At 35.2% G+C, this 72,089-nt stretch overlaps 3 protein-coding genes and 1 pseudogene across 3 annotated transcripts; 2 read left to right on the plus strand and 2 right to left on the minus strand.

Annotated features, from left to right (window-relative positions):
* Positions 1–6,751: 6,751 nt before the first annotated feature.
* On the minus strand, positions 6,752–7,684 carry LOC123947055 (olfactory receptor 6C76-like). Its single transcript, XM_046013006.1, has one exon. The coding sequence runs from the start codon at positions 7,682–7,684 to the stop codon at positions 6,752–6,754; it is 933 nt and encodes a 310-aa protein (XP_045868962.1).
* Positions 7,685–39,196: 31,512 nt separating this feature from the next.
* Positions 39,197–40,338, plus strand: LOC123947658 (annotated as a pseudogene).
* Positions 40,339–52,176: 11,838 nt separating this feature from the next.
* On the plus strand, positions 52,177–53,119 carry LOC123947522 (olfactory receptor 6C74-like). Its single transcript, XM_046013803.1, is given in 2 exon segments — positions 52,177–52,572; positions 52,574–53,119. Coding segments are annotated over 2 exon segments (942 nt in total).
* An 8,209-nt stretch (positions 53,120–61,328) lies between these two features.
* Positions 61,329–62,270, minus strand: LOC123947009 (olfactory receptor 6C6-like). Its single transcript, XM_046012940.1, has one exon. The coding sequence runs from the start codon at positions 62,268–62,270 to the stop codon at positions 61,329–61,331; it is 942 nt and encodes a 313-aa protein (XP_045868896.1).
* Positions 62,271–72,089: the final 9,819 nt, after the last annotated feature.

Raw genomic sequence — 72,089 nt, forward strand, 5'->3', positions numbered from 1 at the left:
TAAATGACTCTTAATCTCACAAAACAAACTGGGGGTTGCTGGGGGGAGGTGGGATTGGGAGAGGGGGAGCGGGCTATGGACATTGGGGAGGGGAGGCGAACCATAAGAGACTATGGACTCTGAAAAACAACCTGAGGGTTTTGAAGGGTCAGGGGTGGGAGGTTGGGGGAACAGGTGGTGGGTGATGGGGAGGGCACGTTTTGCATGGAGCACTGGGTGTTGTGCAAAAAGGATGAATACTGTTACGCTGAAAAAAAAATAAATAAAAAGGGAAAAAAAAAAAAAAAAAAAAAAAAGAGACCCATTTTGAACCTAACTATACACCCAGACTGAAAGTGAAGGGATGGAGAAGCATCTTTCATGCCAATGGGCCTCAAAAGAAGGCTGGGGTAGTGACTCTCATATCAGATAAATTAGATTTTAAACTAAAGACTGTAGTCAGAGATACAGAAGGAAACTACATAATTCTTAAAGGGACTATCCACCAAGATGATCTAACAATTGTAAATATCTACGCCCCCAATATGGGAGCAGCCAATTACATAAGAAATCTATTAATCAAGATAAAGAGTAATATTGATATGAATACATTAATAGAAGGAGATCTTAACATGCCTCTCTCAGTCATAGACAGTTTGCGCAAGCAGAATCAATAAAGAAACAAGAGAATTGAATGAAATATTGGACCAGAGAGACCTCATAGACATATACAGAACATTCCACCCTAAAACAACAGAATACTCATTCTTCTCAAGTGAACATGGAACCTTCTCCAGAAGAGACCACATACTGGGTCACAAATCAAGACTCAACCAATATCAAAAGACTGACATTATTCCCTGCATATTCTCAGATCACAATGCTTTGAAACTGGAGCTCAATCACAAGGAAAAGTTCAGAAGGAACTCAAACACCTGGAAGCTAAAGACCACCTTGCTTAAGAATGCTTGGATCAACCAGGAGATCAAAGAAGAACATAAAAAATTCATGGAAACCAACGAGAATGAAGACTTTGGTCCAAAACATATGGGATACAGCAAAGGTGGTTCTAAGGGGAAATATATAGCCATGCAAGCCTCCCTCAAAAAAATTGAAAAATCCAGAATACATTAGCTCTCTCTACACCTTAAAGAACTGGAGAATCAACAACAAATTAAACCAACTCCACACACAAGAAGAGAAATAATCAAGATTAGAGCAGAGATCAATGAGATAGTGACTAGAGATACAGTAGAATGTATCAATGAAACTAGAAGCTGGTTTTTTGAAAGAATCAATAAGATCAATAAACCATTGGCCACACTAGTCCAAAAGGAAAGAGAGACAGCTCAAATTAATAAAATTATGAATGAAAAGGGAGAGATCACAACTAACACCAAGGAGTTAGAAACAATCATCAGAAATTATTATCAACAGTTCTATGCCAATAAGTTAAGCAACCTAGATAAAATGGATGCATTCCTGGAAAAGTATAAACTCCCAAAATTGAACCAGGAAGAAATTCACAACCTGAATAGACTGATATCTAGTAACGAGATTGAAGCAGTGTTCAAAAACCTCCCCAAAAACAAGAACCCAGGAGCTGACAGATTCTCTGGGGAATTCTACAAAACTTTCAAAGAAGAAATAACACCAATTCTCCCGAAGCTGTTTCAAAAATTGAAGCAGAAAAAAAAATTCCAGACTCTTTTTATGAAGCCAGCATTACCCTGATCCCCAAACCAGGCAAAGACCCTACCAAAAAGGAGAATTTCAGACTAATATCCCTGATGAATATGGATGCTAAGATTCTCAACAAGATCCTAGCAAATAGGATCCAACAGCAAATTAAAAAGATTATCCACCATGACCAGGTAGGATTCATCCCTGCGTTACAAGGATGGTTCAACATTCACAAATCTCAATGTGATAGAGCAAATCAATAAGAGAAGAGAGAAGAACCACATGGTCCTCTCAACTGATGCAGATAAAGCATTTGACAAAATCCAGCATGCGTTCTGCATTAAAATGTTTCAAAGCATAGGGATAGAGGGCACATTCCTGAACTTCATAAAATCTATCTTTGAAAATTCACAGCAAATATCATCCTCAATGGGAAAAAGCTCACAGCCTTCCTGTTGAGTTCAGGAACATGACAAGGATGACCACTCTCACCACTCTTGTTCAACATAGTATTAGAATTCCTAGCAACAGCAGTCAGACAACAAAGAGAAATAAAAGGTATCCAAATTGGTAATGAAGAACTCAAATTCTCTCTCTTTGCAGATGACATTGTACTTTCTATGGAAAATCCAAAAGACTCCACCCCCAAACTGCTAGAACTCATACAGCAATTCAGCAATGTGGCAGGATACAAAGTCAATGTACTGAAATCAGTTTCTTTCTTAAACACTAACAATGAAAATACAGAAAGGGAAATTAGAGAATCGATTTCATTTACTATAGCACTAATAATCATAAGATACCTGGGAATAAACCTAACCAAAGGGGTAAAGGATCTGTACTCGAGGAACTATAGAACACTCATGAAAGAAATTGAAGAAGACACAAAAAGATGGAAGACCGTTCCATGCTCTTAGATTGGAAGAATAAACATTGTTAAAATGTCTATACTACCTAAGCAAACTATATCTTTAATGGAATTCTGATCAAAATCCACTGGTATTTTTCAAAGAGCTGGAGCAAATTATCCTAAAATTTGTATGGAATCCGAAGAGACCCTGAATTGCTAAGGAATATTTGAAAAAGAAAAACAAAACTGGCAGCATCACGTTACCTGATTTCAAGCTTTACTACAAAGCTGTGATCTCCAAGAAAGCAAGGTACTGGCATAAAAATAGGCACACCGACCAGTGGAACAGAGTAGAGAGCCCAGATATGGACCTTCAACTCTATAGTCAAATAATCTTTGACCAAGAAGGAAAAAATATACAGTGGAAAAAGACAGTCTCTTCAGTAAATGGTGCTGGGAAATTTGGACAGCTATATGTGGAAGAATGAAACTCGACCATTCTCTTACACCGTACACAAAGATAAAATCAAAATGGATAAAAGATCTCAATGTGAGGCAGGAATCCATCAGAATCCTAGTGGAGAACATAGGCAATAACCTCTTCAATATCAGCCACAGCAACTTCTTTCAAGATATGTCTCCAAAGGCAAAGGAAACAAAAGCAAAATGAACTTTTGGGACTTCATCAAGATCAAAAGCTTCTGCACAGCAAAAGAAACAGTCAACAAAACAAAGAGGCAACTCACGGAATGGGAGAAGATATTTGCAAATGACAGTACAGACAAAAGGCTGATATCTAGGATCTATAAAGAACTCCTCAAACTCAACACACACAAAACAGAGAATCATGTCAAAAAGTGGGCAGAAGACCTGAACAGACACTTCTCCAATGAAGATATACAAATGGTGATCAGACACATGAAAAATGTTCATCATCACTAGCCATCAGGGAAATTTAAATTAAAACCACATTGAGATACTACCTTACACCTGTTATAATGGCCAAAATTAGCAAGACAGGAAACAACGTGTGTGGAGAAAGGAGAATCCTCTCACACTGTTCATGAGAATGCAAGTTGGTGCAGCCACTTTGGAGAACAGTGTGGAGATTCCTCAAGAAATTAAAAATGATCTTCCCTATAATCCTGCAATTGCACTACTGGGTATTTACCCCAAAGATACAGAGGCACTGAAAAGAAGGGCCATCTGTACTCCAATGTTTATAGCAGCTATGGTCATGGTCGCCAAACTGTGGAAAGAACCAAGAAGCCCTTCAATGGACGAATGGATAAGGAAGATGTGGTTCGTATACACTGTGGAGTATTATGCCTCCATCAGAAAGGATGAATACCCAACATTTGTAGCATCATGGATGGGACTGGAAGAGATTATGGTGAGTTAAATAAGTCAAGCAGAAAGAGTCAAGTATCATATGGTTTCACTTATTTGTGTAGCATAACAAATAACATGGAGCACATGGGGAGATGGAGAGGAGAAAGGAGTTGAGGGAAATTGGAAGGGGAGATTAACCATAAGAGACTATGGGATATGAAAAATAATCTGAGGTTTTGATGGGGGAGCCAGGTGGTGGGTATCATGGAAGGCACGTATTGCATGGAGCACTGTGTGTGGTGCATAAACAATGAATTCTAGTACACTGAAAAGTAATTAAAAATTTTTAAAAAATAAATAAATAACCTAAGTCCTTAAAAAAGAATACATGCCTACATATTTATATATCTCAAGATAAAATTGAATAGAGTGAAAAATGGGCTAGTATGGGGCATAAATCTATAAAATGTACACATGACAAAAATTAAGTTAAAAATGACTTAAAAACATAAGTTGAGAAATGACTATTCTTGATACAGGAACATGGTAAAAAAGAAAAGAAAAACAAAAAGAAATGTAAAATATTAGCCTGAAGTATAAACCAGTCAAGACAGAACATCCGGAGCTCTCTATATTATCTTCACCTGGTACTGAAGTTTTACAGTCCTGTGGAAATAAGCTTATGATTCACTTGTTCTTCCAATTTGTCTTCTGGGGAGGGAGACTGTAGTTAGCTTCTCAGGCATCTTTGCCTGGGTGTAATTGCCCCACCCCTTGTCAGGGGGATGGGCTTAATGTGAACTGGTCATCTGTCTGTTTGGCTTTTGTTCCCTGGTGGCTTTCCACTTCTCTTTAGAAGGTCAGAGCAACTATAGCTGTGTGGGAATCTCTGGCCCAGAGCCACAAGTTTGTAGTCCCCTTTTTACAATAAATCCTCCAGGCTAAACTGTCTCCACTTCTGTGTGTACCAAACTCCACAGACTCATATTCGTGCCTGCTGTAACTCTCCTGGGGGGATCTGTGAGCATCTCTGCACTTTGTGACTTTGCAATTACTAGCAGCTATGGGCTCACATGTGCACCCTCTTCCTCAGCAACCAGGTCATGGCGGGGTGAAGCCCAGTTGTCTTTTCAGGGGTCACAGTGCCCTGAGACCTGTTGCCCTGTCATGGGTGCAAGTTGTTTTTTTATCTCCCCTGGGGTGTTTAACACCCCACACCTTCTAGTCCTTTTCGTGGTGTTCAGGCAGAGAGTCATCTCCTTACTGACCTGGCTTAAGTTTTAGGATCACCAAACCTCTGGGCTCACTGACCATAACTAGTCTTCCTGCTCCACTGTTTGGGTGCTCCATCAGTTCAGGCTCCCCCCATAATTTCTGAATTTCCTAGAATCCTGAGACCACAATGATCCACCTAGAATTCTACCCTATTCATCCCCTGTACCTTTTTCAGAAAGGGATGTCTGTCACTGCAGCAGATTTCTAAGGGTCCTGATTTTGTGCTCCGATGTTAGATCACTTTCCAGCGGCTGGCTTATGGAGGTTCCCTCCCCACTCCATTTATCTTCTGATATTTCCCTCAAAGATTCAAAGTTCCACACCTCTTGCCTTTCAAAAAGTAGTCATTTTTTTAATTTTAAAAGATTTTATTTATTTATTTGACAGAGAGAAATCACAAGAGAGGCAGGCAGAGTGAGAGGAAGGGAAGCAGGCTCTCTGCTGAGCAGAGAGCCCGATGTGGGACTCGATCCCAGGATCCTGAGATCATGACCTGAGCTGAAGGCAGTGGCTCAACCCACTGAGCCACCCAGGCGCCCCAGTAGTCATTTTTCTGCTTGTAGAGATCCAGATAAATCTTCTTACATATCAGGTTGAATGTGTGTGTGTTCAGAATCACTTGATAGGTATCATGCTAAATTCAAGCGACCAGATGAAACAAGGTCCACTACTCTCCCACCATCTTCCATAAACTTTGCTGCATTTTATTCTTAATCAACATCATGTGATGAGGCACCTGGGTGGCTCAGTCTGTTACGTCTCTGACTCTTTATTTTGGCTCAGGTCATGATCTCCGGGTTGTGAGATCAAGCCCTGTGTCAGGCTCTGTTCTCAGTGTGGAGTCTGCTTCTCTGTCTCTTGGCCTCTCCCCCTACTCATTCTCTCTCTCTCTCTCTCAAATAAATAAATAAATCTTTTTTTAAAAAGTTATGTCATGCGGGACACACATGAGTCAACATTTACTTATTTACTTTTGCAGCATAAAATATAAAATAAAAATAACATACCATATGATTTTTTATTATACTAGCATAGTGGATTTTCTTAATATCAAGACAAAGAATGACAGTGATATTTTAATTGCAACTTTCCACTAAATACCTTTATTTAAAAAGCAATAGAGAATGTGCATCAGGACATCAAAAGACAAGCAAAGGTAAAATCCCAAAGAAGACACCATAAAATTATTTTGAACTGATCAAGATTTTACAGAAAATCAAATTAAAAACAAAATATAATACACAGATATGGAAATAATTAAGTCTCTATGAACTAATACATAAAGTTGATTAAAATAATCATTCAAATACTTGTTACACTTAAATGGAAGAAGAAGAGAAAGGAGTCAAATTTGGGAACTCTTACAATGGAACAGAAAAATAAAGTTTCAGTATTTTGAAAGGGAAAGTGTTATTGAGAAACAAGAGCTAATGTTTACATCATGACACTTCAGAAAGAAGTGAAAGGACAGATATGACTACATATTGGATGGTGCAATGGTAAAATTGGGACCCAATCTAAGCACTTCCTTTGCAATTTTCCTCTTTAACTTTCCATATATATATATATGGAATATATATATATATTATATATATATATATATACATATATATATATATCATTATGATTCTATTAGAATAAAAACAGAAATCTTTGTAGCAAGTTCTTAAATGCTTGCTTTACCTGCTGGTTCCTTAGAGTATAAATGAAGGGGTTTAAAAGTGGAGCAATAGAAGTATTGAGAATTGCTACTCCCTTCATTAAGGATATCCTCTGTTTGACTGAGGGTTTAATGTACATGAAGATGCAGCTGCCATATGAGAGGGAGATGACAATCATGTGAGAAGAACATGTGGAGAAAGCCTTTTTTCTCTGGTTGGCAGAAGGAATTCTTAAAATTGTCAAGGCAATGCATGTGTATGATAGAATCACCAATGCCAAAGTGACCAGCAGAGTCACCAAAGCTAAGACGAAACTCATCATTTCCAATACATGTGTATCAGTGCAGGAGATTTGCAAGAGGGGAGCAGTGTCACAGTAGAAATGATCAATGATATTGGAGTCACAGAAGTCCAGGCTTAAGCCTAAAATGAGTCCTGGAAAGATGATGAGGAAACCAGTGATCCAAGAGCTAAGGACTAACTGGATACAGATTTTGCTGTTCATAATGGTTGTATAATGCAAGGGCTTACAGATGGCAACATAACGATCATAGGACATGACAGCCAGGAGATAAAATTCTGATGCACCGAGAAGGAAGGCAAAAAATAACTGAGTTGCACAGCAGTTATATGAAATTGTTTTGTCACCGGTTGCCATGCTCACAAGCAATTTGGGGATGCAGACTGTTGTATAAGAAATTTCTAAGAAAGAAAAGTTTCGAAGAAAGAAATACATAGGGGTCTTGAGATGAGAATCCAGCAAAGTGAGAGTAATGATAACTAAGTTTCCTGAGATGCTTAACAAGTAGGTGAGGAGTAGGAAGATAAATAACACAATCTTCAATTTGGGGTCCTGTGTCAACCCTGCTAAGATAAATACTGTCACAGTTGTACGGTTTTCCATCTTGACCTCCTGATATACTTTTGCTCTGGTAAAAATATTGAGAAAAAACATGTACAGGTACCAAAGATAAAATATGAAGATAACATTGTCGAAATATTAGTAATTGCTATTGGTAATACATACTAATGATTAATGTAAGATAAACTCTAACAAAAGCTTGTGTTACATTGCTTTTGAAGAAAGACAAATATTTTCTACAAATCTGATGAAATAAAAATTAATCTTATAAATCATCTTTATAGTGTGGCTTACATATATGGTAATGAGCTGACGAAATGAACAGGCATGTGAAAAAAATTATTTCCTCTTTTCTCAGTATGTAAGGACTAAAATGTCATCATACTTATATTCAGCCTGATGACTATATAAATATCATTGTCTCAAGGAACTGACTATGTGTGCAACAGAGAAACAAAATGATGTATGAATGTTTAAGATGGTTGAAATAGAAATCCAGCTTTAGGTATAAGATCATCCTGGAAGCAATTCAGTAAAACAACTATAGCTCTTCCCAGGTTTGGCCTGTGCCACATCTACTCAGCTAATGAACACACTTTCTTGGTCCTATCTGATTTTTTATTCCTACAAATCAGTGTAGTGGGTTTTGTCTCCATTCCATCTCTTCATTTCTTCACTTTTATCATCTCCTATGCCAATATTAAATTTATCTGATTGCATAGTAAAACTAACTTGAAAAGAATTAAATTCAGTGTTTCTTGTTATAGTTCTGAAAACAGGAAGAGAATAACACAGTAAAATGCAAAATAAACTGAATAAGCATTCAGAGAGGGGGAAATGAAATAGGGAAGGAAGAGAAGGAAGACAAAAGAAGTAGAAAAGAGGTAGCACTGTAGGGGAAGACCGTAAAGAGAAAAACTTACCATTAAGATTAGATTCTTCTTCAGATGAGACAGTGACTGGTATTTAGCTCTCGGCTTTTTACCTGATGTGTAGAAATGGGTTATAGCAAAGCTGTAAGAGGAAAACAGAGATAAAATTCTAGCAAATTTTACTGTGATGATCAGTCACTTGGCAAGTGTTCAGATACTTGCAGGTAATACTGACTGACCCCAAATAATATGGTAAGCCAAAAGCCAAGTCAATTCAAAAGCCAAGGAAATTCAACGTCCCTGCCTATTGATTTGTCCCTGAGCTGATTTTGTGGTTGAAATTTATACAAGGTTTCATTAATCTAAATGTCATGAAAACTCCTGGGTATAAGCATTTCATCCCTTGGGGGCAAATTTCTTGTTTGATGACTTCATTATCAGTTATGCTTCTTTATGGACATCATTATGAATATGAAACACTTATTAAACAATTTTTTTTAATTTCAGGAGTAGAATTTAGTGATGATCATTTACATGTAATACCCAGTGTTCATTACATCAAGTGCCCTCCTTAATGTTCATCACCTAGTTACCCCATTCCCCTCCCAACCTCGCCTCCAACAACACTGTTTGCTCCCTATAGTTAGTGTCTTTTATGGTTTGCCTCCCTCTCTGTTTTTATCTTATTTTATTTTTTTCTTCCTATCCTCTATGTTCACATGTTTTGTTTCTTAAATTCCATGTATGAATGAAATCATATGTATTTGTCTCTGACTTATTTTGCTTAACATCATACCCTCTAGTTCCATCCACATAATTGTAAATGGCAAAATTTCATTCTTTTTGATGGCTGAGTAATATTCTGCTCTGTGGGTTTGTGTGTGTGTGTGTATGTCATATCTTCTTTATCAATTCATCCATTGATGGACATCTGGGTTCTTTCCATAGTTACTGCTATAAACATTGGAGTGCACGTGCCCATTTGAATCATTATGTTTGTATCCTCTGTAGTAGTAGTAGTAGTAGTGTAGTTGCTGGGTTGGGGTAGTTTTATTTCTTAACTTTTTGAGGCACCTCCATACTGTTTTCCAGAGTGGCTGCACAAGTTTGCATCCTCCATAGACCTATAAACATTGTTTACATTGGTGGGAATGTAAACAATTTTTATAAATCCATGAAGAATGCATTATTATATAGTGAGGAATCAAAGAAATATAAGTCAATGTCCCTGACTATTGTAGATTACCAATATATTGAGGAGACAGAATTTGTGCATGAATACAGCAATATACAATGTGCCATAAACTTAATAGTAAATGAGACTCATTCTTACTATGGAGAGAGATTAATAATGGATGCTTAAGAAAAAGAAAAAGATGGATTCAAAGATAGGCACTGGAGACAGATTACAAAGTAGAGTAAGGAATTTTATGTAGGATAAACAGTATGAAAACGGTACACATGAATGAAAACTCATGAATTACTAAAAATTTATCAGAGAGGATACAATACAGTTTTCTCCACGAAATATTTAAGGTCCTAGAGATTCTGGCTATCAGTACAAAAGTGTAATGATATCTTCTTAGTACTTACACGCATTCTCCCAAACCTAAGGGACAATTCCTGAGGCAACTACTTGTACTATAATGGCTATAGTAATTTGGGTAAAAAACAGATCTATCATCCCCACAAGTAAAAATTTTATCAAATCAGACCTAGTTTTTCTCCTGCTCCCCAATTCCCTAGATATACACTGGAACAGTGTATTATAATGTGTTTAACAAGCCTATTACTTTTATTTTTTATTTATTTACATTAAAAGCTGCAAGAAAATTTTCCCTTCCTTTGAAATCATGAACACATTTTTATTCAAAAATGATGTCATTTAATAAGTCAAGGTAAGATCCTCTATAATTAAGATAAAATTAAGATAAAATCTTATCTTAAGATAAGAGAATAGATATAATTAAGATAAAAATTAACTTAAGTCTATTAATATATATAAATTACTCAGAGTTTTAGAGATGTTTATTTTCAGTATATGGATTATAAATCAGTCTGAAAAGCACAAAAACTTACAAACTGTTATTTAAAAAAAATATATATATATTTATTTATTTATTTGACAGTGAGAGAGAGAACACAAGTAGCAGAGAGGCAGACAAAGGTAGAGGGGGAGGCAAGCTCCCTGTTGAACAGAGACCCTGATATGGGGCTTTATCCCAGGACCCTGACCTGAGTAGAAGGCAGAGGGTTAACCCACTGACCCACCCAAGTGCCCAGAAACTGTTATTCTTAAAGGTGTAGAAACAATTATACAGGCAAAGGATTTTGTTTGTTGATGGTCACGTTTTTTATATTCCTATTGCAGGATAAAGCACTTAGGCTTAATTTATTTTTCTTCTTCTCAGGCAGCACACTGAAATACGTAATTCTTAAAATAAGTTTTAATACTTTGGACATTTCATGATTGGCTATTTCTAGCTCAAATCAATAATTTAAACACCAAAGTATCTCTTTTATTCTTCATAGTCAATGTTTTTAAGTTAATACAACAAGCACTAAAATTAAACAACTGTTATTCTATCAGATGATTATGGTTTATTTCCAGGGAATGCCCTAAACTGTGTGCATATCTCTCCAAGGAATTCAGCTCCAAAGGCAATATTTCCCTGAGGATCTTTGGTTTGTTTACTATATAAGAGATACCAAAATATAGACTCCTTTCTATCTCCTTCAACTATGTTCTTAGGAGATTCTGTGCAAAATATACTATATTAACATACTGTGCACCCCCTTTATTTTCATTAATTTATTAGTTCATTTATTCTTTCCAAAAATACCTATTTATTGTGTGCTTGAAACGTATCGAGCAATCCTGTATGTCCTGACAGCTTCCCTATCCACTTCTGCCATGTGAGGACCTGGAGACAAGTCTATGAAACTTGTGAAACCAGCTCTTTCTAAACACCAAATCTGCTGGCACCCAGATCTTAGGCTTTCTAGCTTCTAAAACTGAGAAATAAATGTCTCTTGTTCAAGGCACCAAATTACGGTATTTTGTGACAGCAGTCCACATAGACTAAGACAGATATAAAAGCAGAAATCATTGCCAACAGACTTGTCCCATAAGAAATGTTAAACAAAGTTCTTAGGGAAAACACAAATGATATAGGTCAGAAATCTGACCTTCAACAAGAAAATAAGAGTGTTGTAGAATGAATAAAGGACAAATCTATTGTTATTAGTATGTTTTTGTCTTAAATAAACGGCAATATTCTGAGGCCCAAATTAGATTATCTCTGACCATCTTCTTTCTTCATTCCCTATTTTCTTCTTCTTTATATCCATCATATCCTTTCCCACTTTCCTTTCCCCCTTCTTTATTATTGCTTCCTTTCTTGCTTTAATCAACAGACAGTTTTAAGGGGAAACTTTATTGGACAAGATTGATAATCAGGGTTACAGAATTCACAGAATGCCTTCCATATTGCCAACTTGGACACATGATAACTTAGAAGAATCAATGTTTTCAAAGTCCATAACTTTGAAAAGTGACATAAATTTACAAAATCAGGAAACCAAGCGAGCTCCAAGCATGATAAAATGCCTACGCACCTTATAATCAAACTGTTAGACAACAAAGACAATGAGAAAAAATTGTGGCTAGAAAAAAAGAATGCATTACATACCATGAATGTTGGAGGAAAATGGCTTGAACAATTTCTGACATCTTTTCATAAGCTAGGGGCCCAGAAACCAGAGAGGAATCTTTAGAGTGCTGAGAGAAAAAAAAAAAAAAACTTGTCAATTTAGAATTCTATACAGTAAAACTATCCTTCAACCTGAAAGGGAAATAAAGACTTTTTCAGATAAAATAAAACCATGAGCATTTTTCAGTAACACATCTGTACTACAAGAAATGCTGCAGGAAGTTCTTCAGCTGAGGAAAATTGAATCCAGCTGGAAAACTGGAATTTCAGGGAGGAATTAGAAATATCAAGAATTTTAAATATGGGGTAAATATCAGAGACTAATTTTTTCAATGAGCCTGAAATAAAAGAAGAATTATTCACAAAGAAATGTAAATATATGTATTTTAAAAATTATTATAAAATTAGTAACAAAAATTCTATCTAAAGTAGAAGTTCAGTAGATGGGCTTAACAGCAGAAGGGTGATTATAAAACAGAGAGTGAACTTAAAGATTAATAGAGACAACTCAATTTGAAAAACAGAAAAAGTAAATTATATATATTTAATGAACAGATCCTCTGTGACCTAGGGACAATATCAAAAGATGTAATATATACATGAATATAATTTAAACTTAAAAAAGCAAAAGATATTACAAATCAACACTGTCCAATAGAAATATAATTCAAAACACAAACGTAAGCCACATTTGTAATTTCAAATTTTCTAATAACCTATCGGCTCGGGTCGTGATCTCGGGGTCCTGGGATCGAGTCCCGCATCGGGTTCTCTGCTCGGCGGGGGGCCTGCTTCCCTCTCTCTCTCTCTGTCTACTTGTGATCTCTCTCTGTCAAATAAATAAAATAAAAAATCTTAAAAAAAAATAAATAAAAAAAAAGTGAAAGAGAACAAGTGAAATTAATTTTAATGAGATATTTAACCCAAATACATCCAAAGGATTTTCATTTCAGCATCTAATACATATTAAAAATTAGTGAGATCTTTTACTTTTTTTGTACTGTCTTTGAAATATGATATACATTTATATTCATAACATATCTCAGTTTGGACTAAACATATTTCCATTTTTAAGGGCTACCAAATTTGATGATGTAAACATAGTTGGATAATATAAGCCATTTGTTGTTTACTTCTTCATTTTGGCTTCTCAGTAGTTTCAGACCAAAATTCTGGTATGTATGAAAAAACCTGTGGATATTAAAAACACACCCATAAACAACTAATAGGTCAAAGAATAAATCACAAAGAAGATTAGAAAACACTTGGGGGGGGCGCCTGGGTGGCTCAGTGGTTTAAGCCTCTGCCTTCGGCTCAGGTCATGATCCCAGGGTCCTGGGATCGAGCCCCGCATCGGGCTCTCTGCTCAGTGTGGAGCCTGTTTCTCCCTCTCTCTCTGCCTGCTTCTCTGCCCACTTGTGACCTCTTTCTCTGTCAAATAAATAAATAAAATATTAAAAAAAAAGAAAACACTTGTGGACAAATGAAAACAGACACACAAGCTATCAAAACTTATGAAATACAGTAAGAGCAGTGTTCAGAGGGAAATTTATAGCTTTAAGCATCTGCTTTAACAAAAAAGATAGATCTCGTATCAGTAATCTAAGTTCAAACTTGCAGACTTAGGAAAAAAAAGAGTAAAAGAAACCCAAAGCAATCAGAAAGAAGTAAATAATAAATATTAGAGTGGAAATAAATGAAATATAGGAAAAGGAAAAAATAGAGAAAATCAGTAAATCCCATAGTTGTTTCTTTCAAAAGGTCATCAAAGCTGACAAACCTTTAGCTAGATTGACCAAGAAAAAAAAAAAAAAGAGAGAAGGCTCAAATTGCTTAAATCGGGAATCAAAGTTGGTTCATGACTATTTACCTTGTAGAAATAGAGAGGAGTATAAGAATATACTATGAGCCCTTGTGCATCAACAAATTATATAGCATAACTGAAACACAGTAATTCATAAAAACCCACAAATACCACTTACTCAGGTGAGACAGATATCTAATAGACATATAGTTATTGAAGAAATTGAAACAGCAATTCAAAACCTCTATATAAAGACTATCTAAGACCAGATAAATTTAAAAGCTTTAAAGAGTTAAAACTAATCCATTTCAAACTCTTCCAAATACTGCAGATTATAATACCCTTCCTCTTTGATAGTATGAGGACAGTATTACTCTGATTCTAAAACCAGATAAAAATATCAAAAAATACAGATCTCTATCCCTTATGAATATCAATGCAAAAATCCTCAGCAAAATATGAAGAAAGCAAAATCAGTTGTATTTAAAGGTAAAATACCATGATAAAGTGGGATAGAATGTAAGGTGATCCAACATTTAAAAAAAAATCAATTTACATAATATGTCAGTGATGGAAGATGACAGAAGATGAAATAAAGGGAAAAAACTCATGATTATTACAATTGATGCAGGAAAAACCAGGCTTTGACAAGATTTGAAACCCTTTCATAAGAAAAATACAGTAAATGCAGAGTAGAAAGGAACTTCCTCAAACTGCTGAAAAGCATTCATGAGAACCCTATAGCTAATGTCACATTCAAGGCTGAAAGACTGAAAGCCTTCCCCCAAACATCAGGAACATGACAGGGATGTCCACTTTTTCCAACTGCTATTCAACATTGTGCTGGAAGTTCTAGATGGAACAGTTAGACAAAAATAATAAATAAATAAATAACACTTGAGTTGGAAAGAACTTTTAGTTCTTTATAGAGAAATCAAATAGAATAGTTAAGTCAGAATAATCTCATACATCTAAGGCCAATTAATTTTTGAGTAGGTTACAAGACTATTCAATGGAGAGAAGAATAGTCTTTTACATAAATGGAGCTGGGATGACTGGATAGCCACATGCTAAGAATATTAGAACCCTGGGTCACACTATCTACAAATTAATATGTCAATGAACTAGATGTAAGAACCAAAACTATAAAACTCGTAGCAGAAAATGTTGGGGTCTGTCTTAATAACTGATCTGTATTTAGCAGTGGATTCTTCTACATGACACCAAAAACATGAGCAACAACAAAAAAAATTAAATTGGACTCTATATAAATTAAAAGTTTGGGGTGCCTGGGTTAAGTTTCTGCGTTTGCCTCAGGTCATGACCTCAGAGTCCTGGGATAGAGCCCTCCCATCAGGCTCTCCCCTCAATGGTAAGTCTGTTTTTCTCTGTGATCTCTCTTGCTTTCATCCTCTCTCAAATAAATAAATAAATAAATAAATAAAATATTTTAAACTATTTAATTAAAAGTTTTTGTGCATCATAGGACATTGCCATGGAAGTATGAAAAAAAAAACGGAAAAAATATTTTTAGATCGCTTATCTGATCAGGTTCTAGTATCTAGACTATATAGAGAACTATTACAAGTCAGCCACAACAAAACACAAAAAAATCCAAGTAATCCAATTTTAAAATATGCAAAGTATTTGAACAGACATTTCTCCAAATGGCCAAGAAGGACATGCAATGATGCTACACATCATTAGTCATTATAAAAAATGCATATGAAAACCATGGTGTATGTTCAGTTATGGCCATCTGGGGTTGGGGGGGGGAACTGATGGATGGCCATTATTTAAAAAAAAAAAAAAGGTGTGAATGTGAAGAAATTGGAAGCCCAGTGCATTGTTAGTGGGAATGTAAAATGACATACCCTTTGTGGAAAGTTCGGGAGTTCCATTAAAAAAAGTTAAACATAAAATTGTCATATCGTTCAATAACACCATTCCTAGGTATTGACCCAAATAACTTGTTCACAAACACTTGTTTGTATGGTATTGTTCATAGAAGCCCTATTTGTGGTAGTAAAAAAGTAGAGATAACTGAAATGTCCATTGACAGATGAATGGATGAAGAAAATGTGATATATATGTGTATAATGGGATATTATCCAAAGAGATAAAAGTGAAGTATTAATACATGTTTCAATGTGGATATACCTCAATATCATGATCCTAAGTGAAAGAAGGCAGACATAAGAGGTTGCAAATGGTATGATTCCACTTACATGAAATATCCAAAATTGGACATCCACAGAGAAAGAAACCAGATTAGTATTTGTCAGGGGATTGTGAAAGAAGGGATGGGAAATTACTGCTAATCGCTACAGAGTTTTCTTTTGGGTGAGCAATGTTTGGAACTTACTATGGGTGGTGGCTGCAAAACAGTATGGATGGACTAAATGACCCTAATCTGTACACTTTAAGATGATCAATTAAAAAAATCTATGGCAATATCATAAAAAATACAATAAACATGTTAAGGAAAAAGGGTATTACAGAACTATATCATATAGTTAATGCAAATTGCATTATTTTCTGGACTTTATGATTTTAATAGCTTAATTTAAATGTGTTACTGGTTATCATTGTCTTTGTCCTGAATAATTCTCATGTTTGTTCCTAATCCTGTATTTATAAATGTGGATTCATAATTTGGGGGTTGTTTTCTTAAAAAAGCGCACCGCAATGTGAAGAAACTTAAATATCCTCACACTCTATCCACACTTGGGAATAGGAGAAAGGTAAAACGAATCTCCATGTTGCCATATTGGAAACAAGCATCTCCATACAGTAGCTGTAATAGCATTAGGCCTTGAAAGCAATGAGTTCTGATGATGCTGGAAGGAAAAAGAGTTCAGAGATTCTTAGAACTGAGAAAAAAAGAAGGAAAGAAAGGTAGAGTTTGCTAAATGTATTTGACTCTACTGAGGGTATAGCTACACTTCAGGAAGCTACCTGAACAGAGAATACTGGAGTACAAAAATAGTTATGCATTTTTTAAAATAATTGAGGTATAGTTGATGTACAACATTATATTGGTTTTAGGTACCCAACATAGTAATTTGACACTGAGATGCATTACCAAATGCTTACCACAGTAAGTGTAGTTACCATCTGCCATGTAATTATTTTAATGAGAAAATGTAGCCCAGTGGAAACAGAACATTGTTAAATAAAGAAACAGAAAATAGACCAAGATTTGGCTCAGATGGAAGAAAATTTTACACTGTCAAAATGATGTAAATTAGTGTAAAAATCCAACTAATCATTACAATAAAATTATGTTCAAAATTATATTAAATATTAAAAAGGGATGTGGGTAGGAAGGATGGGAAATGTAAGAATTTCAAGTGCTCACCTTCCATATTTAAGCCAGTAAATATTTAAATAATTTCTAATTCAAAATATTAAGAAGTAGTAATGTATAAAATAGAGGATATAAACCTGTTAATAACTGAGGGCTGTGGAGAATAGGACTTAAAGTGCATGAAAGCCTCCTGAGAGCAGGGGGCTACTAATTTTCATTAATAGAATTCTAAGATTCTTGACTTTTGAATTTCAAATATGTGTATCTTTTTTTTAAAAAGATTTTTATTTATCTATTTGCCAGAGAAAGGGAGAGAGAGAGAGGCAAGCTGAGGGGGAAACAGGCTCCCCTCTAAGCAGGAACCTGGGATGGACTCCACCCCAGGACCCTGGGATCATGACCTTAGCTGAAGGTAGACACTTAACTGACTGAGCAACCCAGGCATCCCAAATATATATACCTTTAATAAAAAATAATAAATTTACTGAATTAATATTCTGAGGAAAAATAACAAAATAATGAGGTCCTTTGGTACACACACAATTCCTTAGGGTCATAATAAGCAGTTTTGGGGGTAATTTGTAATGCTTTCTTTAAGACAAGGCTAGGAAATAAAGAGGAATTGGAGATCGTTTTATTATTTTTATTATTATTTCTTATTATTTATGCTTTGTGATATGAAACTTAGATTTTTTTCTCTCATATTTCTTTCTTTTAGTTAAGACTCTTACTATTACTATTATTATTTTAGAGCAGGTTTAGGTTCACAGCAAAATCAAGAGAGAAGTACAGGGATTTCCTATAACATTTTAACCCACATGTGCATAGTCTCCTCCAGTATCAACAATCCCCATCAGAGTGATCCATTTGTTACAACTCATGAACTTACACTGACTCATCATAATCACCCACAGTCCATAGTTTAAATTACAGTTCCCTCCTGGTGTGTACACTCTTTGGGTTTGAACAAATGAATGAGGTGTATCCATCATTATGGTATCACAAAGAGAATTTTCATTGCCCTACAAATCCTGTCTGCATCTATTCATCCCTAATCCCTTACCCCAACCCATGGCAACCATGGTCTTTTTACTATTTCCATAATTTTGCACATCCCAGGATATCGTATAGTTGGAATCATACAGTATGTACCTTTTCAGACTGTCTTCTTTCACTTAGTCATGTGCATTTAAGATTTCCCCCATGTCTTCTCATAGCTTGATAACTCATTGTCTTTTTTAATGAAAAATATACAATTTTTTAAATTTAATTTCTTTTCAGTGTAACAGAATTCATTGTTTATGCACCACAACCAGTGCTCCATGCAATATGTGCCCTCCATAATACCCACCACCAGGGTCCCCCAACCTCCCACCCACACCCCTTCAAAACCTCAGATTGTTTTTCAGAGTCCATAGTCTCTCATGGTTCATCTCCCCCTCCAATTCCCCCAATTCCCTTCTCCTCTCCATCTCTCCATGTCCTCCGTGTTCCTTATTATGCTCCACAAATAAGTAAAACCATATGACAGTTGTCTCTCTCTGTTTGACTTATTTCATTCAGCATAATCTCTTCCAGTCCCATCCATGTTGATACAAAAGTTAGGTATTCATCCTTTCTGATGGAGGCATAATACTCCATAGCGTATATGGACCACATCTTCCTTATCCATTCGTCCGTTGAAGGGCATCTTGGTTCTTGCACAGTTTGGCGACTGTGACCATTGTTGCTATGAACTCATTGTCTTTTAAAAGGTCTTTTTCTCATTCTAAAATATTTTATCTTAAAGTTATTTTCAAATTCTTCCAGAGTTGAATAATTTTGAATTATTAGTTTCCAGTGTAGATTATTTTATCTAAAAATTGGGAAGAACTATATCAGAATATTATTATATAGGTGACACCCTGAATTTAATATTTAAAAAGTTAGCTCATCATTATTCCCGCTCTTCTCCAAATTTCTTCCATGGTCATTTCCCAGGCTTTCTCTTATTATGCTACAACTTACTTAATGACATCATCTATTTCTTATTTCATCATGCACAAAATTTCAGGATAACCATGAATCGATCTCATATCCAAAAAATTCAATTTTTAAATTATTCAACACACTCAATTTCTAGTTAGAGGGATATCCCAAATAGCCCCAGATTCTAAGCATATAGGGATGAAATAAGATAGCAGACAACTCCCTTAGACAAACTGAGGTTTATCTAGGAGAACAGAAAGATCAAAGCGAAAGTGAGAGAGAGAAGAAAGGTATGTAAAAATTAATATTGATGTTGTAAAGAATAAAAGACTGAAATAAAGACTCTAAAGAAGGGAAGGGTGTCCTAATATATGGTCTTTTTAGAAAATGACATTTTCTGGAAATGACATTAATTAGAGGCCTGGAATTTGGAGGTAGAGTGAGAGCAGAGGTAGGGATAGAGGTGAAAAAGAGCTTGAGGAATTAAAAGAGAGTCAGTGTTACAAATGATAACAGCAAAGAAGGAAAGAGTAGAAGAGGATGAAGATGGGTGGTGAGGAGCTATCCAAAGGATTCTTCCTGGCCACTCATTGTCTGCAATTCAATAGGTTTTAGGACATAATTTCAGTAAAGAAGTTGCATAACCTGTGTTAAATTTTAGAGAACATACTTTTTTTCTTCTCTACAGAAAATAAATTGGATGAGGGAAGGAAGCAAAGATTATTTTGAAGGTTATTTCAGGCTACTATTAGACCAGGTGGAAGACAATAGTAGACTCATTTGAATCTTAGCACCTGTAGCAGACGCTGTGTCTAATCATGAAGCATTTCTTGATGGACACAAGTTGAGACTAGACATCCTAGAGATTTTGCATTTTGGCTTGTCTATATAATTGGGTTCTTATTAATGGAAACTTAATGGAAATTATGAAAATGACCTCTGGGATTAGCAATAAAAATCTCCCAGGTGATTCACCAATCTCTTCTTCCAAATGCTAGCTGACTGTAGATATATGTTGAAGAGAGCAGAGCCTTAAAAATCAATCTCTGAATGATGGCATAGAGTAGAATAGGCACACTGCAGCTTCAAATATACAAAATTTCTGCCATCTGTGCTGCACGTTTGATTGAAATTTTCAGGAAATAAATTTAAATTGTGTTAAATGTGGCAAAAAAGAAAATGATCTGATGCATTGGAAACAAGAACAGTGGCTAAGCTTTAAGGACCAGAAGAGAAAAAAAAGGGAGGATTCTCTAGTACTGGTAACATTCTGTTTCTTTATCTGAGCGCTGCTTATGTAGGAATGTTGAGTTTGTGAAAAGTAACCAAGTTATATAGTATGATAATTGTACATTCTGCACATATATTTTTACTTCATTGAAATATCTTTAAATATCTAATTTGTAAAATTGCAGTAATTTTAAAGTTAATCTATTATAGAAGAAAGTATTAGTTTAAGTACTTAGCAATAGAGATAAAACAGGTAAAATGTATTAAAATTAAATTTTGTGTAGAATCCACCAAATTTCCTGCTGATTGGATGTAGACACTAAGACAGCAGGTGTAAACATTAGGCCCCTATTATCTGTCTTGAGAAACTCATTTCCCTTCAATCTAGATCTCTATGAGTTTGATCTTGCCATGGTAATGTCACACACTTAATATTTCCTTTGTCAATGATGAAATATCTTGGCTTCCAAATCTTAAAACTAATTAAGTCTTTAGCTGCCACTCAAGAGGATGGGCCTTGCATGATTCAACTTAGGTAAGTATAATATAAGCCCGTTATTGAATCAGGATTGAAATTTTTGGTAATAATCCCCTTAAAGTCTTTTCACAATATGAATTGGGGAGTTTCATTTTTTCTTGTGTGGAATGTATATTTTTATGGATATGTAAGATGTAAGTTCGAAAAACTCCTTATGGCTTACAACATATAGCTGCCTCAAAAGAAGATTTTATCTTGTTTTTACATTTGAGTTTACAGATTTTACTTAATATATAATCCATGTATTTTTAACATAGTTGTACAACAGTATCTTGGGAAATGTTTCTATCTTTTAAAAACTGTTTTGTCACTTAATCCTCTTGAGATCAATGGCAGAGTACACAAAAATGATTAAATCCTTAAACTACAAAAGAAGCAATTGTGCTTCTCATGTAGGCCAGAAACATCTTGCAGTAAACAAGGAGACTGAAAATTTTTTTACCACTCTATTCGAAGATTTTCTTAAAGAAATATATTTACTTTATATATAACACAGAAAATTTCCTCCAAATTTAATATAAATTGGAGCTATGTCTCTTTAAAGAAGGAATGAAATTAGATAAATTTCTTGTCCTGATAAAATCTTTGAGCTCACACAGTTGAGTGTGAGATGTTGGGGTTAATGTATTTTGGATAAGAATGCAAGTTAAAAGTAGTTTAAAGTAATATAAAATATGATGGATATGCAACATTCAGAAATTTCCTCTGTTCTGGGACTCAAATCAAAAGAAGAAAGTTGGGAATGAAATTGCTACTAAAGACAGTAAGGTTGGGGATTTTTAAAAAATTTTAGTCACATTAATTGCATGAACCTGGATAAAAAGTTGATTCATTTGTAAGCCACTGAAATAAATGCCATGAAGTTAGAACTATTTTTTTTTTTTATAACTCAGTTGACTTGTCCTAATAAGGAAGCTTTGAACCTTCATTTTGTAGGAAACAAACTTTGAATAGATATCCTTCATAACATTCAAAAGAATCTCCCTTGAAACAGTCATCAAAAATCTCCAAACAAACAAAAGCCCAGGGCCAGATGGCTTCCCAGGGGAATTCTACCAAACATTTAAAGAAGAACTCATTCCTATTCTCCTGAAACTGTTCCAAAAAATAGAAATGGAAGGAAAACTTCCAAACTCATTCTACGAGGCCAGCATCACCTTGATCCCAAAACCAGACAAGGATCCCACCAAAAAAGAGAACTACAGACCAATATCCTTGATGAACACAGACGCAAAAATTCTCGCCAAAATACTAGCCAATAGGATTCAACAGTACATTAAAAGGATTATTCACCACGATCAAGTGGGATTTATTCCAGGGCTGCAGGGTTGGTTCAACATCCGCAAATCAATCAATGTGATAGAACACATTAATAAAAGAAAGAACAAGAACCATATGATACTCTCAATAGATGCTGAAAAAGCATTTGACAAAGTACAGCATCCCTTCCTGATCAAAACTCTTCAAAGTGTAGGGATAGAGGGCACATACCTCAATATTATCAAAGCCATCTATGAAAAACCCACCGCAAATATCATTCTCAATGGAGAAAAACTGAAAGCTTTTCCATTAAGGTCAGGAACACGGCAGGGATGTCCATTATCACCACTGCTATTCAACATAGTATTAGAAGTCCTAGCCTCAGCAATCAGACAACAAAAAGAAATTAAAGGCATCCAAATTGGTAAAGAAGAAGTCAAACTATCACTCTTCGCAGATGATATGATACTATATGTGGAAAACCCAAAAGACTCCACTCCAAAACTGCTAGAACTTGTACAGGAATTCAGTAAAGTGTCAGGATATAAAATCAATGCACAGAAATCAGTTGCATTTCTGTACACCAACAACAAGACTGAAGAAAGAGAAATTAAGGAGTCAATCCCATTCACAATTGTACCCAAAACTATAAGATACCTAGGAATAAACCTAACCAAAGAGACTAAGAATCTATACACAGAAAATTATAAAGTACTCATGAAAGAAATTGAGGAAGACACAAAAAAATGGAAAAATGTTCCATGCTCCTGGATTGGAAGAATAAATATTGTGAAAATGTCTATGCTACCTAAAGCAATCTACACATTTAATGCAATCCCTATCAAAATACCATCCATTTTTTTCAAAGAAATGGAACAAATAATCCTAAAATTTATATGGAACCAGAAAAGACCTCGAATAGCCAAAGGAATATTGAAGAACAAAGCCAAAGTTGGTGGCATCACAATTCCGGACTTCAAGCTCTATTACAAAGCTGTCATCATCAAGACAGCATGGTACTGGCACAAAAACAGACACATAGATCAGTGGAACAGAATAGAGAGCCCAGAAATCGACCCTCAACTCTATGGCCAACTCATCTTCGACAAAGCAGGAAAGAATGTCCAATGGAAAAAAGACAGCCTCTTCAATAAATGGTGCTGGGAAAATTGGACAGCCACATGCAGAAAAATGAAATTGGACCACTTCCTTACACCACACACGAAAATAGACTCCAAATGGATGAAGGACCTCAATGTGAGAAAGGAATCCATCAAAATCCTTGAGGAGAATGCAGGCAGCAACCTCTTCGACCTCAGCCGCAGCAACATCTTCCTAGGAACAACGGCAAAGGCAAGGGAAGCAAGGGCAAAAATGAACTCTTGGGATTTCATCAAGATCAAAAGCTTTTGCACAGCAAAGGAAACAGTTAACAAAACCAAAAGACAGCTGACAGAATGGGAGAAGATATTTGCAAACGACATATCAGATAAAGGGCTAGTATCCAAAATCTATAAGGAACTTAGCAAACTCAACACCCAAAGAACAAACAATCCAATCAAGAAATGGGCAGAGGACATGAACAGACATTTCTGCAAAGAAGACATCCAGATGGCCAACAGACACATGAAAAAGTGCTCCACGTCACTCGGCATCAGGGAAATACAAATCAAAACCACAATGAGATATCACCTCACACCAGTCAGAATGGCTAAAATTAACAAGTCAGGAAATGACAGATGCTGGAGAGGATGTGGAGAAAGGGGAACCCTCCTCCACTGTTGGTGGGAATGCAAGCTGGTGCAACCACTCTGGAAAACAGCATGGAGGTTCCTCAAAATGTTGAAAATAGAACTACCCTATGACCCAGCAATTGCACTACTGGGTATTTACCCTAAAGATACAAACATAGTGATCCGAAGGGGCACGTGTACCCGAATGTTTATAGCAGCAATGTCTACAATAGCCAGACTATGGAAAGAACCTAGATGTCCATCAACAGATGAATGGATAAAGAAGATGTGGTATATATACACAATGGAATACTATGCAGCCATCAAAAGAAATGAAATCTTGCCATTTGCGACGACGTGGATGGAACTAGAGCGTATCATGCTTAGTGAAATAAGTCAATCGGAGAAAGACAACTATCATATGATCTCCCTGATATGAGGACATGGAGAAGCAACATGGGGGGGTAGGGGGATAGAAGAAGAATAAATGAAACAAGATGGGATTGGGAGGGAGACAAACCATAAATGACTCTTAATCTCACAAAACAAACTGGGGGTTGCTGGGGGGAGGTGGGATTGGGAGAGGGGGAGCGGGCTATGGACATTGGGGAGGGGAGGCGAACCATAAGAGACTATGGACTCTGAAAAACAACCTGAGGGTTTTGAAGGGTCAGGGGTGGGAGGTTGGGGGGACAGGTGGTGGGTAATGGGGAGGGCACGTTTTGCATGGAGCACTGGGTGTTGTGCAAAAAGAATGAATACTGTTACGCTGAAAAAATAAATAAAATGCAAAGCCAGTGCCAATTAAAAAAAAAAAAAAAAAAAAAAAAAAAAAAAAAAAAAAAAAGAATCTCCTAAATGTATTTTATTAAATTAATATGTTGTTTTCCTCATATAATTAAAATTACATGTGTTTTTGGTATATAGGATCATTGTGAATATTGTAAAATATGACATTGGAAAAATGAATTGGTACTAAACTTGAGAAATTTCCTCTCATTGAATTCAATAGAATTTAAACATTTCATAAAATATCCAATTTCATATCCCAAAGGAATCTTCTCTCCCTTACTAATAAATTGTGGAAGTAGTTACAGAAGTCCGTTGGCTTATAAAAATGGTCAGAAACCGTGACTATTTTATTGCCATTCACCAAGTATTTTATTTGGAGTTAAAAGAACATAATGATGTCAAGTAGTTTACAATAATTTTAGGGTTTTTTTTTCAGTTTTCTAATTTAAATTTAGCTTGGAAGTATGCATATATGAATTCACTTCTAACTTTATAATTTGGTACCCTATATAATTCATCCTTTGCTGACTGACATTTTCTTATGCTTTTGACCTTATAAAATACATTGACTTTAGAAAAGGAAAGTAGACCAAACTTGGATTTCAAAAATTTAATCACTGAGTATAAATTACGCTTAAATAGCCAGAATGATACATTGGGGAGTCTGGGGAAAGAAAGGAAAAAATGTAAGAAAGGAATGAAGTAAAAGAGGAAAAAAATCTTAGTCATATTGTGATTATTTATAACCATTGGAAATATCTCTACTTTTTTTTTAAAAATGTAGTCTTTTTTTTTAAGATTTTATTTTCTTATTTGACAGACAAGTAGACAGAGAGGCAGGCAGAGACAGGAGGAAGCAGGCTCCCCACTGATCAGAGAGCCCAATGTGGGGCTCGATCCCAGGACTCTGGGATCATGACCTGAGCTGAAGGCAGAGGCTTTAACCCACTGAGCCACCCAGGTGCCCCAATATCTCTACATTTTTAACCCTGAACCATACTGTGTGAAATGTAATAGCTTTAAAATGCATATAATAGGTTTAAAATAACATATAACATGACATTCTTCCTAAGGAAAATATGGTCATGCTTTAGAAAAATTTGGTGATACACTTTTGATATGATAAACATGAGGATGTAGGCATGGTATGAAAAAGATGGAAAGTCAAAAATTTGAAAAGGCTAATAAAATTCTGAATTTTAAGGTGTTAACCATAAAACAAGAGAATAAGAGAAGAGAAGGAGAAGGACGTGAGTAAGAGAGAAGAGGCTACCATGGCAATAGAGGGAGCCATGGGACACAAGATGGCGGGAAAGTAGGAGGAGGTGCCATTTCAACCTGTACCCTAAAGTGAGCTGATTACCTACCAAAGAACTCTGATCACCCATGAAATCAGCCTGAGAGCAGAATTACATACGTCTGGATCTCTACAGGGGCAGAAGACGCCAGTGGGCAGGTAAAGCCAAGTGGGAACGTGGGACTGATATCAGAAGATAAACAAAAGGGGCAGGGAGTCACCAGAGGTGACCAACTGGAAAGTAATGCCCCAATACAAGAGTGCCCTGTGACTGGGGACCAGCATTAACTTGGAGTCTGGTTGAAAGCACTCAAAAAGAGCAAAGGATCGTGGGGGGAAATTGTGGGAATCGGGGTGGCTAGGGACAGGGGCTTAAGTCCCTGGACCCAGGACAGCCTTCCCTGGCACCAAGCCAGAGAGAGTGCAGGCGAAGAAACCAGGTCTTGGTCCCTGAGCCGCCCGCGTGCCTGAGAATACATGGGGTCCAGCTCTTGTGAGGGGCTGGGAGCCTCGCCAGATGGCGGAATGCCAGGCCCTGCCAACAGAGCCTGAGATGCGCACACCCCACACACTCCCTTGAGAGAGGTGCGGGCTCACACCAGCCCGGTGCTCGCTCTTAGACCCGCGCCGTGCCAACAGAGCCTGAGAAGCATGTGCCCCACACCCTCCCTGGGAGAGTGCACACAGGCTCCAGCAGGGAGTCCTTTAACAAAGATATCAAGATATATCCAGGAAGAATCAAAATAACCTTCCTCGCCCATGCTGAGAATTAATAACCACTCTCTCATCTTTTTCTTCTGCCAGTGTTTCTGTGTATTTGTGTTTGTCCTGATAGTATACAAATCTTATACTCGGGGTTCTTTTTGACTAGTTTCTTCCTTTTTTTTTGCTTTTATATATATATATATATATACAAGTATTTTTTTTCCTCTTCTCATATACTTTTGTCTTTTTGTTTGTCTGTTTTTGTTTGTATACTTCATAAATCTTACTTTGGGGCCCATTTGGGCTGAGCCTTCTCTTTTATCTTTCCTTTTTTTCCTGTCTCTCCCTCTCTCTCTCTTTTTTTTTTTCTTATTCTTTTCTTTTTTTCTCTCATTTGGGTGGGGAATCCTGATTGCTCAGAAAAGTTTAAAAAAAAATTAGCAGAAGAAAAAAAATTGAAAAAAAATTTAAATTAACCGCAAGACTAAAGAATCATGGGGAGAAAGCCATGAGTCCCGTGCTTTGCTTTCTCCTCCTCTGGAATTCCGCTGCTGTCATTGGTATTGAACCTGCTTTCCTTGGTAGGTGAACTTGGTCCTGGCTGGATTTCTTATTGATCTTCTGGGGGAGGGGCCTGCTGTAGTGACTCTCAGTGTCTTTGCCTGAGGTGGAATTGAACCGTCCTTACTGGGGGCCAGGCTAGGTAATCTGCTCGGGTTTGCTTTCCGGAGCTTTTGTTCCCTGAACGCTTTCTGTAGAGTTCTGCAGGACGGGAATGAAAATGGCAGCCTCCCAGTCTCCGGCCCAGAGAGTGGAGTGCCCAGGGTCCCACTCCTCAGTGCGCCCCCAGAGAACAACGCCCAAACACTCCCACATCCCTGGTCTCTGGCCATGCTCCGAGCTCACCCAGACTGCGACCCGTTCAAGGTAACCCCAAGCTGAGAGCTCAGTCCTTGGCTCTGTCTCTGTAGCCAGCTTCCCCATTCTAATACTTGCAAGCTCGGTGACACTCCGACACCCCTGATCCTTCTGTGAACCTGCGGGATCTGGGACCACGCTGACCCCACATGAGCTACACCCTGGTTTAGCCTCTGTACCAATGTCCCTAAGTGGAACAGACTTTTAAAAGTCCTGATTTTACGCTCTGTTGCTCCGCCTCTTGCCGGGAGCTGGCCCCTCCTCCCGCGGTCTATTTTCCCGTGGTTTTGGATTCACTTCTCTGCCAGTCCTACCTTTCAGAAAGTGGTTGATTTTCTGTTTCTAGAATTGCTGTTCTTCTCTTTGATCTCTCGTTGGATTTGTAGGTGTTTGCAATGTTTAGATAAGCTATCTAGCTGATCTCCTGCTACCTGATGTAGTCTCAGCCTGCTACTTCTCCACCATCTTGACTCCTCCCCACTTGGAATATTTTAATAGAGATTATAATAATTCTACCTTTTCCAAATGGGTGGATGAGCAATTTTCATAATTATTGAGCTTATATAATCTTCAGTAATAATAACTATGGCAATAATTTCAAACAAACAATTTCTAAATTTCTTTTGCTTGCTACAACTCTTTTTTGAAAACTGGTTACTTTTTCACATACTGATAAATACCATGCAGTAAGGATGGCACATGATATGAGCACTGGGTGTTATACTCAGTTGTTAAACACTACATACTAAACTGATGATGTACTATATATTGGCTAATTGAATTTAAATTAATAAATAAATAAAATATCGTGTATTTTGGAACAGAATGGTAGAGAAATATCTTCATGAAAGCATACAATTGATGGGTATTTTTTATTATATAATAGAGAAAATTGGAATATGTCTATTTGTAAAATAAAATCATATATTTCTCTTAATGCATATTTGAAAGATATATTGCCTGAGAACTTCTGAGTCTCTGATACAATTTTTTAAAATATATCTTAACATACCATTATATGCTTCCTCCAGTCTCCTATTCTTCCTACTCCCTCAACCTCCTCCTATTTCTTCTTCTGAACCTTCAAATGCAAAAACCAATCTTAGATGGAAGGCTGTACAAAAACAGCCTGTGGGCTTGTACTGCAGATTTTGGTTTGCTTGCCCATGGTCTAAATAATAGCAAAACGCTAAGGATGGTCCTAAAGCAAGGATGAAGGTATGATTTCTTATCTTTTTTACTATTTCAAGGTGATGGAATCTACCTGTTATGTTCTATTAATCAAAAAAAATCTAAAATTCAATAACTCATTATTTAGTGCTGATATTGTTTTGATTTAAACCAATAAGTGGGCCATAACTTAAAACACATTGCAATTGGGGTTATAATCTAATTCAGCATATGAATCTACTGTTACCCTCTAAAATTCATCTGGGATAGGGTAGGCAAATATTTGAATTAAATGGGTATGTGGAATGGATTACCATTTCTGCATCATTTTTTAAAGTATTTGATGGTAGTAACAAGTACTGCAGTTTTTCCAGGGAAAGATGCTTTGATTTATTATTTGTTTATAAGAGTGAACTCCATGGTTTTCTACTTGGTCCTGAGTATATCTCTTTTAACAATATATCAGGATGATTTTTCACATGCAGTAGAATCACTGTAAATGAGACTAACACATAACTGCCACTTATCAATAAACCTTTCTTCATCCTCATTATTCTCCACTCCAATAAGTGTGTACCCTGGCATTCTATAATCATAATAATTAAGATTAGCTCAGAGATGAGGTGAAACAATCCCAGAAAGTTCCAGATTTTACCCTCTTCAGTGGACAGTTTTCCTGACAAAAGAATTTATATCCTTTCAGGAAAACGGGAAGGAGATTAAGATACTAATATCAATGCATGACTCTTCCTCAAGGATAACTTCCTTAATGGGTTCTAGCTCTATGAATAAAGACTAAAGTCTTTATTTGGAAAAGGAGTCTAACACAATTAGATGGCTATATCATCCTTCCTTTCACCCAAACTAGAGTTCTTTCAATTATATAGGTCAAATTGGAACTTAATGGATTGTCTATTTATTTTAGCCTTAGGAGCAGCATGATGTCTTTTTCAAACTAATGCACATTGCACAAAATTTTGATATTCAGTCTAACCCTACCAACTAATAAGTAACCGAACCCATCTTGCCAAAGTCAGCTAAGTGCTATTACATGACCTCTGCCTTCCCATAGTCCCATCATTTCCAGTGAAATGAGGAAGCTCACTGTAATGAAATTATCTCCCACTTTCACCTCAGACCAGCAACTATAATACCTTTCAATGTGATTAATACCCTCCTGTGCATTAAAAAATGTTCCATATTGCTGTCATTCTACATCTTTGGACTTATTTCTCTAATATTTCAGCTTTAATCAGGATAAGTAATTCACAAATTCAAGTAGTTATCTAATTGAACAAAAAATTATGGCCATCATCAGAAGTTTGAACACTTCCATTAAAACCACAATCACTACTTGGGCCTCACCTTGATCTATGATGTGCTGGTAAACTAGCTTTCTGGAAGTAAAAGCCTAATTTAAAGCCAAAACAAAACCAAAAACAAACCCCACAATCATTAAAAATATATCAATAAATTCACCCTGATATAGAATTATATTTACTTTCTCTCTGGTATATCACCCTTAGAATCTATTGTCACATATATTCCCCCAGGCTTTTGTCAATGTAAGTTGGTGAATTATTGCTATGGTCTTAATATGTACCCCAAAATTCATATTTTGAAATTCTAACTCCCAAAAATGATGGCATTAGGGGATAGGGCCTTTGGGAGGTAGTTAGATCATGGGCGTGAAACCACTAACAGGATTAGTGCTCTTATGAAAGGACCCCAGAGAATTCTGTCCCCCTCCTTCCACCATGTAAGCATACAATGAGAAAACAGAAAACTGGAAGAAGGCCCTTATCTGACCACACTGACACTCTGAACAGGATTTTCCATGCTCCAGAACCGTGTGAAATACATTTCTTTTTATGTTTGATACAGAGTCTTCTGATATTTTGTTATAGTAGTCCAAATGGACTAGAACAATAACTACAATACTTTTTGGTATTTAAGTTTTCTTTTTTGAGGTTTGAATGTTAGGCTATAAGCATGTGAAATATATTCACTATCGTGCTACAAGGCAGGAAGGTTGTATCTAACTGTATATAGAGAAAGAAAATGACAAGTTTGTGGCTTTAAATTCTTAGCTTGATTTATACTCAGCAAACCAAGGAGTTCCCGTGACTACCCTCAAGAAATTTTTTATCTCTTATAGCCTTATGTCAGTTGTTACTGAAAACAAAGGAGGTTCTGATCTTTTTTTTGTTTGTTTCAGTTGAAGTGTTGACATATAACACTGTTTTGGTTTCAGGTGTAAAACATGATGATTTGATATTTATATACACTGCAAAATCATCTCCACAATAAGTCTAGTTATAATCTGTCACCATACATGGTTACATTTTTTTTTTCTTGTGGTGAGATCTTCTAAGATTTATTCTCTTGGCAACTTTCAAATATGCCATAAAACATTATTAGTTGTAGCAACCATAGATATTCATGATAGTGAATATATTTCACATGCTTACCATATTGTTTTGTATCATCTCTATTTACTTTGAATTTACTTTGAAAAATGTTATCCTTTCAAGCAAGTTTTTTTCTTTCTTTTTTTTTTAAGATTTTACTTGTTTATTTGAGAGAGGGAGCATAAGCATGGGGAGGGAAATAGGGAGAGGGAGAAGCAGGCTCCCCTCTGAGCAGGGAGCCCAAAGCAAGGCTCAATCCCAGACCCCAGGATCATGACCTGAGCCAAAGGCAGACATTTAATTGACTGTGCCACCCAGGTTCCCCAGTAGAAGCTTCTTTCTAACTGATAATCTAAGTAACTCATCAATACTTGATGCCAAGGATTCCTGATATCTTATCTTCTTACTGTTTTCAAACAATTCAAGTTCAGATAACTAATTAAAAAAAATCCTCCTTAAGAGTGTATTTCATGCAACCAGCTGTGCAGTCATGACTTTTGAGTGCCAATTTTCCATGTACTTTCTACATATCTTGTATCAGCTCTTGCTCTACATTACTTTTACAATTGTTTTTATATAATTCAGCAATGGAGATAAAGATCATTTATTCTTCAAGGGTAGAAGGCAGTTTTTTTTTTTCCTAACTAGAATTAAGATAATGTCCTGCACTGGGCAAGACTGGGCAGGTTTACTGGCAGTCTTTTTAAAGTACTGGTATTTTGCTAAGCTCAGGGTCTCAGTTGTGACAGAGACCTATTGTATTTAATTATATCACCCAATACATTGTTTTATTATTGCTTTAACAAACTCAAATCTGTTTAGTTGGTACAAATCCCAGAGGGTAACATGGCCACATAGATTCAAGCTTATTTCTTGGTAAGTTTTATAAAATTGTCCTTGTCCCTCATCCCCTGACTCCTCTAGATGAGGGGTTTGAGTGTGAGAAGGGTATGACTGGAAACCAGATGAAATTATAGGTCTGGAATGGACTACTCAGATTTTGTGGAAGTGTGGAAGTGTGGAAAGAGAGAGATAGAGAGAGAGAAAACCCATTATCAGACAAGTGGACACTTTAGACCCCAGAAGACTATTAATGATCTTTGCCACTAAGAACTGTCTCTGGAGCCTTTCTCCAAAAGGTAAATACTTCAGTGCAAGAATTTTAAATTTGCTTGACTTTTAGGTAAGGCATCCTCCATCATATGAAGATAACAGAGATAATAGGGAACAACTCCAGCACCTCCTAGTCACCCCACACACCTACCTTTACCCACAGGCAAAATACTTCTTTTCAAAATTTATTTTAATTCTGGTAAAATTAACATACAGTGCAATATTCATTTTAAGTGTACAATATAGTGATTCAACAATTGTATACATTTTTCATTGTTCATCACGATAGGTGTACTCTTAATTCCCTTCACCTATTTCACCCATCCCTCCACTCACCTACCCTCTGATAACCATCTGCTTGTTCTCTATAGTTAAGAGTCTACTTTTTGGTTTGTCTCTTTTTCTTTGTTTGTTCCTTAAATTCCACATGTAAGAGAAATCATATGTTATTTGTCTTTCTCTGAATGACTTATTTCACTTAGCATTATATCCTCTAGATCTATCCTTGTTGCAAATGACAAGATTTCATTCATATTTATGGCTGAGTAATATCCAATTGTATATGTATATACAATTGAAGAGAGATGATGGATATATAGATAGACAGATGATAGATACTAGAAAGATAGATAATTATTATATCTTCTTTATCAATTCATCTATTAATGGATACTTGTGTTGCTTCCATAATTTGGCTCTTTGTAAAAAGTGCTGCTGTAAACATAGGGGTACAAATATCCTTCCAAATTAACCCTTTAAAATTGTTTGGGTAAGTACCCAGTAGTGGAATTGCTGGGTCATATGGTGGTTCTGTTTTATTTTTTGAGGAATCTCCATAGTGTGTTCCACAGTGGCTGTTCTGATTTGCATTCCCACCAACAGTGTACAAGGGTTCCTTTTTCTCCACATTCTCACCAGTATGTGTTCTTCCTTGTGTTTTTTATTTTAGTCAGGCAAAACACTTCCAAATGTCTTCCTCACCCTATTTTAAGTCATATAGTGGAGCATACAAATGTCACATGGCTGATGGCTTGAACAAATAGGACAGATTGGATTAAATATACTTAAGCAGTTCCTCTAAAAACAAGTTATTGAATTGGGAGCCCTGAGAGCCAGCTGAAAGCTATGTCAGAAGCATTACTAACCTGTAATCTGAATGATGGATTTTTAACTTGGCTGCCAACCTCCAAAATTGTAAACTCTTTCTAGGAGACCTTAGGCACTCTTGGGTTTATACTTGTGTGAGGGCTAGTCACTGGCTTGCATCCCTTTGGAGAACACTGTTACTGACATCTTGGGAGTGATAAAAGAGACCTCCAGATTAATCAGAGAGGACAACAGAGGAACATACTTAGGTGAATTTGCAGCAGAAGCTGAGTTGGTTTAGAAATGAGGGATGGATTTTGTGGGTGGAAATTCTGAAACATTTCTACATGTTGCGATAGCTTTTGCTCTGGACTCTCTATTCAGGAATATTTTGCAACAGATTTGGTAGATTTTTTCCCCTTAGTAGTATATTAAAAGTACCATATTCCCATTCAATTTCCCTCTCTTCCCCTAATGTCCTCCATGCCATCCCCTTATGTTCTACATATGAGTGAAACTGTGTGATAATTGTCTTTCTCTGCTTGTCTTCTTTTACTTAGCATAATCTCCTCCAGTTCCACCCATGTCAGTGTAAATGATGGGTATTCATCCTTTCTGATGGCTGAGTAATATTCCATTGTATATATGAACATATCTTCTTTATCCATTCGTCTCTTGAAAGGTATCTAGTCTCCTACCACATTTAGGCTATTGTGGACATTTCTGCTATGAACATTCAGGTGCATATGTTCCTTATTTTCACTACATCTGTATCTTTGGGATAAATACCTCGTAGTGCAATTGCTGGGACATAGGGTAGCTCTAGTTTTTAACTTTTTGAGGAATCTCCATACTATTTTCCAGAGTAGCTGTACCAGCTTCCATTGCAACCAACCAGTGTAAGAGGGTTCCCCTTTCTCCACATCCTTGACAACATTTGTTGTTTCCTGTCTTGTTAATTTTTGCCATTCTAACTGGTGTAAGGTAGTATCTCCCTGTGGTTTCAACTGCTAACTGAACATAATAATTTTTAAAAAAAGATACTGCCTTCTAGTAGGGCAAAATTGGAAGGTTTTCCTCTTTAAAAGACTGAGAATTTACTAATTTAGAGATTCCTCAGCTTTAGATGTAGGTGCACTGTGTAACACAATACCCATTAGAGTCCTTCTCTGCAGAGAAAGGGAACTGATAAGAATATGAAGCTCCTGCTTCCTGCTATATAATAAATAATAAATCTTTCTGTTGCTGACCCAATAGGATCCCTCTGTTCAGTATCTGTGAAATGATGGTTGGCCAACCTGTTAGACTCAAGGTAAAATATCAGGCTTTGGTTAATACTATAGATTTGGGGGTGCCTGTGTGGCTCAGTGGTTAAAGCCTCTGCCTTTGGCTCAAATCATGATCCCCGGGTCCTGGGATTGAGCCCCACATTGGACTCTCTGCTTCCCCCTCTCTCTCTGTCTGCCTCTCTGCCCACTTGTGATCTCTCTCTCTCTGTCAAATAAATAAATAAATAAAATCTTTTTAAAAATACCATTGATTTGGTAGAATATAAGAATGACAAATATTGTAGCACTTTAATCAATAATAGCTTTACTTTTATCTTATTTATTATTTATTTATTTATTTATTTTAAAGATTTTATTTATTTATTTGACAGACAGAGATCACAAGTAGGCAGAGAGGCAGGCAGAGAGAGAGGAGGAAGCAGGCTCCCCGCTGAGCAGGGAGCCTGATGCGGGGCTCAATCCTAGGACCCTGAGATCATGACCTGAGCTGAAGGCAGAGGATTAACCCACTGAGCCACCCAGGTGCCCCACTTTTATCTTATTTAAATGTTCAGTCTGGTATGTTGAAACTCCTCCATGAAGTCACTGTGTTTCTAAGTTAATGCAATGGTATCAGGAACCTGGGTGTACTCCCTCTTGTTGATAGACAGTATATTCCTAGTATGGTTGCTCATATTCATGGCTCTAAATGACTTGCCTTCCCATGTGCTGATATCACAACAATGAGAGGGGGGTAGAGGAAAAGAGCAAACCTCTTTCATCAAAGGATAATCCATGGAAATTGCATATCTCCACTTATAACCTTTGCTCATAATTTAGTCACATGGTCACAACAAGTTGCAAAGAAGTCTAGATATAGATGTAGATAAATATTCCATTAATACTGAGGAAGTGAAGAATGGGTGTTATGAAATATAAGTTTAAGATCTACTAGATTATTATGCAAAGACTTTTGGAGGAAAGACTAAATTTAGAATAGAAACAAAAGAGCATATAGGACATAAAATTTTAGCTATTTCAGGTACAGTTTTTTCCTATTACTGACTAATAAATTCTCCAGCTAATACTGTCACCTGTTATTACCAACTAAAATAATCTTTGCTTTTAAAACTTCCAATTTCTTATCTATGTATTTGGGGTATCAAAACACTTCTGTGTGGAAGGGCAAACACAGATTAGGGACATGTATACTGAAAGCTTTGGAAACATAGTTAAAAGTAGCTTTGAAAAAATATATATAATTTATTTTTTTAAGTATTTAGTGCCTGGGGAGAACTCATGTATAATGTATAAATTTGCAACCCTTGGGAATGGTGTTCTTGGATCTCATATCTTCTGGGAACTCGTCATAATCTTTAGATATTTTCCTTCAGGGCCCAGAAAGCATAAATACTCAATGGGATCAAGTGTTCATGAATTTTATATGGCACTGTGAATAATATTAAGAAAAGCATTCAATACATAAATAAGTAAATTGCAGTAATGGGGAAATTTAATATACCAGTCTACAAATCTGGAAAAAAATCCCTAAATCCATTTACAAAGTAGTTATGAATAGAAAAGAAAAATAATCATAGATTGTGGGATAAAGGGAGATTCCTTCAGAGAAGAATGGAATGTCAGTGTGGTTTGTTCAGCCTGATGATAAAAAAGTTAAATATTAAACCGGAGATACTTTGTCTGAATAAGTCTGTTTAATAGTTTTCAAAAAAAAGTGTTTAATTTTTAAGTGTTTTTGGCAGACTGACTTATGCTTCAATTGGGTGAAAAGAATTGGTATGTTCAAAATTTAAAGGCCATATTTCCATTATATATATTTTAACCCATTTTCTCCTATTTTTACCATTATGATATTAACCCTACTTTTTCTAACCTTTAAACTGTGATTTAAGAAAAATCATGGAAAAAGACAGAATACAATGAAAATTGTATTAAAATTGTATTAAAAATTGTATTAAATTTGTATTAAATTAAAATTGTATTAAAATTGTATTACAATGAAAATTAAGTATTAAAAAACATTACTTTTTAAAAATGTCACTAATATTCACAATATCTAACCTAAGTCTGACTTCTAACGGTTTTGTAATGTGACCTTGTTAACTTTTGTACAGTGCATGTTGGGGGATTGTTGGTGTGTGTATCTGTTGAAGTTGGACAAAAAAATAACCTTATATAATAAAACTGTGCTTAAGGTGATTTAGATATAAGCATTCCTACAGTTGTTGCCATTGGAGTAATTTGTGTAAATGAAGAAAAATTTATAATTCATCGCTTTACAATTATGTGAAAGTAAAAGGACTGTGGAGGAAAAACAACAGTCCTTACTTCTATCCACTCAGTTATTAACATGACTGACAACATTTTTTATCTGAGAATTCTCCTATAAATGCCTCCGGGTATAACTGGAAACAAATTTTGTTTGTACTTGTATGGTTATTTTTATTTATATGTCTTTGAAATAATAATGTATGTTTTAGAGTTTGGAAATAATTATATCAAAATTCTCAAAACAGAAAATATTTTCTATCTGGGTCACATTACTAAACCTTAATTATTTTATGTGTTTGATATGAAGATACTGAAGAAAGAAATCTTCCTTAGAATCATTAATTTAAAAAAAAGCATTATAAATTGCCCTATAATTGTTGATACAGATTATACTTTTCAGAGGAAATTTAGGAAAAAATCCTCTTTCAAACTTAATCCTGATCTCCAATTTGATAGGTGTGCAAACCAGAACAATCTGATTGTCTCACTTAATATATGCCATGTGTTGTGATAACCATAGTTATCTGTAGTTAATATTTATTTAATTACTTGTTAGCCAAATATTTGAATATCCTTATGATAGGGAAATACATGTCTTCTAAAATTTTGTCAACACTATTTTGTGATTCGCTGTGTTTGAAACTTACCAAATACTCTTCATCTCTTTTAGGCCATGCTGACCTCACATTGTTCAGCTTTTCAGTCTGTATTTTAGATAAAGAATGAAATGGTAAGTGTAAAGCATAGAAGCAGATGGAAAGAAATTTTATGGTAAACATTTTCTTGTAATTTTTCTTTACTAATACTTATTCACATATTATTAATTTTAAGATTACACTAATTTTAAAATTTTAATTTTCTTTTAATTTTTACTTACTAATTTACTTCTTTTAATTTTTTCCCATAAACTCACTATTCTCTTTTTTTAAAAAGATTTATTTATTTATTTATTTGAGAGAAAGAAAGAGACAGAGAGCAGGGGGAAGGGCAGAGGGAGAGGGAAATAAGCAGACTCCATGCTAAGCATGGAGTGGAACTTAATCTGGGATCCTGAGATCATGACCCGAGCCAAAATCAAGAACCTGCCATTTATCTGATTCAGGCACCCTTCACTATGCTATTTCTAAAAACCATAGCATCTCTAGGTTTCCATAAGCTTTATCTTTCTCCTCCCTGCTCATGCAATTTCCTGAAGCCCTATTTATATATTTCTAACTGCTTATATATCCACTACTGTCATTTATATATTCTTTCATTTTTCAGAATCCTAACTTTTAGAGGAAAACTGCACTTTTTTTTTATTACACGTGCCAATATTACCAGACTGTTCCTACTGATTTTGTTTGAGTGTACAACATGGGAAGAGAGGAATGATAACAGAGATTGATGGAATGGAAGTACTAAGAAGGATAGAAAATAAAATCATTCATGATATTTCATATTAATTTCTCTGAAATTGTATCTCATTAGCCATGAAAGAAATGACAGAACAATCAGGCACTTGAATTTGATCAGTTGAGTAAAATGGTAAAGTTATAATAACCCTGTTTATTGACAGGATCAAGTGTGTGTATATTTTATGAAAACATTTTCTGATGTACTCTTAATGACAATAATCATTTTGGTTCTAGAATGAAAATCTCTTAATTGAATAGGAAATGGGATCTATCTCAACTCTTGCATAAAATCAAGAGAGAAGAAGCATTTTTCCATGTTTTAAAATGAACACTGTTATGCTGTAAATAAGCAAATTAAAAAAAAAGAAAAAAAAATGCACTCTAATTTCCCTCTGATATTTCCTCATATAAAAATGCTCAAAAATTGCTATAATCACATAGATTATTCTCTGGTAGAACTGAATTAAAGATGAAATTCTCTGTCCAGCTGCTCTGGAAATGCAAACTATAGTTCTTCCTGGCATATCCATCTTCAAAACATGAATGAGCATTGTATTCTATCTGAAATATCGCTTTACTAACTTTAAACACTTAAATCACTGTTATTTTTCCATTGGGATCATCAATTTACTTCTTCCTTTCTTTTCTATTTAGACCTGCAAAAGTAAAGGTCAGTAATGGAAAACCGCACACAAGTGATAGTATTTGTCCTGGCAGGTTTGACTGATGACCCACAGTTGAAAGTTGTGTTATTTGTCTTTCTGCTTCTCACCTACTTGATGAGCGTCACTGGCAATCTGACCATCATCACACTTACCCTGGTGGATACTCACCTCAAGATCCCCATGTATCTTTTCCTTCGGAATTTTTCCTTCTTGGAAATTTCCTATACTACTACATGCATCCCTAAATTGTTGGTTACTATGTCAAGTGGAGACAAAACCATTTCCTTTAATTGTTGCGCAACTCAGGTGTTTTTTGCCTTCCTTCTTGGTGCATCTGAATTTTACTTGCTGGCTGCTATGTCCTATGACCACTATGTTGCCATCTGTAAGCCCCTGCATTACACAACCATCATGAACAGTAAGGTCTGCATTCAACTTGTCTTCTATTATTCGTATGCTGGTTTTTTGTCATCTTTCCACCTCTCCTCCTAGGCCTAAATCTTGACTTCTGTGCCTCTAAAATTGTTGATCATTTCTACTGTGATACAACTCCCCTCATGCAGATCTCCTGCTTAGACACACATCTCTTAGAGACAATGGGATACATCTCTGCTTTGGTGACACTCGTAGTCACATTGATAACGGTGTCACTATCATATACCTATATTGCCTTAACAATTCTAAAAATCGGGGCACCTGGGTGGCTCAGTGGGTTAAGCCTCTCCCTTTGGCTCTGGTTATGATCTCAGGGTCCTGGGATCGAGCCCCGCATAAGGCTCTCTGCTCAGCGGGGGAGCCTGTTTGCTCCTCTCTCTCTGCCTGCCTCTCTGCCTACTTGTGACCTCTGTCTGTCAAATAAATAAATAAAAATCTTTAAAAAAAACACAATTCTAAAAATCCCTTCAGCTAATCAGAAGAAAAAACTTTTCAACATGTTCTTCTCACATGATTGTGATATCCCTTTCTTATGGCAGCTTTATCTTCGTGTATGTTAAACCATCAGTCAAAGAACATCTTTTTCCAAGGGAATTGTAGTGCTCAATACTTCTGTGGCTCCACTTTTGAATCCTTTCATTTACACTTCGAAGTACCAGCAGGTGAAGAAAGCCTTCATGAATATAGTACACAAAATTGTTTCTTTTTCAAACAAATGAGTTTCCTGTTGCATAATACATACTGGAAATGAACAAAGAAGTCTCATATAATACCAGTGTATTCAATAGTAGCTTTCAGTACATAGTTTCCTCTTTTTTCCCTTTATCCCTATGATACTCATCTTAATCTCTTTCAAGTTTTATTCACAAAAGCCCTTCCTTTTAATGTTAATGTTCCTATATTCTTCTTGAGATATATCTCTTTCTCATCTCACTTCCTTTTCCTCTAGATATAGGAAAGAAATCGAGCTGCATTTTAAAATCTCTTTTGTCTATAATTCCTAGTTACTCAAGACTACAAAATCTTGTTTAATTTGAATTATACTTATTGTAACACACAATTCAAATGTTATTACTATCTTTATTTGTGATCAGGTTTATTTTCTTAAACACAGTGAGTTTATTTACTGAAATTACTCATTAATTTATAATAAAACATTATATTCATTTATATTTTTAAAATACAATTTGTTGGCAGTAATTATAATAGAATTTTAACAGAGATTAGCCATCAGTGGTGGTGTTCATCTTTGAAATTGTCTATTAAAAATGTGATTGTTTTGCTAAAGCGTGTTCTGTAGGTACTAGCTATTTAGAAGAAAATATGTTTGAATAATGCTTTCTTAAGGAGCTGAATAAAATATAAGCAGGAGGAAGTCTACATATATAATCAACTGGACAATATTATATGTTTATGTAAAGCTTATAGAATGAACTGCTTCTTAAAAGATATTTGGATCACAAATATGATTTCAAGAATGCTTAATTATATATGTGTGTGTGTGTATACACATACATATACACACATAGTATGTACATAGTATGTACATATGTATGTGTGTATATGTATGTATATATGTGTGCATGTACATATATGTATGTATATATATGTATATGTATATGTATATGTGTGTACATATATGTACATATATATATATCCATATTGAGACAGTCTAATACAGTTGACCCCGGAAGAGCATAGCAGTTGGGGCAATGCCCCTTGCAAAGTAAAATCCATGTATAAGTTTTTACTCTCTAAAAAGTTTACTGTTAATAGACTACTGTTGACAGGAAGACTTACTGATAACATAACCAGTTTATTAACACATATTTTATATATTATATGTATTATATCTTGTAATATTACAATAAAATAAGCTTGATAAAAGAAAACATTATTAAGAAAATCATAAGAAAAATACATTTACAGTACTATATATATTTATCAAAAAATTTCCATGTAAATGGAACAGTGAATGTCAAATCTGTATTGTACAAGGGTCAGCTGTACAAGAGTAACCTAAACTAAGGCTGTCTCAATATGCTGATTATTTTGATCCTATTAAGGTGCCAAATACAATGAGTTTGCTTAAAACACACTGTCCAGGGGATGGGGTCTTTGGATGATGGGTATTAAGGATGTCACATGATGTGATGAGCACTGGGTGTTATATGCAACTGATGAATTATTGAAGACTACATCTGAAACTAGTGATGTACTATATGACAGCTAATTGAACTTAAATTTAAAAAAAAAAGGAAAAAATAACATTCTGTCCATGTTAGCCACTAATTCATTGAAACTATTCTGAAAAGTCTTCTCTTACATATTTTAAGATGCTGTCACTTACAAGTTATTTATCACAGATTCTCTAAAGTTTAATAATGGTCTGGCACTTCTAAACTAAGACTTTACCATTCCTACTTCTTCCTAACTCCAGACAGATGACAGTTGCACCACCTGCCTTCTACGTTTTTTGTCTATGAAATATCACTTTGTGTTATGTCTACTAGAACTGCAACATTTGACCTCACAATCCTGATTGCCCAAAAAGTTTACTACTGCTGGATTTTGCTTTGTTTTTGCTCTGTTCTTATTAAATTGGTCTTTAATAAGTAATATAGCTTTTTAAATACAGGTACAACTTACTTCTTGAGAGAGCTTCCACCTGAAATGCTGAAATGCTTTACCAGAAATGGTTCCAGCTTTGCTGCTCTAGTGATGTAGGCCAGACAATAAATATGATATAAAAATAAGATTTATATTACCGTTAACCATCCACTAAGTGCATGCACTGCTAGGTATTCTATATAAATCACGTAATTATGGAAACAATATTGTAATATAATGATTATTAGCATTATGTATAGTAACAAAAGAAAGTTCAGAGTGACTAAGATCATTTTGGAAGATACACAGCTAAAATGATTGGTGGAAACTTAAACTCAGGAAGGCTTAGTTTTCATTACTTCAACTGAAGATCTTGTTATCTATTAAATTTTTATCTTAAGCTTATTCTCCAGATATTGTGGACCTGTCTGGTAGATATCTGGTCTTTATTTTCTTAACAAAATGAGTGTTCTGAGTGACAAGTAAAAGAGTATTAGTAGTAAAACTTTCACTCTGCTTGCCATTATACTTTTGTAAAATTCCCACATCTTGTGCTTTCTAATATTTTCTTGTCTCAAATGTATAAACTGTCCTGAACCCTCTAAGTATTCAATTAAAATATCACCTTTCTGGGGAGCCTGAGTGACTCAGTTGGTTAAGCATCTGCCTTTGGCTCAGGTCATGATCCTGGGTCCTGGAATCAAGCCCCCATAACAAACTCCTCATCATGTCCCCCATTGAGCCCCCCATCAAGCCCTGCATTGAGCCCTGTATCTAGCTCCCTGCTCAGCAGGGAACCTACTTCTCCCTCACCCTCTGCCTGCTACTCCCCCTGATTGTTCTCTCTCTGTCAAATGAATAAGTAAAATCTTTTAAAAATATATCATCTTTTTAGACCATTGCCTATTTTTTCAAAGAAGACTGAATAATTCAATTTTCAGGGCATCTTCATCCTCAAGACATTATTTTTTTAGTAATTCAATAGCATCTATCTTTTTAAAATGATTTTATTTATTTATTTGACAGTGAGAGAGAGAGAGAGCAGGAGCAGGGGAGCAGCAGGCAGAGGGAGAGGGAGAAGCAGACTCCCCGCTCAGTGGGGAGCCCTATGTGGGACTCCATCCTAGGATACTGGGATCATAACCTAAACCTAAGGTAGACACTTAATGACTGAGCCACCCAGGCACCCTCAATGGCATATATCTTATGAATATCATTCTAATTTGTTAGTAGATTTGCTCATAAAATTAGCTGTTTTAATTAATTTTTCCAAAATAAATTAAAAAAAAAAGATTTTATTTATTTATTTGACAGACAGAGATCACAAGCAGGTAGAGAGGCAGGCAGAGAGAGAGAGGAAGAGAAGTAGGCTCCCCGCTGAGCAGAAAGCCTGATGCTGGACTCAATCTCAGGACCCTGGGATCATGACCTGAGCTGAAGGCAGAGGCTTTAACCCACTGAGCCAGGCGCCCTTCCAAAATAAATTCTAATAGGTATGGATTTCTCCATCTGATTATGCTCACAGTCTTGTTTTTGTTCTTTCATCAATTAATCTTCTTAAATTTAAATAAAACCCTGTGATTAAGAGTTCCTTATATGAAACTCAAAAGAAACTTACAGAAACTACCATGCTTTGTCTTGGGAAACATATCTCACATTTTGGTCAGTTGAATCCCCTATGCTCTGACTAAAAAATTTTATTTGCGTATCTCCTACTATAAATTCAACACCAGTATTTTTATTCAGTTGAAAAATAATGTAAGGTTAAGTTGTCTGAACATTAATGTATGAAAGGGTAAAGATAATTGTCCCATAAAAAAATTAGTGTTAGGTAGACTCTGGTCTTTTTCTGAAAATCTCAAATGTCATTCCCTAAATTTTAGAATACATTTCTCATCATTAAGACTTCCTTTTCCCCAAAAGTAGCATAATTGCTATATTCAGATTATCTAACAAATTTCTACTCATTTCTTTCCATTGGTTTGTTATAATGTGAAATTTTTAGTTACAGATGCCATCTTTTAAAATTTTATTTACCTTGATTATTTTTATATTTCTTTTATGATATTATTTAATAAAAGCTAAATTAAAGTTTTCCACTGTGATCAGAATACTTGAAAGATTCTCTTCTTAATAAGTGTCTCATTGCTTGTTTTCCAATCTGAACTTAGAAAGCATCAACCTTTGCCTATATTTAGCTATTATTGCCATCACTATATTTTTACTTCAAATTTTCTCCTCAACCTTCTCACTGGTCTGTAATCCACCCATCCATTAACTCTATTGTTTCAAACTCCACCTTTCCAGAGTCATGAGCCATCTTTGGCGTTTTTTGTTTGTTTGCTTGTTTTGTCATTTTAATATATTTCAGCAATATTTGGAACAATTGATTGCTGCTTTCTATTTAATAACATTTATTTGCCCTGGTTAAATGAAACATTATTTTGTGGACTTCTCTGAGTATATTGGCAATCCTTCCTCATTTTTAGTTCTGCTGGTTTTTCCTGTGATTGATTCCTAAATAGCAGGAGCCCCAGTTCTCCAAACTCCATCTGAGCCCCTTCTCTTCATTGTCTTTGTATTCTACTCACTCTCCCTAATGAGATATCACACCTAATTCCAAATTGTGTGTGTGTGTGTGTGTGTGTGTGTGTGTGTGTGTGTAGAACTGTGTCATGAGAAAGCAAAAATAGCCAGGATTTGGGAAGCTGTGATCTTTGAGAAAATTATACTGACTGAGAGGATGTCATACATTCTATAATTTTCCTATTAGCTTCTTGCTCTTTCTTATATAATGAATAGCAAATTTCCCAGCAGAAAATGGCAGGCATTTGCTGTCTTCTCTCACATGAGGCTGGAGAGAAATAAATTGGAATCCACATCTGTCAATGCCAACCAGGGTTTACGTTGGATAGAAAAGATCTTGTCTAAAAAGGAATTGAAGATGAATGAGCCTGACTTTTTAAAATTAACATCTAAATGTATTATTTGTTTCAGGAGTACAGGTCTCTGATTCATCAGTCTTACACAATTCACAGCACTCACTATAGCACATACCCACCCTAATGTCTATCCCCCAGCCAACACATCACTCTACCCTCTCCCCTCCAGCAACCCTGTTTGTTTCCTGAGACTAAGACTCGTATGGTTTGTCTGCCTCTATATTTCATCTTGTTTCATTTTTCCCTCCCTTCCCCCATGATCATCTGTCTTGTTTCTCAAATGCTTCATATCAGTGAGATCATATGATAATTGTCTTTTTCTGGTTGACTTATTTCACTTAGCGTAATAGCCTCTAGTTCCATCCACGTCCTTGCAAATGACAATATTTTGTTTTTTGATGGCTGCATAATATTTTATTATCACCTCTTCTTTATCCACTCATCTGTTGATGGACATCTAGACTCTTTCCATAGTTTGAACCTGACATTTTTTAGTGTTTTTTTTTCTAATCACATTTGATAAATCTTAAGTGGCAAGCAATAGCAGCCTGAGACCATGAATACAAAGCCACAGATAACTGAAGAAGAATCCAAGAAGAAATTCTTTCTGTCTCCTAGTCTCTGCAGACAAATATTTGACATTTATGGTTTGCCAGTATGGAGGGGCCTGGGTCAATACCACTGAAATCTTACACCTAAGAATAAGCACAATGAATTTACCATTTCTCAAAAAGTATGGAACAGAGATTAGAATAATCTCATTCCTTGTTTTGGTCAAGGTTGTCTGCTTTTAATATGTGCCAGAATGAATAAAATCCTCCTTATAGGAATAAATCATCATCCATGCCATTAACATTTGAATATAGTTTTGAGTATACAATAAAAAATTCACAAGCTTATCAGAGGGAGGTTCAGATGACTAAAACCATGAACATAAAAGAAATAGAGACCTGAGAAGATCTACATATATTTAGCACACAGTCTGTAAAATAACTACAACTAATACTTCCATTGAAGAGCTAAGAAATTCACAACTTAAATAATTGGTATTGGGTGTTTAAGAAATACTTACGCAGCAATCTATAGATTCAATCTCTATGAAAATGAAATCATTATCAAAATACCAATAGCTTTTTAACAGACTAGAACAAATAATCCTAAAATTTCTATACAATCACAAAAAACTCCAAAAAGATAAACCAGTCTTCAGAAAGAAGAACAAAGTTGGAGTTATCACAAATCCAGATTTTGAGATAAACTACAAAGCTACAGGAATCATAACAGCATGATATAGTCACAAAAATAGACATGCAGATCAACAGAACCAGGTAGAGAGCTTAGAAATACATCCACACATATATCGACAATGAATCTATGACAAAGAAGGTAAAAATATACACTGGGGAAAGAGACACTTTTCAAAGAATGGTGTTGGGCAAACTGGACAGTTACATGCCAAAGAATGAAGCTGGACAACTTACACTATACACAAAAATAATCTCAAAATGAGGGAGTAAGGGAGGAGGAGGGAAGATTCTCAATATGGGTTAATGATCTAGATGTGAGAGCTGAAACCATAAAAACTCCTGGAAGAAAACAGAGGCAGTGATCTCTGGGGCATTGGCCTTAGCAACCTATTTATGGATATGTCTCCTTACACCAGGGAAACAAAGGCCAAAATAAACCATTTGGACTACACCAAAATAAAAAGCTTTGCACAGCAAAGGAAACATCAACAAAACAAAAGGACAACCTATGAACGAAAGGCGATACTTGTAAAGAATATATCCAATAAGGTGTTAATAACCTCAACATGTACACCAAAAAGATAAATAATTTAATTTAAAAGTGGGCAGAGAAGATACATGGATATAGGAAACAATTTTGATAATAAGGATTTGGTAGGATATGAGAAAGACAAATATCACAATGATTTAAACAAAAATACTGTACTTTTATCCCATTTAAATGTTCAGGCTTGTATGCTGAAACTCCTCCATGAAGTCACTGCGTTTCTAAGGTAGAAGGACCTGCAATGGTGTCAAGAACCTGGGTGTGCTCTCTCGTTGAATGGTCAGTGTATTTCTAGTGTGATTGGTGGTTATCCTCATGGCTCTAAACAGCTTGTATCCCATCTGCATCACAACAATGAGAGAGGGTAGAGAGCAAGAGGAGGGCAAACTTCTTTTATCAAAGGATAATCCATAGAAATTGCACAACATCTCCACTTACATCCTCTGTTTATAATTTAGTCACGTGGTCACAACAAGTTGCAAGGAAGACTAGGTGTAGGCAGAGATAAATATTCCATTAACACAGAGGGAGTGGAGAATGCTTGGGTATTAAGAAATATCAGTTTAAGATCCACTAGATCATATCACAAAGATTATCTGGAAAAAGACACCTTTCAGAAAAGACACTGAGGTCATGCATAAAAAGAAACCTTAGGTGTATCTACAGGGTTAATGGTGATATATTTAACTTGAGGCAGTGTTTTCTTTTTTTCTTTTTTTTTTTTTCAGATTTTGGGGTGTTTATTTGGGATTCTTTTTTTTTTTTTTTCCCATTTTATTTATTTTTTCAGCGTAACAGTATTCATTCTTTTTGCACAACACCCAGTGCTCCATGCAAAACGTGCCCTCTCCATTACCCACCACCTGTTCCCCCAACCTCCCACCCCTGACCCTTCAAAAGAGGCAGTGTTTTCTATGACAGGTTAGTAAATTCTCCAACTAATATTATCACTTTTCATTACCAACAGAAATACATTTTTTTCCTGCTTTTAAATCCTTATCTGTATTTTTGAATTCAAAACATGACTATGCAGAAGGATAATCACATATTATGGGGAAGTCTAAACTGAATTCTCAGGAGACACAGTTAAAAGTAGATTTTCAGGGTGCCTGTGTGCCTCAGTCAGTTGAGCAACTGACTTCTGATTTCAGATCAGGTCATGAGATCAAGTTCTACATCTGGCTCACACTGGAGTCTGCTTGTCCCTTTCCTTCTGCTCCTCCCTCCTGCCTGTAATCTCTCTCTCAGTCTCTCTTTCTCAAAAAAATAATTTTTTAAAGCAGGTTTTTAAAAATATATTTTAAAATTTTTATTTTTATTAAGATTTTATTCATTTATTTGACCAGAAAGGGAGACAGTGAGAGAGGGAACACAAACAGCGGGTGTTCAAGAGGGAGAAGCACACTTCCCGCTGAGCAGGAAGCCCAGTGCAGAACTGGGATCATGACCTGAGCCAGAGGCAGACACTTAATGACTGAGCCACCCAGGTGCCCCAATATTTGGTAGTTGGGGAGAATTTTGTAATAAAATATAAATATGTGATCCCTTGGGAATGGTGTTCTTGGATCTCATATCCTCCTGCGAATTCTTCTATCATCTATAGATATTTTCCCTCAGGGCCCAGAAAGCATAAATATTCAATAGGATCAAATGTTCACTAATTTATATGGCATTGAGGATAATAAATGGAAAAGAATTCAATGCAAAATAAGTAAATTGTAGCAATGGGGAAATTTAATATACTACTATAAATACCTACCAAAAAAAAAAACCCACAACTAATGAAACCATTTACAAAATTATCTTAAATACATAAGAAAAGACAATCATAGATTGTGAGCTAGAGGGAGACCCATTCAGAGAGGAATAGAATGTCAGTGTAGTCTCTTCAGTACGATGACAAAAGATTTAAAGATTGGAGCAGGGATTATTTTATCTGAATAAATCTGTGTATGTCTTCTTTTGAAAAGGTGTTTGAGTTTTTAGGTCTTTGTCAGAATGATTAAAGACTCAAAAAAATGAAAAGAAGAAGTATGTCTAAAATTTATTTTATTCATTTATTTTTTAAAGATTTTATTTATTTGATAGAGAGAGACACAGCAAGAGAGGGAACACAAGCTGGGAGAGTAGGAGAGGAAGGAGCAGGCTTCCCACTGAGCAGGGAGCCCAATGTGGGGCTCAAATCCAGGACCCTGGGATCATGACCTGAGCTGAAGGCAGATGCTTATAAGACTGAACCAATCAGGCACCACTGGTATGTCTAAAATTTAAAAACCATATTTCCTGTTAGCTATGTTTAACTTATGTTGTTCTGTTTTTACCATTAAAGTATTTAATTTAAATTTTCTAAACTTTTTTTTTTAATTTTCTAAACTTTTAAGTTTTGATTGTGGGGAAAACGATGACAGAAGACAAATAGAATACAGTGAAAATTTGTATTGAAAGTTGTTTTTAAATTTCACCAATATTCACAGTATCTAATGCAAGTAAACATCATTGTACACATTATACACATTGTCTTCTAATGGTTTTGTAATATGAGCTTTGTTAATTTTTTCACAGTGTGTGTTGGGGATAGTTGGTGTGTTTAAAGGTTAAAGTTGGACAAAGAAATAATTTGACATAGTAAAATTCTGTTTTATGTGTTATAGGTATATGTACACCTATAGTTGTTGCCATTGGGATATTTTCTGTAAGTGAAGAAAATTTATAATAGATCACTTCATAATTATGTGAATGTAAAAGGAATGTCCAAGAAAAACAATAGTCCTTTTTTTTTCTTTTGCATTAGTAAAGTGATTTTAATAGTAGTTCTCATTTTTTTAAATCTTAGAATCCTCCTGTAAATGCCTCTAGATATAATTGGAAGCAACTTTTATTTGTCCTTATATATTTATTTTTATTTATATATATGCCTTTTATTTTTAAAAAGATTTTATTTATTTCTGAGAGAGAGAGAGAAAGAGAGAATGCATGTGTGAGAGAGAGAGAGAGAACATGAGCAGCAGAGAGGGTCAGAGGCAAAGGGAAAAGCAGACTCCGCTGTTGAGCTAGGAGCCTAATGCAGGGCTCAATCCAAGGACCCTGGGATCATGATCCAAGCCAAATGAAGACGCATATCTGACTGAGCCACCCAGGTACCCCTGTACATACCTTTTAATAATAACATGTTTTAGCGGACCCTAGGTGTCTCAGTCCTTGAGTATCTGCCTTTGGCTCAGGTCCTGATCCCAGTGTCCTGGGATCCAGACTCATCATAGGCTCCCTATTTGGTGGGGAGCCTATTTCTCCCTCTTGAGCTCCCACGTGGTTGTGTTCCTTCACTCACTATCTCTATCATAAATAAATAAACTCTTTAAAAATAATAATTTATGTTTTTGAGGTTGAAAATAATTACCTTGGTATTAAGACATACAGTATTTTCTTATCTAGTGCCCAAAGCCAACCTTAATTATTTTATTGTGCTTCATGATGAAGACACCAGGGAAGGAAATATTCCTTAGAGATATAAATAATTTTTTGGAGAAATACACTATAATCTGTCCTATAGTTACTTGCACAAAATATTTCACTTTTAAGATGATGACTTGGATAATATAATTCTTCAAACTTAAACCTGATTTCCAACTGACTAGCATAGAAAATATGAAAATTCAATTGTCTCAATGTATGCCAGGTGTTGAAAACAGTATCCTACAGTTAATATTACTTTAAATTTTTAAAATTTATTTTATTTAACAGACAGAGATCACAAGTAGGCAGAGAGGCAGGCAGAGAGAGAGAGGAGGAAGAAGGCTCCCTGCTGAGCAGAGATTCCCGATGCAGGGCTCAATCCCAGGACCCTGGGATCATGACCTGAGCCGAAGGCAGAGGCTTTAACCCACTGAGCCACCCAGGCGCCCCAGTTAATATTACTTTAATTATGAGTTAGCTGAGTGTCATTAGAACAGGGAAATAATGCTTCCTAAAACTGGTGTCACCTCTGTTCTGAGATACAATATGTGTTTGAAATGTACCAAATACTCTCACTCCTCCTCTCCGTTAGGACATGCTGATCTCAAAATTGTTCAAGTTTTCAGTCTGTATTTTAGACAAAGAATAAAATGGTAAGTATAAAGCACAAAAGCAGATGGGGAAGAATTTTATTGGTGAACATTTTCTCCTTAAAATTTTTACTTACTAAGTAACATATTTTAGTTACCAATTTATGTTTTTATATTAAAAAATTTTGTCTTAGTAATTTGCCTATTTTAAATCTTCTGCTAATTTTTTTATCAAACTCATTATCTTGTCTCTTTAAATCCTCCTTACCTTCTATGTTTCTGTAAAGTCTTGTCTTTATCTCCCTCTTTTCTTTACCTCTAACATCTCAAACACTTTCCTGAACACTAATTTGTATATTTTTCTCTGCATCTCTACCATTTATTCTCATTTTCACCTTATTTTACTTGATCTATTCTCAAAACCATAACATGCAGAGGGAAACTGAGCTTTTTTCTTATATACACTGAAATTACAGTGTTCCCACTGATTTTGTTTCAAGATACAAACTGGGAAGTGGGGATACTGAAGAAATGGAAATACTAATAAGGATGGCAATAAATAAATTCCCAATGCCTCAAAGTCACTTATTTGAAATTGTATCTCATTAGCCATGGAATTAAATGACACAAGAATCAAGCATTTGAGTTGATTAGTTGAAGAAAATGGTAAAGTTATGGTAGCCTTATTTATTGATGACAGCAAGGTGTGTGTGCGTGTGTGTGTGTTAAATGCATAAATGGGCTGCTGTACTTTTAATGACAGATACCATTTTGTTTCTAGCATGCAAACCTTTTAATTGAACAAAAAATGACATCCATTCCAATTGTGTAAATTCAAGAGAGGAAAAGCATTTTTCTATGTTTGATATGTCTCTCTAATTTCCATCAAATTTATTTCCTTAAAGAATCAACAATTTCTATCATCATATAGGTTATTCTCCAGTAGAATTACAAACTGAAGATGAAATTCGCTGTTCAGATACTCTGAAAATGCAAACTTCCTGGCATATCCATCTTCAAAACCTGAACGAGCATTGTGTTACTCTATCTGAAATGTCCCTTGCTAACTTTATTTTAGACATTTAAATCACTATTATTTTTCCACTGGGATTGTCAATTTCTTTCTGTTTTTCTTTTCTGTTTAGAACTGGAAAAATAGAGGACAGTAATGGGAAACCACACACAAACGATAGTGTTTATCCTGGCAGGTTTGACTGATGACCCACAATTGAAAGTTGTGTTATTTGTCTTTCTGCTTCTCACCTATTTGCTGAGCATCACTGGTAATCTGACCATCATCACACTTACCCTGGTGGATATTCACCTCAAGACCCCCATGTATTTTTTCCTTCGGAATTTTTCCTTCTTAGAAATTTCCTATACTACTACATGCATCCCTAAATTGTTGGTTACTATGGCAAGTGGAGACAAAACCATTTCCTTTAATTGTTGTGCAACTCAAGTGTTTTTTGCCTTCCTTCTTGGTGCATCTGAATTTTACTTGCTGGCTGCTATGTCCTATGACCTCTATGTTGCCATCTGTAAGCCCCTGCATTACACAACCATCAATCATGAACAGTAAGGTCTGCATTCAACTTGTCTTCTGTTGTGGGCTTGCTGGATTCTTTACCATCTTTGTACCTCTCCTCTTAGGCATAAATCTTGACTTCTGTGCCTCCAAAATTATTGACCATTTATACTGTGATACAACTCCCCTCATTCAGATCTCCTGCTCAGAGACACAGCTCATTGAAACCATGGGATTCATTTCTGCATCAATGACACTTGTGGTCACGTTGGTAATGGTGATAATATCATACACTTTTATTGTCTTAACAAGTCTAAAATTCCCTTCAACTAATCAGAAGAAAAAAGCTTTTTCAACATGTTCTTCTCACATGATTGTGATATCCCTTTCTTATGGCAGCTGCATCTTCATGTATGTTAAACCATCAGTCAAACAAAGAAAATCTTTTGCCAAGGGAATTGCAGTGCTCAATACTTCCGTGGCTCCACTTTTGAATCTTTTCATCTATACTTTGCGGAACAAGCAGGTGAAAAAAGCCTTCTTGAACATGATACACAAGATTGTTTCCTTCTCAAGCAAATGAATTCCTGTTGCATTTTATATAAAGGAAATGAACAAAGGAACCCCTAATGATATCAATATATCTAGTAGTAGCTTCCAATACACAGTTTCTTCTGGTTTGTTATGGTTTTTTTGCTTTCATGTCTTTGATATTCATCTTTATCTCTTCTTAAGCATTATTTGCACAAAAATCTTTGTTCCAAAGAATTTAATTTTCTTTATGTTCTGCAAGAGATACTTTTTTCTCATCACATCCTTTACCTGTGAGCAACTGAAAGAAATGGAGCTAAGTTTTCAATATGTCTCTGTCAGCTTTGAATTCTAGTCAAGAATATGAAGTATTTTATTTATTTTATATTTAATGTAGCATACAATGTAAAAGTTATTACAACTCTTTATTTGTACCTATTTACAACCTACTTAAAACTATATTTATTTATATCTTTTGAATTACTGTTGAATTATATATTTTTGAACTTATATCTTTTGAATAATTTTGTATTATTTATATCTTTTGAATTATTGCTACACACTCTATTTAATGAAATAAAAAGATAATTGTGGCAGAGAATAACCATTAGTGTTGATAATCAAATTAGAAAATATTAGTTTATCTTGAAAAGATTGTGGGGGCATCTGAATGGCTCCGTCAATTAAGCATCCACCCTTGATTTTGGCACAAGTAATGATCTAATGGGTTTGAGATCAGGCCCCATGTCACATTCCATGCTTACTGGGGAGTCTCTTAAGGATTCTCTCCCTTGGGGCGCCTGGGTGGCTCAGTGGTTAAAGCCTCTGCCTTCGGCTTGGGTCATGGTCCCAGGGTCCTGGGATAGAGCCCTGCATCGGGCTCTCTGCTCGGCAGGGAGCCTGCTTCCTCCTCTCTCTCTCTGCCTGCCTCTCTGCCTACTTGTGATCTCTCTCTCTGTCAAATAAATAAATAAAATCTTAAAAAAAAAAGGATTCTCTCCCTCTGCCCTTCCTATCATGCACTCTTGTTCTCTCATTCTAAAATAAATCTCTAAAAAAAGTAAATAAAACTAAAAAAAAACCACAAAAAACATTGTGCATTAGAGTATATTCCATTGAAACTAGTTTAATTTGTGTTAGAGAATTATGAGCAATTACAAATATTTCAGTTAAACCTGACAAATAATATACTAACAATCATAAGAAATTATTGAACATACCTGCCTCATGAAGGGTAGAGCAGCTTAATAATTTCAGTAAATTCCTAAGCCTGGTTTGAGAATCATCCTAATATGCACATCAACTTCTGATGATTTCATGAGTACAAATGTGTTGAAGAAATTATAAGTTATTAATCACACATATTCTTGTATCATTTTGAAAGATGAAACTAAGGATAACATTTTTTCTCTTTTATTTATCTTTCCTATAATTATTTCTTCCCATACATGGCATAGATTTAGAAAAATGTCATCTCATTTACTGAACTTAATATATAAATTTCATTTTGGCAAATAGGAAGTATATAAGTTTCAAAAGAGAGAATATCTCTCAGGATATGATAATAGCTAAGCTGATATGTTACATGATGTAGCTAATATTTTATGCAGAAAAAAATACTTGATTGTGATCAGATTCTGAAAAAGTGTCTTTCTTTGGTTGTTTGCGTTTTTTAAAATATCACCTCGTAATAACATTACAGTTTAGTAAGTTTAACTTAATTATTTTTATTTGTATTTTTTATTTTAATTCTAGTTATTTAGCATATATAGTAAAATTGGTTTCAAGATAGAATTTAGTGATCCATCACTTACATGTAAGTGCACTTACAGTGCTCATCACAAGTCCTCTCCTTAATACCTATCGCCCATTTAGCCCAGCCACCGCCGACCTCCCACAGTTTAATCACTTTTATTGGGAAGTTTGGATAAGAGTCATAGAAGGTAAATAATCACTCAATGGATATGGAGTTCATTTGGATTAGAAAAACAGAGGAGACTTTTCTGTAAATTTTTATTTTCCTCTTTCTATTTCTAAACTATAATGTTGAACATGGTGGAGAATATCACTCTGCCAAATCCCTACCTAAATGTTTTAATGTATTCCCTCTGCCAAAATTTCTCCTTCTTGGAAATCTCACTCATACTGATTTATATTCATAAATTGTTGATAACTCCCTTGACCGAAGAGTAAACATTTCCCTAGAGTGTTGGTACAACTCAATTATTTTTTCTTCATCTTTTTGGGAGCTTCGGAATTGTGTACTCATATGTCCTATGACTACTCTTTTGTGGTCTGCAATCCACTGAGTCACTTGATCATTATGCCCAGAAAAATATGCTACCAACTTGTATCAAGTTGTATTAGTTCATGGGAACTAGGTTCATCTCTTAACATACTTTGAGGCACAGATCAAAGTTCACTTAATGGTATTTGGATATCTAATTGTTTCAGCTGTAAGTGCTGAATACTATGCTACATCCACTGAATCACTAAAGAAAAACTCTCTAAGACAGAAAACAGAAAACAGTAGCAAAAACCAATGAAGACAGAAGTCAAATCTTTAGGACATAAATATAATTGATACATCTCTAGTTAGGTTCATCAGGGAAAAATAGAAGACACAAATTACTGATGTTAGCACTATAATATGACTTCACTACAGATCTTGTGGATATTGAAAGAATAATGATAAAATATGAACCAGTTTTTGGCAAAAATATATAATTTAATTGATAAAATCCGTGTAAACCATAAACTTCTAAAGCAGTCAGAAGGAATTTATAAATGGAGAACTTTATAACAGCTAAAGTAAATGATTCATAGTTATAAATGTTTCCCCCCAGCACACACACACACACACACACACACACACACACACACAAATCTAGGTTTAGATGGCTTACTTATGAATTATACCAAAAATTTCTAAAAATACCAACTATACACACATTCTCCAAAAAACTGGAATAGAGAATACTCAATTCATCCCTAAGTCATCATTATCATGACACAAAAACACAGAAAAGGAATTAAAAGATAAAATAAATTCAGAAAATATTACTTATGAATACAGATAAAAAATCTAAAACAATATATAAAAATTAAATCCAATAACATATTAAAATGATAGTATACAATGATCAAGTGGTGTTTATTTGTAAAATTCACTGTCCATTTAACATTAGAAAATATATTGATGTAATCCTTAACATGCATACACAAATGCATCAAGCAGTATGAGAAAAAAATATTAGCATTAAAAAGAGAAATAGACAAATCCTTATCATAGTTAGAAATTTCAACAACTCTATTCAAAATGGGCAGAAGTATCAGGCATAAAATTGGTAAAGACACAGTTGGACTCAACAACACCAAGAATCAACTGTATGTAATCAGCATCTATAGACCATTTCAACCAACAACAGCTATATACCTTTTTTCCCAAGCTCACCAAGACAGATCACATTCTGGGCCCTAAAACACACTTTAAAAATTTTAAAGACTAGAACTGATGCAATATTGGCTTTCAAATGACATGATATTAAACCAGAAACAAATAAAAAGAATGAATGAGAAATCTTAAATTATGTATAGATTAAATAACACTTCCAAATAACACATGGATCAAAAAGGAAATCTCTAGAGAAATTTAAAACTTCTATATTTATTATTTATTTATTTATTTTTGTTGTTATGTTCAATTAAACAACATATAGTACATCATTAGTTTTTGATGTAGTGTTCAATGATTCATTTGCTGTGGAATAGCATGGAGGACCAGGAAGGGAGGGAAAACTGAATGGGAAAAAATTTTTAAATAACATTTAAATAAGTGAACAGAAATATTTATTAAAGTTTGTGGGATGCAGTGAAAGCAATGAGGGAATTATAGCGTCCAATGTACTTACTAGAAATGAAGAAAAATCTATAATCAGTTAACTGTTTCCACTGTAGGATATGGCAATTAAAAGGATAAAAATAAGGAAGCCTTATGAACAATTCTAAAATTTGATAACCTAAATGAAAGTGACCATTCTTTGAAAGAAACAATTTGCCAAAAATCAAATAAGAATAATCCAAAAAAGTTTATATCTAATAAAAATTCATTTAATAATTAATTTCATTCTAAAACAGAGAGCATCAAGCATTCCATGTTCATAGTTTCTTAGAATACTATTGATACCACCCCAAACAATTTACAGATTTAGTTCAATTTCTATCAAATTCTAATAGTATTATTTTTTTTCAAAAATGGAAAACAAAAAAAAAAAATCGGAAAAGTTGATTCTCAGATTCAAATAGAACTTCAAGGAAACTGAATATCCAAACCCATCCTGAAAAGAAGGAAACAGTGAGAAGACTCACATATCCCAGTATCAAAGCACACTGTAATGTGGAGTAATTGGAATGCTTTTATATTGTTAGTGGGAACGTAAAATTGTGTAGTCACTATGGAAAAGTTTGGCACCATACGTAGGCTAGAGATGTTTTGGTCAAGTTTGTGTTATGTTAAAAGGTAGAGTCCACTGAAATCTGACTTACAGAATAGAAAAGGCTATCATGAAGAGTAATAGAGATATATAGACTTTTAAAAAAAGATTTTATTTATATATTTATTTGACAGAGAGAGCAAGAGAGTACAAGCAGGGGGAGAAGTCAAGGGAAAGAGAGAAGCAGACTCCCCTTCGAGCAGGGAGCCCAATGCGGGACTCAATCCCAGGACCCCGGGATCATGACCTGAGCTGAAGGCAGATGCTTAACCACCTGAGCCACCCAGGCACCCCAAAATATAGGCTTCTTTGGTTTCTGTCTTTGCTTTTATCTTTATATGGCTCTATTAGTACAATGTGTCATCTTTTTGTGAAGCTTGGATTAAAAGAAAACAAATTCAGGGAGTTTGATAGAGTTAGTGAATTTTTGAGTAAAAATTATATTAGTGAAGATTTAGGGGATGTTACTGCTGACTAACAGAATATTAAAAGGAGGTTGGATGTCCACAGCAATGTGTTTATGAGGATATTAAGAGAGTAGATATCTCTGTAACCTTTTATCTTTAAATCTCTTTTTTCCCCCTCTTCTCCCATTAATCTCCCTTCTTCATAGAAATCTACTGTGAGAAACCACACAGCAGTGACATCTTTTATTCTTCTTGAATTGACCAATGATCTGCAATTAGAAGTGGATATTTTTTCCCCCTCTTTATTTTTGTCTTTACCTACATCTTGGGTGTCACTGGGAATCCAACCATGATCACCCTCACCCTGATGGACTCTGATCCAAAGACATCCATGTATTTCTTTCTCCAGAATTTCTCATTTTTAGAAATATCATTCATAACTATTTGCATCCCCAAATTTCTTGTCAGTATAACAAGAGGTAATAAGGAAGTAGGAAAGCTGAAGGGACTCCATTTCAGAAAGACTCCATCTCTGCTGTTTTATGCTAAGACCCGTTTACTCATGTTTCATGTATCACCTCTGAATAAGCCAAAGAAGCTACGTTCTTAACTCAAGGGAGAAGAAGAAAATTCAACATTCTCTGGGTTTTGTCCTACTCCCCCAAATGCCTGATAACATCCAAGAAGAGCCAGATTCCAGTCATGTTCCAGGACATTAGCTTCAAACAAATTTTGCTGACGCCAGCATCAATACCCTTATCTTTGGTAATTCATAGAATAATCCCTGTTGTTCACCTGATGCTCACTTTTCCCTGGATTCCTGGAGAAACACACACCCTAGACAATTTTCTAATATAAACGCCTAGCCCCCCAAAACAACAAAAAGACTCATTCTCGTTTCTTTTCTAAGTCTGCCAGTCACTCTGTCTACTATTCTGTCTGTCACTTACACTAGTCAATAAACTCTGTTTCTACTTACTCTGGCTCACGTTTGAGTTCTATCCTGTGGGAAGTCAAGGACCCTCTTGGCTGGTCCTGTGGGACCCTTCCCTGGGTCCTTGGACCCAGTCTGCCTGCATCAATAAGACCATTTCTTACAACAGTTGTACAGCACAGTTGTTTTACACTGGCGTGGATGCAGACAAACTTTTTCTTCTGGTTCCATAAACCAATGTTTATCTTCAGACTAGTACTTTACAGACTATGGGAAGACTTCCTTAAAAATCTCAATAGTTACACTTAAACTATTTGACTAATGAGACCTTTATTGGTGAATAAAAGGGTTCAAATAAGTTTACTATTTTAATGATCTAAACAATAATCTTGTTTTTAGAGGGGTTGAATTTCCTAATTATGAAGCTTCCAAAGAAATGGAAAATAGAATTATAACAATATGGCCTTAGAAAAAATACATTTAGTAGTCTTAGAAGATTCTCAGAATCATTGAATGAAAGTAAGAGTAATCATACTTTCAATAATAAATTTAAGAAGTAGCTTGTAAATTTGTAAGTCAAATGAGAATTCCTTATTGTCCATGAATTGCTATAAAAAGGCCAAATACAAAGTTTTTTTTTGCAGATAAGAGTCTAAAAACAGTCCAACAATTGCAGTCAGATGTATATATATAGGGTTTATAAACAGATGGAAGTATTAACCTAATTACCCTGAAGAAAAGGAGTGAGATAGATGAAAGATATTCTTCTATCACTTCCCTAAACCAAAAGTAAGGGTGGAATACCTACACAAAGGAAATGTATATTTCCTAGATGGAAGTTTGCTGAATCTTTGAATATGGAGATGTACACTATTGTTGCCAAAGGAATAGAGCCTGTGCATATTTTCTTCAGATCAGAATTAACATAGTTTTGCTAGGTAGAAAGCAAGCTGGAATTGAGAGAAAGATTTTGGCAAACAAACCTTATACCAGGTAATAATTTGACACTACATTGCTATGAAAAACAGTGAATTTAGTTCATAACAATTTTAGAAAACAGACAGCTAACATAGGATATACTGGTTTCATTCCAGAAATAGGAATGAAAGGGCAGGAATTATAATTGTAAGTTACATTTAAAAGGCTACCAAAGTGATTCTTCATGAAACATTTCAACATTACTTAAATACCAGGTGTAAGTCCAAAATACTTGTTACCTCTACCTGTATTATATATATCATATTAAGTACTAGTTGAACCACATTCTTGAATTGTTCAAAATAAGCAATATCTTTTACTGGGTGCAAAACAGGCGCCTGGGTGGCTTAGTCAGTTAAGCATCCATCTCTCCGTTTTGGTTCAGATCATGAGATCAAGGTCCACATCAGCTCTAGGCTCAGCGGGGAGTCCACTTCCCTTTCTCTCTGCCTCTCCCCCTGCTCTTATACACACACACACTGTCTCTAAAATAAATGAAATAAAATCTTCTAAAACATTATCCTACTTTATATATGGAAATTCTGAGACACAAAAATTTTATGCATTCTGTGAAGTATTCGACATTGTATTTGTAAGGAAACTTTACTGAAACCAGGCTGAATATCTCCAAAATCTTGTTTTAAACATTAGATATACTAATTCCTCAAATGCATGTGGTTATTTAATACATCTGTGCTATTTGCATATATTTAGACTTAAGACTTCTTTCCTTATGTATATTTTTAGTCTCACTATTACTTTCTCCTAAAAGGCCTCCCAGAACTCCAAAATAACTCAGAAACTCTACAATATGCCCCATATAATTTTAATATCCTTTTATTACAACACTAATTATACAATGTGTATTAATATTAGAGTTATGTGTTTGTCTCCTGTATGTAAGACAAACTTCTTAAATATAAGGATGAAGCACTTTGCAATGTCTGAAATAAGGGGGATACATAATAGATGTTTAATTAACAAATTAAATATAGCAAATTATACTTATAAAAGGCATATTTTTTAAAAGTCGTGGTTTCTAGATGCTAATATACAATCAAGAAATGTTATTTAAAGCTTGTGGTACAAATTTGAGAGGTGTTTTCATTAAGAATAATAAAATGTAACGGTGGAACTTAGCTGCAAGATTCTCCAAGAGAATGTCCATAGCAGATAAGTAATGAGGCAGAAAAACACAATCAGAAGAAATGAATGAGGGTGCCTAGGAGGTTCAGTCAGTTGAGCATCTGCTTTTGCCTCAGGTCATGATCCCGGGTCCCGGGATCAAGCCCTTCATCAGGCTCCCTGGAAGCCTGCTTCTCCCTCTCCCTTCAGCCTCCACTCTGCTTATGCTATCTCTGTCTCAAATAAATAAACAAAATCTTAAAAAAAAGAAATGAATGATTTTTTTTTTAATTTTTAGAGCAAAGCTGTGATTTGTAACATTCATTACAACTGCTTTTTTGAAAAACACATCTTTTGTAACATATCCCAGAAGACTTCTTTCACCTGCTGGTTCCTTAGGGTATAAATGAAGGGGTTTAGTAAAGGGGCAACTGAGGTATACAGCAAAGCTATGCCTTTGGATACAGTCACCCTTTCTTTGGCAGATGGTTTAATATACACAAAGATGCAGCTCCCATAAGTCATGGAGACAACAATCATATGGGAAGTACAAGTGGAAAAAGCTTTGGTCCTTTGCTGTGCCGAAGGGAATTTCATAATTGTCTTCATGATGCAAGTGTAGGAGAGAATCACTAACACCAATGTGACCACAAGGGTCACCACAGCAAAGATAAAAGACATCAATTCTAGGACACGGGTATCTGTGCAGGATATCTGCAGGATAGGAGAAGTTTCACACATAAAGTGATCAATTATTTTGGAAGCACAGAAATTGAGCTTGAGTCCCATAAGCATAGGAGGAAAGATGATTAGGAATCCGGTTAGCCAAGAGGAAAGTACAAGCCAATAGCACACTCTGTTGTTCATAACGATTGGGTAATGCAAGGGTTTACAGATGGCAACATAGCGGTCATAGGACATAGCAGCCAGAAGGTAAAACTCTGTAACTCCCAATAAAAGAATAAAAAACAATTGAGCTGCACAATTATTATATGAGATGGTTTTTTCTCTAGTCACAATGGTTATCAAGTATCTGGGAATACATACTGTTGTGAATATGATTTCTAAAAATGAGAAATTACGGAGAAAGAAATACATTGGTGTCTTGAGGCGAGGATCTAGCAGGGTGAGGAGGATAATGATTAAGTTCCCCATCAAGCTCAATGTGTAATTAAGAAAGAGAAACATGAAAATCACAATTTGCAATTGTGGGTCATCTGTCAGTCCCAGGAGAATGAACTCTATTTCCATTGATTGGTTTTTCATGTCTCTTATATGCACCTTAACAAATATACATAAGAAAAAAGACAAAAAATTAAACATACACATGAATATAATATATTGTAGTGTAATATAAATTTTCATATACATATACACATTAACCTATGTATAAATATATATAAACCTAAATACCTATACATAAGCCTGTGTATATAACTCAATTATATAGAAATTAACCTAAATATATACAAACTAAATAAATATATATATACTAATTGCACATCTTAACTAAACATATATGTTTTTTTTTTTTCATTTTTTTAAAACTAAAATCTTTTTTTTTTTTTCCCTTTTTATTAATTTTTTCAGCGTAACAGTATTCATTCTTTTTGCACAACACCCAGTGCTCCATGCAAAACGTGCCCTCCCCATCACCCACCACCTGTTCCCCCAACCTCCCACCCCTGACCCTTCAAAACCCTCAGGTTGTTTTTCAGAGTCCATAGTCTCTTATGGTTCGCCTCCATAAGAGACTATGGACTCTGAAAAACAACCTGAGGGTTGGGGAGGGGAGGCGAACATATATGTTAACCTAAATATTTATTTATTTACCTAATGCAAGAAAAAGGTATATATTCTCAATTTATCTATTTGGAAAGGATTTCTCCAGTCTGAAATTTGTGATGACACGTAATTACATGCTATGACAATACTAAGTCCTTTTTCATCTATTAGTTCTCTTTATTATAATATTTCTCACATTTTTTTCTCTGGAATTGAATATTTTCTTTGGTTAATATGCATTTTTTACCCATTCCTCTTTAATGGACTCAACTCTGCATGAATAATTTAAATAAAAGAATATGAGTTATTTTAAACGTATTTTTCTAGCTTTTTTATTCCATATATGCAAATACACTATGTTGTTCTGTGTTTTAGAATGTGTATCAGGGTGATTTGCAAAATCAGGATATACACTTATATTACAAATCCTGTGATAGTCAATGACTAAGCAGGACTGATTTCCATTAATTCGGTAAAGTGAAATTTTTTCTGCACCTAGAGTTCACAATTATTAATATGAATTTTCTTCACTGGCTTTGCTATATTCAAATGGACAGTTCTTTTTCAGTATATATAACAAATACAACAAAACAAAACATGACAAAAACAACATATTTTAATAAAAAATATTCTGTATTTTTTGAATTAACCTTTTTGAGGTTCCTACATGTGTCTACATAATTTGGGTCACTCCTTTTTATTTTACTTTCCCAATATTCTTTGTAGAATTGTTGAATACTAACAGAAATTATTGTAGGGAAGTGAAATCTGCCACTCCTAAATGTCAGTGTTTGAGGAACAACTGTTTACTGGGCCACATGGAAACAATGAGATATACAGAAGAATTTTAACAGACTGCTAAATTCCTCCCTCTCTATCACACCTCTTTCATATTACATTGTAGTTGTTTATGGTGATGGTTCCCTTTTGGAGCAGGGAGCATTATTTAAATTTGGAGCATTATCTAAATTCTTTCAGACATTTGAGGAGGAGGTAAAAGGTTGTAAAGGGGGAAAAAAGGAGGTAAAAGGAAAAACATTCTGAATCTTACATTTCTCAAAAATAATTAGCTTAAATTAATGACCATACCAAAGAGACACATTTTGGAGTGGCAGATTTCACTTCCCTTTACCAAATTAATGGAAATCAGTCCTGCTTAGTCATTGACTATCACAGGATTTGTAATATAAATGTATATCCTCAAACACTGACACTTTTTTGTTCCTTTGAATTGTCTTAGTTCCCTTTGAAGTCCCAGACCTCCACATACTTCTTTGACCAGAATGGCATATAAGTCTCAATTGCCTGACTGCCTATTATTCCCATATTCTCATGGAGCCACCCATATATATGCAATTAATTTCATTTTCTCCTATTAATCTGGCTCATGTCACTTTAATTCTTAAACCAGCCAAAAGAATCTTGAATATTAGGGTCATATTTTCTCTCCCTAACATAATATTAACCCGTTTTTTTTTTTAAGTATAAGAATTCTACTTATTTCCATGACATACTATTCTCTTTTATGTGAAACATGCTAGTCTGTTTCATTATATGCATTACTTGCAGACTTATAAAGGAAATGGTTTGCTAAAGCACTCTGTTATTTTTATTCTTTTGCACTTGTCTTATTAATATTGCTGATTATATATTATTTTTTCTTATTTGGGCAAAGATAAAACTGTTCCATTCTCAATGTGCTTTTCTAAAACAGATTTTAGGGAATAGCTTTAATATTTTTAATGGCAGTTGAAGACTTGCAATCTTCAACTACTGTGTGGCCACAAGTTTTATATAAAAATATATGTTTATCCTTGTTATAACTCCCATCTTGCTCTATTCTTATTTGAAAAGCTATGGTCCAGGAGTTAGCATACAGTTTCTGTTACCACGTGGATCTAACAGACTGTTCTAGAACTATGGTATTTTAGATTTTAGAAAAGAGATGCTCAGCATTTTTTCCACATTATTTTACTCAGGAAAATAATTGATGAAGAGAATCAGAGGAAATGAAAGTTACATAACTATATATGAATAAAATAGATTACAACATCTGTTAATACACAACCATTAAAAAAAAAACAAACTGTAAGCCTTAAAAATGTGTAGTCAAATTCAACTCCCTGAATGAGACTATTCAGGGACTAAATTGTGCACTTAACTTAATTTCTGAGTTTGAAGTCAAGTTAAAATTATAGTCCCCTTACCTTCTGGCATCTACTGCATCTAGTATCCCTTATATGCACATGCCAGATATTTATGTTAACATAATTAATCATGATTTTGCTCTCTTATTATCATATTTTATTTTATAAGCTGGATATTTCCTATCTATGATTTTTTTTTTTATTTATTTTTTTTCAGCGTAACAGTATTCATTCTTTTTGCACAACACCCAGTGCTCCATGCAAAACGTGCCCTCCCCATCACCCACCACCTGTTCCCCCAACCTCCCACCCCTGACCCTTCAAAACCCTCAGGTTGTTTTTCAGAGTCCATAGTCTCTTATGGTTCGCCTCCCCTCCCCAATGTCCATAATTTTTGTGGGAGGGACCATGAACATATGTTCCTTCTGTAAAGAATTTCCACATCCCTTAAATTTATACTCACTTTGAAGTTCAGAACTCAAGTATTAATAATTTTAATGGACATCCATCTTCTTTTCCAGATAACTTACATTTTGTGAAAGCTGGTTTTTACAATTGCTATCATTCAAAGCCTCAAAATCAGTAGTTATACATTAAAACAAAATAAAGTGAGACAACTAAAAAAACTCGGGGCATCATCTGATGACAGTTAAGCAACTATCCTGAGACTCCATATTGCTTTCTATCCACTTATGAAATGCTGCAGCTTTATCATTTTCTATTTACCACAGACTCAAGGGTTCTACTGAAATAAAGCAAAGAGGAAAAAAAACAAAACAAAACTTATCCATAGGATCAAAGTTCCAAAAATACTAATTACTGGCAATAAAAAACACCATTGTAGTCTACCTTAAACAAAAGCTGAAGTGAAAGTATCCCAGAGGAGTATCATTAATAATTTAGAATAATGGATGAAATAGTTAACAGGATCATCAGGAGTTCATCGTCCTGGGGCAACACAGAAAAATCCCAAGCAGAGTTGTACAAGCCCAAGACACAGCCTTGCTTCCAATTAGCAACAGAAGTAATTTTAGACTTTATTGCAAACTATTTTACACTCTGGCACCTGGTAGTGTATTTACTTACAAGTAACAAGCATAACATTTTATCATATTAATAGGTTGAGGTTTCAATTGGATATTTGGTGAAATTACTTTCAAGTGAACTGATTTTTAGCTATTAAATATAATTTATGATAATGCCCAAACCTGGAGATGATCCAATTTCCATCATCTCGTAAGTAATTAAAAAAATTATGGCATGTACATAAAATGCAATAAATTAGTCAGATAAAAAAACACAATTGATTCTTAGAAATACTACACTAAGTGAAAGAAGCCATATACAATGTCTACATATTCTGTGATTCTATTTCTATAATTCTGAAAAACACTGAACCATAGGGTTAGAAATCTGATCAATGGTTTTAGGGGCTGATGGTGAGAAGTGATTGACTACAAAAGTGTCATGAGAAAACTGTGTTGGATAATGGAAATATTTTATATCTTGATTGTAATGGTGATTGCCTGATTATATATGTTTGTCAGAGTTCATCAAACTATATACTCCCCAGAAGGTGACCTTTTTTTGTAGTTAATTCTATCTCAATAATCTACCAAATATATTTGGATATGACTTGACTTCTTTTTATTAGACTACTAGTAAGATTACTTACATGTGTGTTGTCCAATAGGATAACCACAGGCCACAGTGGATATATACACTTAAACTTAAAGTAATAAATATTAAATTAAAAATTAAATATTCAATTCCTCAGCTGGGGCAATGGGATGGGTCTCTGCTATTGTGCTAAGATCTAAAATTATGAAAATTAACAATAATTTATCATCCCAGCCTTCCTTTGGAAGTTACAGGACTTCACTAAACCCTAGAGTTCTAAACTGATTATATCAGACAGATATTACCAGTGGAAATGTTGTCTAGGTGGGGAGAAAGATTCCAGGTGCTTGCCTTTCAAGGGGCAATTCCCTCAAGGACCCACTCATTTTCATGATAAGCTTGTAAATTCCAAGTAAATAACATACTTGACTGGAACAGATTCATATTTAAATTCAATATACTCACTTTTTTCCTACATTAATCAGTGTACCAGGTATCAGATTTTAAATAACCATTCCTCGGGCACCTGGGTGGCTCAGTGGGTTAAACCTATGACTTTGGCTCAGGTCATGATCTCAGGGTCCTGAGATTGAGCCCCACATCAGGCTCTCTGCTCAGCACTCTGCCTGCCTCTCTGCATACTTGTGATCTCTATCTGTCAAATAAATAAATAAAATATTTAAAAATAAATAAATAAATAAATAACCATTCTCTAATAATTTTGAACACAATATGTATATTCAAATTTTGCAGATAACTCTAATATTGATTTCTTTTTTTTTCTAATATTGATTTCTTTTATTAAAAGGAGACAAACTATATCCTTAATATATTCATTTGATTTGGTGAGTTTTTCTTTTCTTTTTCATTTTTTTTTTTGGCCTTGTTTTGTATGTGATTCATTGGGCTACAGATACAACTAGAAAGGAATTACCTCTAATCTTGTGACAACAATTTCTTTGTTTTTTCATAGTCATACATTTGTCTGATTTCACATAGTCTATTTAGAATTTGCAGAACTATAATAAATGTTACTACAAAACTACTAGTTTGCAAGAAAATATGAATCAATATGATAGCCATGAGTAGACTACTTGAAAATCTTAATTTTTCAATCTCAGCTCCAAACTACTTAATTATATTTTAACAATCAAATTGGTTGATCATTCCAGCATTTATTTCCTACTTGACTAAAAGGAGATGGTAAGAACATTCTTATTTTATGGAGTTGTTTTAACTTTGATGAGAAGATATTTGTACTGTGCATAGCACTTAGTAGTAGCCAATGTACAGTATAATTTGTCAATTTAATTATCACGCTATGGAATATAAAGCTAAAGAAACAAACTTGGAGAATTACATAAAACAATTTTCATGCTATGAATCAGGATATATTATTTCTAAAAAACTGACTTCTAAAAAAATGATCATAAGAATTTTAACTTTACATCTCTGTCTATGATCCTGGTCACCATACTAATCAATGCCCTCTTAGCAAACTCATAAATGTAAGTAACCAGAATAATGAGAATAATAATCTACTGCTGAAGAGATGGTGATGATAATGTAGCTGAAAGTGGCAGATTGATAATGATGGCCTAAAATAAGGAGACCTAATCTCTGGAACCTGCAAATATTACCCAATTAAAAAAAAAGTCTTTGCAGATATGATTAAGTTAAAGATCTTATTTTTTTAAACATTTTATTTCTTATTTCACAGACAGAGATCACAAGTAGGCTGAGAGGCAGGCAGAGAGAGAGAAGAGGAAGCAGGCTTCCTGCTGAGCAGAGAGCCCAATGCGGGGCTCGATCCCAGGACCCTGGGATCACGACCTGAGTCGAAGGCAGAGGCTTTAACCCACTGAACCACCCAGGGGTCCCTAAGTTAAAGGTCTTAAAATGGAGAGATTATCCTGGTTTATCCACATAGGTTTTAAATGTAACTGCAAGTATCCTTATTAAAAGAGAGGCAGAGAGATATTTGATACAGAAAGAAGAGAAAGCAATCTAAAACACAGAGGCAGAGATATGATAATGTGACCATAAACCAAAGAACACCAGTTGCCTCCAGAAGTAGGTAGAGGCAAGTAATGGAGCTCCCCTAATGTCTTTTGGATAGACCCAGCTCAGTGGGTCTCTCCCCCTCCCACACAGAGGAGCAAAACAGGCAGAATGCTGCATTCACCAAGTCTACTGAACAAACTGTCCCAATGTATCCCCTTCACTTCTGGTGAAAATAGGACTGGGCAGTATTTTTTTTTTTTCTTTTGCCTTATTGTTTATTTTATTTTATTTTTTATTTTTCCTGTGGAATCAGGCTTACAGGTTTTTGTTTGGCTTTTATTTCCTTTTCTCACTTCAATTTAGTTCTATTTTATTTTTGTTCAGGATGTTTTTTTTCTTTTCTTCTTCTGTTTTCCCTTTTTTTCCTATTTCTTTGGAATCAGTCTATAATATTTTTGAGTATCTGTTGTTGTTTTTATTGTTGTTCTGCTTCCTTTTCTTTTTGGATCAGCCTTCCCCACACATACAACTTTTTTTTTCTTTTTCTTTCTTGCCTTTTTCCTATGCTTTTTCAACAAACAAATCAATGCATACCTAGATAATGGCCAAAAGTCTCTCCACTGCAAACAAGAAGGAACTCTGCAGAGGACTGACCAGTGGGAGAGAACAGCCAAAACACAATAGCAGAGTGCACACAGCATACACCAGAAACACTTCCCAAAGTGCCAGGCCCTGGACACTGTATGACCTCTTTTTAATTTAGCACTACTCTGAGGTAACAACAGTTTATAACATGCAAAAGATAGAAACTTAACCAAGCTAACAAGATGGAGGAATTCTCCCCTAAAGAAAGATCAGGAAGATATCACAGCCAGAGACTAGCTCAAAGCAGATATAAGCAATATATCTGAACAAGAATTTAGGTCAACAGTTATAATACTACTAGAAGACTTGAAAAAAGCATACAAGACATGAGAGAAACCCTTGCTGCAGAGATCTAAAAACTAGTCAGGCTGAAAAAAAAAAAAAAAAAACTACAACAGAGATGCAAACAGAGTAGATACAACCACTACAAGGATTAAAGAAGCACAGGATAACATATGTGATATAGGAGGTAAGATTATGGAAAATAATGAACTTTAAAAGAATAGGGGAAAGAAAGCTAGTTGATCAATAAGGTAGACATAGGGAACTCGGTGATTCCATAAGCAAAATAATATCCCAATCATAAAAGAGGCAGGAGGTAACAAGGACTAGAGAGGAGCAGAGACAATCCATAGGAACAGCTAATTTATGGACACTAAATTTATATCTTTCATTAATTACTCTGACTATAAATAGCAACATGTCATCTTTCACTAGCATGTAAGCTTTGCAGACATTGCATATCCCACTGCCTCCAATATGTTCTTGGCCAGAGCCCATTCAAACCAGGCACAAGCGTAGCAGGGTGCAAGCAGCCTTGACAAAGGCAAGTACCACTCCAAAGTGCCTGGAGTCAAGGGAATATAAGCACACATCCCTCAGACTTACCCCTAGCAGTGGGCTGGGAGAAGACAGTTGGACTGATTGCAGGCCCCACCCACCAACGAAAGCTTCTCAGGGGAGAGCACAGGGAAATACCCTTGCAGTTTAGTGCTACTGCATCTCTGACAAACACCTGGTCTGTCTAAATTCAGCCCAAGGCAGCCCCAGATTGATCCACTAATACCACAGTGAGAAAACACTGCCCATAATAGGCAAAGAGAGCCACTAGGATGATTGGAGTGAAGGAAAAAGTGGCCAACATACAATAGCAAGGCACATGGAGTACAGATAGGAGACACCTCTCATGCCAGGTTCCAGTGAATGGGGGACAATCCCCTCAGGGCATACAGGATCTCCTCTTTTTAAAGCTATTACTGTTAAAAGCAGGAGAAGAAGCAGACTTTCCTAACACAAAGAAACAGAAAGTAAGAAAAATTGATGAGGCAGAGGAATATATCCCAGATGAAAGACCAGAACAAAACTACAGCAAGAGACCTAAGTGAAATGGAGATAAGTAATATGCCTGATATAGAATTTCAAGTTATGATCATAAAGATAATTACTAGACTTGAGAAAAGAGTGGAGACCCTCAGTGAGATCCTTAACAAAAATATTAAAAGAAAACAATCAGAGTTTAAGAGCAAAATAAGTGAAATTTATAAACACTGCATGGAATAAGTAACAGACTAGATTAAGTCAACCAACATTGGTGACCTGAAGGACAGAGTAATAGTAATCAAGTTGAGCAGATGAAAATATATATATATATATATGCAAAATAAGAATAGACTAATGTAACTCAGCGACTCCATCAAGTGTAATCACATTCGCATTATAGGCATCTCAGAAGAAGAGAGAAAAGGGAAAAGAAAATTCATTTGAAGAAATAGTAACTGAAAACTTCCTGAATCTGGGGTAGGAAACAGAAATCAACACTTAGGAGGTACAGAGATACCCTCAAAAAATCAACCCAAGGAGGTCCACACAAAGATACATACTAATTAAGATTGCAAAATGTAGTGATTAAGAAAGAATTTTAAAGCAAACAAGAGAAAGGAAGACAGTAATATATGAAAGAACCCCTAAGAGGCTATGAGCTGATGATTCAGCAGAAATTTTGCAGGCCAGAAGAAAGTGGCATGATATATTCACAGGGCTAAAAAAAAAATAAAAACAAAAACAAGAGAAACAAACAAACAACAACGACAAAAAAAAAAAAAAAACAACAACAGAAAAACCAGCAGCTGAGAATATTCTATCCATCAAGGCTAACATTCAGAATAGAAGAGGAGATAAGAGTTTCCCAGACAAAAGTGAAAGGAGTTTCTGACAACTAAACCAGCTGTCCAAGAAATGTTAAAGGGGACTCTTTGAGTGGAAAACAAAGACCTTAAGTAAGAGGAAAATAGTAAAAAGGGCAAAAAGCAGTAAAAATAAATGTATCTGCAAAAATCAGTCAGGGACTCATAAATGAATGGATGTAATGAATGACACCACATTCCTAAAATGTGAGAGGGAGTTAAGAATACATTGAAACGTAAGTGACTATCACTTAAAATAGACTGCTATATAACTAAAGAAAGCTAGCAGAACAGGAGAGAAGAGAAGAAAGGAACAGAGAAGAACTACAAAAACAACCACAAAGCAAGAAACAAAATGGCAATAAGTGCACATCTATCGATAATTACAATAAATGTAAATGGATTAAACTCTCTAACCAAATACACAGGATGATGAAATGGATTAAAAAGCAAGCCCCATCTATATGCTGCCCTTAAGAGACTTATTTCAGGCAAAAAGAAACATGCACATTTAAAGTGAGAGTTTGGAGAAATATTTGTCATGCAAATGGTTGTGAAAAGAAATCTGGGGTAGCAATACTCATACCAGACAAAATAGACTTTAAAACAAAGACTGTAACAGGACACAAAAGACCCTAGATAATTCTAAAAGGAACAATCCAACTAGAAGATACAACGACTGTAGATATTTTTGCACCCAA

The sequence above is a fragment of the Meles meles genome, chromosome 7 (genome assembly GCF_922984935.1).
Source record: "Meles meles chromosome 7, mMelMel3.1 paternal haplotype, whole genome shotgun sequence".
NCBI lineage: Eukaryota > Metazoa > Chordata > Mammalia > Carnivora > Mustelidae > Meles > Meles meles.

Coding starts and splice junctions, on each gene's coding strand:
- LOC123947055 (XM_046013006.1), bottom strand. CDS start 7,684: ATGGAAAACCGTACAACTGTGACAGTATTTATCTTAGCAGGGTTGACA.
- LOC123947009 (XM_046012940.1), bottom strand. CDS start 62,270: ATGAAAAACCAATCAATGGAAATAGAGTTCATTCTCCTGGGACTGACA.